The sequence below is a fragment of the Ruditapes philippinarum genome, unplaced genomic scaffold, assembly GCF_026571515.1.
Source record: "Ruditapes philippinarum isolate M1 unplaced genomic scaffold, ASM2657151v2 ctg3388_1_1_1_1, whole genome shotgun sequence".
NCBI classification, from domain to species: Eukaryota; Metazoa; Mollusca; class Bivalvia; order Venerida; family Veneridae; genus Ruditapes; species Ruditapes philippinarum.
Window position 1 is genome coordinate 445 of NW_026857960.1, and position 72089 is coordinate 72533.

Genomic DNA, 72089 nt, shown 5'->3' on the forward strand with positions numbered 1-72089 from the left:
CTATCATGTGTGAGGCTAGACTCGCTTTTCTTTGAAAATCCATTTTGGGGACAAATTCACCAATTTTGGTGCTAGATTGCTCAATTTTGGGGGCCGCATTGACCAACTTGAAATAATGAAGTGCCAGATTGACCAATTTAGGGCTGGGTTCTTCAAAACTTATACATGCATAGAGGGATTTTAATATAACTTGGCACAAATGTTCACTATAGTGAGGCGGAATGTCGCATGCAAAATTCAGGTCCGTGCGGTCACACATAGGGAGTCAAAGTTCAGATGTAGATATGAAAATGTGTATTTGGACAGGGATTTTTTTTTTGGCTTATTTTATAGCTGATATTCGGTCATATTCCCAATTCTTATTGGAAATAGTATATTATTTCCCGAATCCACAGGAAAATATTCCAAATTGAAAGTTACAAAATAAAAAATATTGAATAATAAATTCTTAAATCTTTTAAAATAAGTGCTTCTTCACTGTTACGGTGTTTAAATGTTTGTAGATGCCATCCTAGACAGTTAATGTGTGCATTCATTTAATCATTGCAAAATTTAACAAATCATCACTGAAATGCCCAATTCCATGGGTATGGGTCATGTTCCCAAAGTCCTGGAAAAAAAAACTGTTGGACCATTTAGTCATCATTTATTGAGGGATTGAAACGCAAATTGTCATTATCATGACTACTGGTGTGAAACATTTAATTAAGGTTAATATAGTCAAGGTCAATAAAGATGATAAAAATTAAAATATTAACATATTGCCTAGAGCCAAACTTCTACATTTTTCAGGGATTTAATGTAACTTGGCACAAATGTTCAACAATTTGAGGCTAAGTATTGCGTGCATAATCAAGTCCCTGCTACCAAAGTCAAGGTCACATAGAAAGGTCAAAGTTAAGATAAAACAAAAGATGTGTACAGGGACCATTTAGTCATCATTTATTGATTGATTGTAACACAAATGATAACAATCATGACTACAAGTTTTAGGTTAATATTTGCAAGGTCAAGGTCACTAGAGATGATAAAATATCCAGATATTGTCCGGATATTGCCCATAGCATATCTCCAATATGCATATATATAAGCCCTCATCTCTGTCAAAAGCTTTTGTGATGCAGACAGGCGTATTTTGCCACGATGTTGCCCTTGTTTGGCACTTCATTTAAAGTTCACCAATTTTTATGGATTGTTTTTTTTTTGTTTTTGTTGGGTTTTTTTTTGCAAAAATTATCAAATTGATATCTTTTTTATTTTTTTTTATTCTTTTTTAGGTTGAAAAGATAACAAAAGAAAGTTTAAAAAATGCTAATAACAAGAAACTGAAGGACAGAGAAGTTAAACTAAAGGCAAACTTTCGCAGGTAAGAAAAAAGTTTCACTAGTTGAAAGTTACCAAAAATCGTTGGGATTTTATAAAATAAATTGATATAAACATAACAAATAGATCTACTTGTAATTGCATTCCTACCAACTTCCATATAAAATTGTTATCATAGAAAATATTTGATGTTTAACTTTAGATAATTGATTTATGTCTGCATATAATGCTGATAAACAATCTTTTGTTTTGCAAAATATCACACAATAAATTACAGAACATTAATGTAAATGAGTAATTGTACATAAAGGCTGATGTCTGATAAATTGTTAGACATTGATTTTCAATGAGTCTCTGGTTAAATTTGTTAATATAGATATTTTTGCTATAATTGTGTGACTTGCACTAATTATTTATTATTACAGTTGCTATGAGCTCAAACCCCAGATCACAGAATTGCTACAGAGGGCCGAGGAATTGACAGAGGTATAAAATTGGAACTTATAAATTTCCTAAACATTTCTACTATATGTATCTTGGAATTCTTCCCTTTGACATTGATTGAATTACTTTGCAAAGAAGTGCCATTAGATAAATAATAAGGTACAATAAAGTTCACTGTTGAAATTGATAATGATGATTATAGTGATGATGATTATAAAATTGTTTTGTTTTTTCAAATCAGTTTTTTTGGGGGGAGTGAAATTTTGCTTGTAACCCTTATTGTGCTGGAACAGAAAGTGATAAGCATTTTCCACTAGTATAGAGCTATATCAGTCTGCACTTATGTGCCATGTGACAAGGCTGTCTTACAGTAAAATTTCATCTTGATATCCCTAAAATTGATAATAGATAGATCCAAAAATGGAAGCTGGACAGGTCCATTTCACAATATCAGTGGGTTTAGATGGAAAACACTTTTCATTAGATTATTTACATTTGTTATTAGATTGAGGTATGTCGGCGGGCGGGCGGACGGACAGGTTGGTGGGCGGGCGGGCGTAAATAATTTCTTCTGTGCGCAACTCCTTCTACATTTCTCAACGGATTTTGACCAAACTTTCATAGAAGCTTTGTCATCAAGTGCCCTGGCGCATATTGTCGGGGTTTTGCGATTGGATAATATTTGACCTAATTATGGCCCTTTGTTTTTTTTCCTTATATAGAATATATAGTGAACAATTTCTTCTGTGCTGAACTCCCTCTACAATTCTCAACAGATTTTGTTCAAACTTTCACAGAAGCTTTGTCATCAAGAGCCCTGGCGCATGTTGTCAGGGTTTTGTGATTGGATAATATTTGACCTAATTATGGCCCTTTGTTTTTTTTCCTTATACAGAATATATAGTGAACAATTTCTATCGTTGCGCAACTTCTTCCTACATTTCTCAATGGATTTTGACCAAAACTTTCACAGAAGCTTTTCATCAAGTGCCCTGGCGCATTTTTTTCGGGGTTTTGTGATGGATAATATTTGACCTAATTATGGCCCTTTGTTTTTTTTCCTTATACAGAATTATCAATATATAGTGAACAAATTCTTCTGTGCTGAACTCGTCCTACATTTCTCAACGGATTTTGTTCAAACTTTCACAGAAGCTTTGTCATCAAGTGCCCTGGCACATATTGTCGGGGTTTTGTGATTGGATAATATTTTACCTAATTATGGCCCTTTGTTTGTTTTTCCTTATACAGAATATATAGTGAACACTTCTTCAGTGGCAATTCCTCCTACATTATTCATGTTTTACATTGCACATAGTTACATTGTTTGTTGCTTGTATTTGTATTTCAAATACAACATATTTATCTACAATGGTGATAATTGAAAACCTGGTTTCATGGCATTGCCATGTTTCTTGTTTACTGTTTAAAGGATTTATAACAATTCTGTTAAAACTTTAGATCTATCCCTTTATTATTCTTTATTGTTGAACATTTAAAATTCAACTTGATTCTATTGTTCAAGTGGTAAATTTGAAAATTAATTACTTAAAATTATTTAGGGTAAGTGCAATTTTGAAAAAAATGAATAAAGATACTTTTAAAGTACATGTCTTTGGGTGTAAAAACTAGTATGAATTCTAATATAACATACTATATATATTTTTTGTTTTCCATATACCACCATTTTCTTTGAAATGATTTACATTAAATTCATTGAGATACTGTTTTTTTTTCAGGAGAATGAAGGGCCCAAAGTTAAAAATTTTGAACAGAAGAAGAAAAAAGAAACAGATAGAATAACAACATGGCAGGTTAGTGATATTATATAATGAAAAACTGTCATAACATGTTATGATACTTGGTAGTTGATTTGTATTTTATCCTAAACATTTTCCAGTATGAACTGTTGGTCAATCACCATTATAAAAGTCAATACAGTCAAATGTGTATTAAGCGACCACACAAGGGAAACATCCCAAAACAGTCGCTTAATGAAACGGTCTCTTAAGACAAAGCCTGTTAAAAAAAAGTCAAAATTCATACATGACATCTTTCTTTTGTAGTGGGAATGTTTTTCAACTTCATTTATATAAATTAGAATGCTCCGATAATCTAAATGGATGCTAATGTAAAAATTACTTTCTGATATTTATTCACAAAACAGTTTTGATCCATTACATACATGTTTGACATTCTTCCAGAATTTTTAAACTTCTCCATTGTTTTTCCTTGTCTCCAACACGAAAATCCTAATAAGTGAAGATGTTTTCTGTTGTGCGTTTTCATTTAAAAAAAAAACTACATATATTTGTTACGATTAATTTAATTGCTGATCAAGTTCAAGGTCAATTCAATGCAGTCTAAATTGGTATAGAGTTTTTATTTACTCATGATGTTTTCATATGAGTATTATGGTATTCAGCAAAAACCAATTAGATGTAGAAATCTAGTTGAAATATGAAATATAAAGACATTGTGCCTAAGTATCAAGACACAAAACTTGGTAAAAATTTAGTCTAAATTTGTAAACTTTATCTGAAAGACTTAACAGGTTAGCATGTTGGATTTCAACTGAAGTATTTACAGATTTAGAAATGTAGAGATCAATTGATGTAAAATGTGCATGAAATATGAAGTCTTTAGCTGAAATATGTGGAAATTTAGCTGAAATATGAAGAAAATTGAAGTGTGTGTATGAAGAAATATAGAAATATAAAACTCTAGCTATTTAACATATTCAGAAATTTAGTAAGCCATGTTCATATTCTATAACTATATATTAATTTCAGACCCAGGTTGATGATGCTATGACAAAACTCCTCCCTGATGAGGAAGGAACAGCATATCTGAAGTAAGTTTTACATTTTTAGAACTACAAAGTTAGACAGTTGAGCAGGACACTGCTTTGTTTGTTTTTAGCTTGACCATTCAAAGAAAAGGGAGCTATTGTACTCCACCAGGTGTCGGCATCGCCCGAAAAACTACTGAAGGTTTCACACACTTATTTTAGAGCATTATAGGTCACTGACAAAGGCCCATAACTCTAACATAGACGTTGACAGAAATATTGCCCTTTTGAACTAGGAAAATTCTACAATATTCCAGCTGTTGTTTTACTATCAAGCACTTAGAATAATTGAGCACACTGTGCTACTGCCAGCTCTTGTTCAAGTTTATACAAGTGCGGGAATGGACAATATGGTTTAGACCTATGGCATCCTTGCCAGTCCCCTGCTGTAGCCTCTTCGTCATGATGCTCTGCTCTGCCTTAATCCTGTCAATAGTTTGTAGATGGAAATGGTGTACAATAATATTTCCAAGGGATGTTCTTTATGAAACTACTTTTTCTAGGGGCAATCCTCTCAAGTTAGTCACGGCAGGTCAACCAATCTTCCCAGGTACTTGGGATGACTTAATTTTGACATGTTGTGTGCCTTCTCTGCAACATGCACACATAGAGAGAGAGTTGGAGAAGAAGACACTACTGTATCTGTTTGATTATTGATATGCAGTTACAGACTTCACACTAGTAGTTTAAAACTGATTTTGATTAGGGATTACATCATAATGATCCAATTTAAAAGGTTTAAGCCTCTTCCTAGAAGATGGCCTAGATAGAGACTAGTACTGCAACCCTGAAGTTCACTGGGGAAGTAGTCTATAGTAGTCTATTTTACTTAGTTATGTAAAGAATTAAGAGACTACTTGTCCACAAGTACTGGCAGGACTTGAAAGCAGCCTTAAAAATGATTCTCTAATGAAGTTCATTTTTAAGGCTGCTTTCAATATATAAGACTGTATAACAATATAATGTAGATACCATTCTATTGATGTATAGGTATATTTTGTTTTTAAAATATTATTAAATTTTTAATCTTCATCAGAGAGTTAAAAAAGGAATTAGGAGAAGGTGATGAAGATGAGAAGGGTGATGATGATGAGGATGATGAGGAGGAGGAAGAAGAGGAAGAAGAAGAAGAGGATGATGAAGATGACGAGGAAGAAGATGATGAAGAAGGTGACGAGACTGCTGGGGAAACTTTAGAGACACCTAAGAAAGGTAAAGAGAAAATTGTTAGATAAAGATATTGTTTTTGTAGTCATTGATGAAGCAGTTAAGCATATACATTAGAGAATCATTTTTAAGGCTGCTTTCAAGTCCTGCCAGTACTTGTGGACAAGTAGTCTCAGATTGAAAAATGGAGCTCTTAATTTTTTGGCCATACAGTGTTTATACTCCTTTTCAAAGATATAAATTAATGTCAGTTCATTAATGTTATCATAAATTATATATTAATGTCTGTTTTTGTTGAAGGCGATATTTTTGTGATAAGAGATAGAGAATACATGGTTGATGTCATGATAGAGAAGGTTTATCCGTTGAGTGAGAAAGTGTATCTTGGCAAGCTTCAGCGAGCCAAGATTCACTTTTGCATTGAACCGGATAAACCCTCTCTAACGCAACATCAACCATGTATTTGATTTATCCTACTTCATAGTCATATCTTTAAATTATTTAAATGGTTTCTTTCTTACTTTCCCACAGCGTCTATATGTAATATTTTTTTGCTGCTGACCATGTGATGACATCATATGACGTAATGACTGGAGGATAAAAAATGGGACAACTGTCTTGTTGGAAAATGAAACCTTTGCCTGCAAAACACTATTTTTAAGAAAATTGTCCACTTTTTTCCTTTTAAAGTGTCAAAAACAGAAAAAGGTAAACCAGATGAAGATGATGATGAAGAAATTGAAGAAGAAGTTGAAGAAGACGAAACAGAAGGAGAGGAGGAAGTTGAAGAAGAGGAAACAGAAGAGGAAGAAGATGAGGAACAAACAACTCCTAAAAAAGTAGTTCCAAGGTATTTGCTCTTTTTAAACATTGATCCATTTGTTTAGCAACATCTTCCAAAAAGAGGAGAATGATATTAATTTTTGACAGAATTGTTTCTTCAAAATGTTGATATTGGATCTGTGGAATTAAGACCTTGGTTGAGTATAAATGACATTAGCTTTGTGCAATTAGGTGCTTGTTGGGGGTGTATATGACATTAGATTTGTGGATTTAAGACCTTGGTGAGGAATTACTTCTTTTCATGTAATAACTGAGTTAAGGGCCAGTTACAAAGACAGTCAGTCCCCAATCGGTAATTTAATTTTAAATTTACTCGCTGTTATGATCGGTTGTCATGCATGATTTTATTTCTGGTTTTCTGTGTAAACGGCCATCGGTGACAGAAAGCAAACTTAAACGGGGTTGGATCGGTAATAAAAATGCTGAAATACTATCGGTTTTTTATCGTTTGTAAATCGGAGCTAAATCGGGCGTAATGCTGATTAATCGGTGTTTGATAGCTAGTCATCAGTGGTTTAACACTTTCCGTCAGATATGGCCAATGATTCATATTTGGTTATCTTTGTCCGATCAGCGATATCGATGATTAAGAGCTTGCATATCTCGTGATATAGGTTGCTGTTGGTTATTTGTAAAATATTTTCACCGATCGAGAATTTTAAACAAGTTTAAAAATCCCAATCGGTAATTTCTCACTGATAAAACTTATCTTTCCCCAGTAGCAGTTGGTGGAAAACAGGTGACCAATAGGTGATATCGGTGTTAAATGCGTTGTCATTGGTTTGCTCCATAATTTGGCTTAAAAAACTACCGATCAATCACCAATGGCTCTATGTAACTGGGGTGTTAAGAAAGATTATACATTTTATCCTACTTTGCTGTTTTATGTTCAGAAGTTACCACTTGCAGTAAATATTGTTATTATTTGACAGAATCCATGAACACTGATTAGATAATTGCTGCTGTTAGTATATGACTGTTATTGGTATTCCAGAGAACAAGGATATTACCTTGTACATGTACTGTGTAAAAATCACATTGTCAGCATTTGCCATTTTTGAAGTTTTTAGCAACACCAGTCCTGTTACCTTTCAGTTTATTGACATATATAGCAAAGGTTTTCATGTGAGCATTAAAACTGTTTTGGATTCCTTGTTTACCAAATGAATGAATTGCTTCTGTATGATAATTCTACTCCTTAGAATAGTTTCCTTGATAAGACTAGCAAAGCAAAAAACAACAACTAGAAAACATCATGATTGTAGATGCATTAACAACATTTTCATAACCTAATGTACAGTTACCATTGATTGATATTCATTCTTTAAATTGACAATATAGTAAGACAGAACCAAAATCTGCCAAGAAGACTGAAGAAGAAGAAGAAGAAGAAGATGATGATGATGATGAGGAGGAGGAGGATGAAGATGAAGAAGATGATGAAGAAGAAGATGAAGATGAGGAAAGTGATAAGGAAGAAGGAGATCTAGAAGTTACTACTACTGTAAGCATACTTTAAGGAACTCCATTGAGGTCAAAAAGGCTGAAACATAAAATTTGAAATTCTTACATAATTCAAGAGAAACACTTAAAATAGAAATATCTGCGAAGGATAACAAAGAAATTCGAATTGTATTGATTATCAATTTTTTATGAGATCTTGATCTCGATATCAGGGTCATTTTGTGCAATAAAAAATGACAATGCTGGAAAATCTAGGCAAGGGAATGATCAGAAAATTTGTATTTCCAGTCACTTCATGTCAAAAAACCTCAGTTGAGTCTTTTTAATGTTTAAATGATACCATTAGAAACTTCCAGTACATAAATATGTTAAGTGGTTTTGCTCAATTTTTTTCACATTGTGACAGTAAAAGATTCTAATGCTGGTGTGATGTAAATGGTTCGTAACTGTAAATACCAAAAACAGAATTAACTAATCTCTGACCTGAAATTGAGTTCATCGAAGTCTTGATTTCTTAGAAATGATACTGGATTAGTGTCTAATCTATAACTTAGCCAGGCCAGGTGCTTATTATCTACTTCATAGTAATAAGTGAAAAAAATTGTTTTATAACAGTATAAAATAACTTACATGTTTATAAGATGGATTGAAAAAAGATGCAAATTACTCTTTTTATTAACTCATTCTTAGTTCATTGAGTTATGGGTGTTGAATAAGGTTCTTGTATTTTAATATTATAATATCATATCATAATATATATATATGTATAATATAATTTCTTTTATCAGTGTTGTATTATTCTGTGGACAAATACTTTGTGTGTATTTTAAGCCCGACTATTGGAAAAATAGGGTGAGATAATGTACTCACCCTGGCATCGGCATCACAATTTTGTCAGATTTTGTGTGCAAGTTTGTCTCTCCAGACTACTGAAAGGAATGGGTCGGAACTTCACACACTTATTTTCTATGATTATCTAAGGTGATGAGCACAGGTCCCATAACTTTAAGTCACATTTTAACAGAGTTATGCCCCTTTTCTTACTGTCAAGTACTAAGTATATTCAAGTGTACTTTCTTACGGACAGCTCTTGTTAATAAAAGAAACCATTGCCTAATTTAGTGTGTTGAAAAAAAATGAAGATACAAAAGTACATGTGTAATAAGATAAATTTTTGTTTTGTTTGTGCAGGGTCGATTATTTGAAGCCATATATGACTTTTCCAGTAAAGAGAAGGGTGATCTTAATTTCAAAGCTGGAGAAGTACTTACTATCATTACTACACAGTAAGTAAATTATTTGTTAGTCATTTTTACCTTAGAACCACAACATTTTAGGAATAATTGTACCAGTTTCCATGTTTTGTGAAAAAAGTTTACATTTTTACATTTCCACCACAATCATTTAAATGTAGTCACATATTTTTCAGTATTTCTTATATATAGATTATGTAAATGGATTGTAGAAAACTATACATGTAGTGTATTTTATACATTTTTTTTTATTGTGAATTAACTAATTATGCAAGTACACATACACATAACTAAAGCCTACTACATTATAAATATTCATTATAAAAGGGAGAGCACACACAGAAATACGTTCCCAGGTTTATACTTGAATACTTTAAAGTCTATTTTAAAGGAATTATTTTAAATATACCAATGTATGTTAATTCAGGGAAAAAGAACTTTTACTTGTCGATATTTCCTGTGTCAATTGTAATTTAACCAAGTGTATTAGTATAATACATTTATGTTCATTTTTTTTTCATCATTGTATCATCCACCTATAATAAAACATTTCAGACAGGAAGGGAGGTATACATATATTTGTTTTTCTGTGATAATGTTGTGTGCACATTTTAAATTATGATTTATAATATAATAACTATTGTAATATATTTCTTTGTAAAAAACATGGCTAATCATGTGTTTGGTTGTAGCTTTAAAACAGTAGAACAGGGTTTCATTTAATATATCTGTCTATAGAACTTGTAACCATATGTTATGAAAATAGACCTATACCTACAGTACCGATTCAGACCAATCTTTACCTTTATGTCTATACTGTTGATTACTCAATACATAGAGGGGCACCTGAGGTCTTCCTCAACAAGTAATCCTTGAAAGTCACCATATGACCCTTATAGTGAAACTCAAACTCCAAAAAACTCAGTTTTAGTATTTTGATACAGAAATTTCCTGAACTATAAATGGACTGTTCCAAATTCAAAGCTGAACAAGTCCAATATAAAATACAAAATTAAAAAATGATAAGGGTCAATCTTCTGAGCACTGTTTGTTGTAATTGCAGTGCTATGATTTCTCTAGTATTGTGTCAAACTTGTTGGCTTATTCACACAATTTTGATAACACTCTTATTTTATGGGCAGTTGTAATTTATTGCTTAGGTCTTGAAATTTTGGATTGTTTAGGTCTTGAAATTTTGGATTGTTTTAATAGCTCAATGGTTGTAAAGGTCTTCTTTTTTTTAATAAAAAGGGGTATGGGTATAGTTGTCACCTGACCTGTTGGCATTGGTTAAACTTTTTTTCCTTGACCTATATTATATGTACTTGTGTAATGAACAAAAAAATTACATACCTGTATGACATGAGGTCATATTTACACCATTTTTTTATGGGGAAAAACTCACATTGTCACTTTTCTTTGTTCAATTGTTAGATTGGTCAAGTGATTTGTTTAAACAAACTGACTCGTTCAGTCTCCTGTGCAAAAGTCCTTTTAAGGCACAAATTTATTGTACTTTTCTGTCAAAAATTTACTTTTCTGATTTGTTATTATTGTGGTTAAACATATTCAATTTTAGTTTTATACTGTGTTTAAGTGATGAATGATATCTGAAATGTATAAATGCTATATAAGTAACAGTTGTATTAAGAGTTATCATAAATATCAATACATTAAGATCTATATTTTAGACTTTCGAAACGAGAATTTCAGTGAGCTTTATTTTTTCACGGTTAAGTGCTATGTTTTATCCATGTTATTTTATATTTTACAGAGAAGATGGTTGGTGGGAGGCAGAAAATGAGAAAGGGGAGAAAGGCTCTGTACCGTCTACATATCTCAAGGTTTGTAATCATTCTTTATCATACTATTTGTCATAAGCTATTTTTATCTATGCAAGCTATTTTATCATTCTAAAGGTTATATCATCATACTTGGCGTGTGTATATTTCAGCATGCTTTTTTTAGGGTTTAAAGTGGATAGGTCAACAATTGGCCCATTTTCCATAGGTATTTCAAATATATTGATAAAAACAGTAGAACTTTATTATATGGATATTTTCATTTATTATTTTTGCTTGAAAGAAATTGTTGATAAAGTTCTAAATGATTCAGTATGAACATTTTAGAAATGATGAATAATAATATTCTTTGCTAGAACAATTTATTTTGTGTATATTAATATATGTGATATCGAACAATGTATTTCACACTTGAAAACAGCATCCATATGTCTCAGACTTGAGAATTGAAGGCATAAGATAATAAAGTATAATGAATTTTGTTACATTTTATTTTTGTTTTCCTTTTTTAGATGTTCAATAAATACAAAGATGTTCAACAATCAGATGAAGGTAAGAGAAAAAGAAGTTTATGTTCATTTTAGGTATCATCACAGCCATAATTCCAGGTCTTGGTGATATATGATTATATATGCTCATAATTCTCCAATGGATGCATTGAATTATATTTTCATGAGTGTCTCAACCTGTCTAGTTCTATCTTACCCCAACAAGATTTATTCAGCTAAATGCTATTTGACAGTGCATTGTGCTGGGTGTATCAGTGGTCGTTTACTTCATTATATTTAACTCCTGCATAGAACTAGGAATTCTGTACATGTAATATAAGAAAATTATCAAGTTTACACACTCATATATTCCTCGTTTTACTTATTAGCTATCCCATGGCTGATGTATTGTACAGAGAAGCAGAGGAGGGTTTTTCTCTACCAGGAAGATGTTAACGTTTCTATATGCAGTATGATTTAAAACAAAGCTAAAGGTGGAAAATATTTTATTATCAAAATGATAATCTTGAGAGAGTTGTAGCCTTAGAATTTGTAAAATTATGGCTCTTTTTGTAGCTTGTGCAAAGAAAAATGTAAGTTCTGGTAAAGAATCCAAGTCCATTTCAAAAGAAGTTTAAGCCTTTATTTGCTGGAAACAAGAATGAATAGCAACAAGAATAGAACCAGTCCAGCTTGCACAGACTCTATACTGTTGGCAACTCAATTTTTGTATAATTTTGATATTGAAATCCCTTTAACCTGGAAAAGACTGTTCCAAAGCAGGGTAATAACCACAAATTCAACAGGTTATGGGTTAAAACTGACACAAAACCAATTATAAAGTTGTTTATATTTCTCTCATGTAGAAGAAGAAGAAGATAATGAAGAAGATGAAGATGAGGAAGAGGAAGGTGAAGAAGGCACAGAGAAAAAGAGTAAAAATAAAAAACCTAAAAGGTAGGGGTGAACTTCTTTTTGAAAAATAAAATTACAAGTGCTGATTCTATGGTTTTTGGCATAAATTGTAGAAATGAAAGAACATACAAAAAAACTCCATATATCTGACAGTAAAATAATGTAATTATCTTCTGCTATCTTCTGATTCTTGTATTCATGCTAGTTTATGATGTGTTTCTATTGTCGCATTCAGAGTTACATTTTAAATTTAGGGAGCATCAACCTCATATATTTGACATTTGAAATATATTTTCTTGCTTAAAAATGTGTTTTCACATAAATTCTGAAGTTGTAACCACTCTGGTAGGGCAGGGTGTTTCAAGGATGCAATGGCTGAATTTGTTGAAATGATTCTATGAAATAAGTCTTAAAATAAGTTTGATACATAAACCTCTGTTATAAATTAAAGTGGATTTATAAAAAGGCATGTCAATGAAAAAAAAAAAAAGATTATTTTTATTGTGAAAAGTTCTTTTTTCTTAAGGTATGTGATAAATAGAGTATTATATTTGTGAAGGTTTATTACTAAATTTATTGAACATGTTGAATAAAATGTAAGACTGGCATACTAATTTATTCAATTAATATTCTCTATAGATAAAATATTTCGAACTGTAACGGTAATCTTTCCTCAAACTTTCCTCCATTTAGCTTGTAGATAAAGAAATATCACATTCTGGAATTTTTTTTTTTTAAAATGTAGTGAGATAGTTAAATGAATATCTTACGGTTGACCAAATTTAAACTGAAGAAAGGATTACAAAATTCCATACCCTTATATTAGTTTTGTGTTTTCATTCAAATCCATCAAGATTGTGGTATTTTATGGTCCAATGAGTAAAAGTTGTGTTGTCATATTAAATTATTAATGTAACTATGCATGTTCTTAGATTCAACAATATTTTGTTTTTAGCTCGACTATTCGATAAGAATAAGTAGAGCTATTGTAGTCACCCGAGCGTCAGCGTCGGCGTTGGTGTCCGCGTCGGCGTAACCACTTATGTTAAAGTTTTTGTAATAGTTCAAATATTTTCAAAGTCCATTGACATATGGCTTTGAAACTTGGCACACTTGTTCACCATCATGACCCCAACCTGTAGACAGGAGGAGGTAACTGTATCAAGCATTTTGACAGAATTATGCCCCTTTTTCGACTTAGAATTTATGTTAAAGTTTTTGTAATAGTTCAAATATTTTCAAAGTCCATTGACATATGGCTTTGAAACTTGGCACACTTGTTCACCATCATGACCCCAACCTGTAGACAGGAGGAGGTAACTGTATCAAGCATTTTGACAGAATTATGCCCCTTTTTCGACTTAGAATTTACGTTAAAGTTTTTGTAATATTCAAATATTTTCAAAGTCCATTGACATATGGCTTTGAAACTTTGAACACTTGTTCACCATCATGACCCCAACCTGTAAACAGGAGGAGGTAACTGTATCAAGCATTTTGACAGAATTATGCCCCTTTTTCGACTTAGAATTTACGTTAAAGTTTTTGTAATAGTTCAAATATTTTCAAAGTCCATTGACATATGGCTTTGAAACTTTGCACACTTGTTCACCATCATTACCCCAACCTGTAAACAGGAGGAGGTAATTGTATCAAGCATTTTTTTTTACTATCAAGCACTAAGAATAGTCGAGCGTTGCTGTCCTACCGACAGCTCTTGTTGTTTTTGTTTTTTTTCCCCCAAAATTAAGTCATTCCAAATGGTTTGCATGTAGAATTTTTTCAACAACATTTTTTTTTGTCAGATACTCAAACTATCCACACTATTTTGAACCGTTGTTAATTAATGTTGTTTTTGTTGTATAGAGATAAAGATAAAGAGGTATGGATATATCCCTGCTGGATGCAGACGACAATTTTTATGTCAATTTCACCTGAAACATTATACTTGACCTTTTTTCCCTTTCACTTTCCTTTATTCTCAAACTTTCACAGCTTCAAAATAAGAGTTACCTTTGTTAGTTCCCAAGTTATTTTTTCTTGAATTTATTAGACATGCAATTAAAAGCTTTTGGAAAATATTGTATTATTTTTCAGGATTAATGCATTTTTTAATAAAAATTGATGTATTTTACAGAAAAATTGAGGTATAAAAGAAAAAATATTGTTTTATATAGTGCCAATAGTCATTTATGATGCTATTTGTGTAAAGTTGTGAAAGTTGTTTCCCTTTGTTTATATGCACTATGGTAGTGGAAATAATATTTATGTGGAGTTACAGTAAGGTAGAGGTTTTTGATGTTTTTCAACTTTTGTATTAGGTACAGTAAACCTCGGATAGATTAGAATATTCATAGAGTAGAATAAAAAAATGCAGTGGCAATAGAAAAATTGTTCTATTTTGTTAAAGTGTTTGATTTTTTTCTTTTTTCAAAAACTTAAAACAAAATAAATGATAAATTCTTAAAATTTCACAATTTTTTATTTAAAAAAAAAAAACACAACAACATTGATTCATTCTTGTTTTTACTTTTTTAATTGTAAAAAAATGAAAAAATCACACAAAAACATTAAAGACAATGTAAGCCTTGTGACAGATACTGTTTTCCACCTCACTGTTACACTATACACAAATTTATATTTACTAACTCCACTAGTATTTATTTCCATTACTAAACTGCAGGATAATATTACAACATGCTTTGGAAATTAGAAATTATAATCATTTTCTGGAATCAATCCTAGATATTTAAGTTGTCTTCTTCTATTTTTCTCTCATTTATAATCATTTATTTCTTGTTTATGAAAAGACCCTACCCTTTTATCAGTTTGGCATTTGAATTTATAATTTCTTAAATGATTTATTCATCTTTTTTTTTATCAATCTAGAAAATTCTTTTATATCAAAGCATGTTGTTGTTATGGAAACAAAGTTACAAGATGTGTATGTTTAAAGTTAAATCCAGTTTCATTTTTAGTCATTTTGGTTGAACCTAATTTTGGACCAGTTCGACGGAAAATCTGAAACATTCTGGCACAAAACATCTAAAACAAATAACGCCCTAAAATTTATTGAATTACCATATACTTTAACTTTGTTTCCATTTTCACAGGTAGGTAGAATTTTTAATTTGCTTTCTGAAAAGGGGAGGTAATAATTTTTTCTATTCATTACCTCCCTTTAATTTTTGTTTGAGTGAAAGTTGCTTTGAGTTGATTGCGTGTTTTATTTCCATGCTAACAGTGGTAAACAACTGTGGGGCAGTTTAAAGAAAGCAGTAAATGAGGTATGTTTCTGTTGTCCATTATAACACCTTAAAATCCGAGCTTTTAGTTTGATAATTATATATTCAGTTTAGTTACAATAGTTAGCTACAGTAGTGTTCATGCTTTTTGCTGAAGATAATTAGTTTTCCGCACTTAGAATTTATTTCAATTTTATGAGAAAACAGCTAAAATTAGTCAATATATTTACTGGCATTTTCTTTAATTTCAAGTGTTAAGCATGCTTTAATATTTGGTCTAAAACTAAAGTTAAGATATGGCATACAAATAATGTTGACATTGAAAGTGACATATAAGTTTTCAGTTGATGTCCCTAAATCTAAGAAAAATATATGTGTGTTATTACTGCTGTATTTAGCTTGATATTTTCTCATTGGTTGTTTTTTGTTTGCTTTGTTTTGTTTTTTTACAAATGTGTATTTTATGTGATTTATTTTTGGTTTCACAGACTAAAAAGGTAATGTAACATATGCACCCATTTTGAAGGTAATAAAACACCTCTGTCAGACTGAACGATGTGATACTTTATAATCTGTTATATCTTTACTATTACTAATGACCAGTAACCAGTAGACTACAAAATAACTGGCAGTTGGCTATCTACCAATTCATGACAGTATATTGACTGAAATTAAGTCAATGACTTGATAAAATACCATTACAAACCCATCGTTATGCCATTAAAAACTCCATTATTTAGCAATGACAAACCCAATCAGTAAGCCATCTCAAATAGTATTGCCATTACAAACGCCATCATTATGCCATTACAAATTCCGTTATTAATTATGCTATTATAAACTCTTATCATTTATCTGTTACAATCCCCATTCTTAAACCATTACAACCCCATCAGTATGCCATTACAAACTTTTTAGCTCGACTATTCGAAGAATATGAGAGCTATTGTAGTCGCCCCGGCGTTGGCGTCAGCGTCCGCGTCGGCGTCTGCGTTGGTTAAAGTTTTTTGTAAAGTCAAATATCTCAATTATTGCTTGAGATATTTAATTGAAACTTACAATACTTATTTATAGTAACAAGGTACATCAGATTGACAAGTTGGATACTTCTGCCTACAATATTGACAGAATTATGCCCCTTTTTAACTTAGAAATTTTGGTTAAAGTTTTTTGTAAAGTCAAATATCTCAATTATTGCTTGAGATATTCAATTGAAATTTAAAATACTTTTTTATAGTAACAATGTACATCAGTTTGCAAAATTGCATAACTCTGCCTGCAATATTTGCAGAATTATTTGCCCCTTTGAAACTTAGAAATTTTTATTAAAGGTTAAAGGTCTTCGAAGATATTTACTTGAAACTTTACACATGCACTTAGGGTCATAATTGGAGGGTCATAATTGTATGTCACTGACCAAGTTCCATAACTCTATCTTGCATTAAGGCTGATTCATATCCCCTTTTCTACTTAGTCTCTTGGTTAATGTTTACATGCAAGTTTTACATATCTCAATAACTATTAAAGATATTTATTTAAAACTTCACATATGCATTTAGGGTCATAATTATAGGTCACTGACAAAGATCCATAATTCTATCTTGCATTTAGGCTGATTTTTCTCCCCTTTTTCAACTTAGAAATTCATGGTAAAGTTTTGCTTGTAAGCTCAATAACTACTGAAGGGTTTGTGCCTTTTTTGGGACAATTTTATGCATTCATAATAATAAAGCAGTGATTTACTTGATAAAGCATCTTAATAACAAGCCTTTGTACCTTTTCTGTCAAATTTATGTATTCATAGGTGATTAGTATTATTATACTCAATAAAACACCCTTGTGACATTACCTTCCGAATAGTCAAGCCAATACTGTATAATTAGACTCTCTCTAAGGCCTAGTACATGAATTTATAAAAAACAATTAGTCCTTTTGTGAACTTAAAAAATTTAACATTATCAAGGCTCTTTTACTATCAAGCACTTAGAATAGTCGAGCGTGCTGTCCTACCGACAGCTCTTGTTTGTTAAACCATTACAACCCCTATCAGTAAGCCATTACAAAGCCAATTAGTAAAAGAGTTTAATGACAGTGCAAAGTGCTTTTTTAGAAAGATGAGCATATTTTATGTAGGATAAGTATTACAATATGTTACAAACAATATATATCGCAGGTAACAATAAATATAATTGTAATTCATTTATATATTTTAAAATAATTTAAATTTAGATTTATGTCAAACTTTAAGAAGGTCTCCCTAAATTACATACAATAGAAACTGTACTTAAGACCACCCTGAAATTAAGAACACCCTGTTAGTTTGGTCCCCTAAATCTCATATATTGTGTGATACTAATCTTGACTTGTGAACTGTATAGCTAAGATGAATAGACTTGCACTTGCTTCAAAACATTTGCGTTGTAATGCTATGCGATTTTTTCCCACCAGGGACTAGGAATTATGCTGTCCAACTAGCTTATAGAAAGTTGATGATTTTAATCAGGTGAAGACTTGTACCTGATGTAATGCACAAAAGAGAACCAATTTTTACCATTAAAACTGGAAAGTTGCCTATGAAAACTGGAAAGTCTTCCTATGAAAACTGGAAAGTCGTCATATGAAAACTGGAAAATCGTCCTATAAAAACTGGAGATTTGTCATATGAAAACTGGAAAGTTGTCCTATGAAAACTGGAAAGTCATCCGTCATCCTATAAAAACTGGAGGTCATCCTATGAAAACTGGAAAGTAGTCATATGAAAACTGGAAAGTTGTCCTATGAAAACTGGAAAGTCGTCCTATGAAAACTGGAAAGTTGTCTGATAAAAACTGGAAAATCGTCCTATAAAAACTGGTAAGTCCTCATATGAAAACTGGAAAGTTGTCCTATGAATACTGGAAAGTCGTCCTATGAAAACTGGAAAGTCGTCATATGAAAAATGGAAAGTTGTCCTATGAATACTGGAAAGTCGTCCTATGAAAACTGGAAAGTCGTCATATGAAAACTGGAAAGTTGTCCTATGAATACTGGAAAGTCGTCCTATGAAAACTGGAAAGTCGTCATATGAAAACTGGAAAGTAGTCCTATGAAATTGGAAAGTCGTCCTATGAAAACTGTAAATCATCCCATGAAAACTTGAAAGTTGTCCTATGAAAACTGGAAAGTCTTCGTATTAAAATTGGAAAGCCGTCATCTAACCTTTACAGTGTCAGTGTGTTTTTTTTAAACCCCAAAAAATTAAAACTATTTAAATTAAAACTAGTGTTGGAGAATTATCAAGTAGCTAGGATACCTTCTTTATGTGTGTTCCCATGTATAATGTGTGTGAGAAAATGTGTTTCTTGGAAATGGTTTGCTATATTTACAGGTGGTGGTATTATACAACGAACAATGGAAATGTTATAATGTTTATGTTTGTTTATATATATATAAATATTGTAAATATCTTTCTTCTTGGTGGTTTCAGTTTTTTTCTTATTTTTCTGTCTCTTTTGGAATGTGAATACAAAACTTAAAACAATAACATGATAATTATAATAATGTATGGGTCACAGTGTTTTTCATAGAATATAAAATGTTTTAACAAATCTTCTGTACACTAAAGCTTAAAGTATTAACCTGTAATTTTCTTAGCTGAAAAAAAAAAGAATTTTCAAATATCTTCTGCTAAATCATTTCATGAACTTAAAAGCTATATCCTGTGCTTTTGCTTATACAAATAAGGGAATGAAAACGCATGACAATCTTACATTTGTACTTATTTGCCATGTAAAGTAAATGTGAAATTAAAGACTTACAAGTTATAACAGTCTTTTTTAATTTAAAAAGGATTTCTACATCAAAATAATAAAATTGAGCTATAAACAGTGAAGAGCTTGGTCAGAATGAGCAGATATGCTGACTGTTCTTTCTCTATACTCTCAATGATGTTAACAATTAAGTACTGCTGCTATAATTGTTAGGGTTAATTGAATATTGATACAAGAAAGAAAGAATGATTTTGTTTGTGAAGCATTTCTTGATTGACACATGGTAACAGCTGATTTATAAAAATGTAGAGAATAAATATGTTGTGCTGGAAAAATGTGATGTTATTTAACTTCTTTATTATTTGTGATTTCATTAGTTTATTAATAAAAGATAACCATTTATCATAATTACAGGAAACTCTTCATTTGAATTTATGCTTTAGCTGATTTGTGTGTGTCTTTTATGATTTTAAAATGTATATTTAAATGAACTTATGAATACATTGATTAGTTAGAATCACAGCTGTCAACCAAGAAACAATTATCTTACTTAACAAAAAACAATTGTTTATATGTTGTTGGGAGTCAAAAAACCATGCACGGTGTTTTACAATGTCATGAAAATCATATTATATGTGTTGTATAATTTTGTAGACAAGTGTTACAGATGTATTACATGCTATGGGAGCTGTACCCTCTGGTTTCAGAGTTTCAACTTTAGGACAGAAATTTAATTCAGGTAAATCTTTGATATTTTGACAAATTAAATACATATGATAATAATAATAGTGGTAATTATTTCTATGTATGATTTTGTTACATAACAAAATGGGAAGGGATGATGCTAGAATAACAAAAAGAGGTGGAACCATGAGTGGCACAGGTATCCTGTTAGGGCCACTTGAAAATTTGCTGCTTAAATTAGATAACTGTCATGTTTTTCATCGGGGCTTCATATGAAGAAGCAAATTGTAATGATATGTACATGGTTTAACAATGAAATATTTTTCTTAATGTATATATTACAGAGAGTATATATCAGATGAAGAATTACCTCACACCAAAACTGAGCAATTCTAATTTCTCCTACAGAGATCTCTTCTTTGATCCCAGTGAAAACAAGGTAAATTAAATGATACATTACACTTATAGTCACGTAAGAATTTCAAATTGACTAAATTAACTTCAAGCATATAAACCTCTTTATTCTCATTCATTCGGTCAGTATATTCATGTAAAGCTATATCTAATGAAATATTTGTATAAACTTTACAAAAAATGGTAAAAGTATGTTGTTTCAATGCAGTATGCTTAATTTTCATAAGAGTTGTAACATTAAATGTCTCTTCTATTGAACACAAGAAAATGTGTGTAAACAGAATAAAATGTTCTGACACAAAATATTATGCTGCTCTTTTATAAAGGTTTTTAACCATTTATGATTTCGTGCATGCATATTCGCTCAAAAGGACATATACCAACTTATATCTTTCATACAGGCATTTTGGAGTTGTTCTTTTCCAAAATACAAACAAAAATTTTGTAAACTGTTGACAGCAAAGATACAGCTTTATTCACTTTAATTTATACAGTTCTTTTTAAATTCATTGTTTCTTTTTAGTATGTAAATTGTTTTGATTTAAAAAAATATATATATTTACTTAAGCATATTGTGATTGCTACATAATAGATTTATGATTCTTAAACATTGAATAACAATTAGTTCCATTTTCTTCTCTATTAGTGAGATGTACTTTAATATTTAACTTGTGATCTCATTTTGACAGATTCGAGCCAAAATTGCAAGAGAACAGAGAATTGTAACTCTTGTAAATTGTAGACAGATCCCTACACCAGGGGCAGGTAAGTCCTATTTTAGTAAGATTCTACCATGTATTTAATTGTGTTCAAGAAAATAAACCCATAAAACATACTGGTTGGGGAGATAACTTCGGCTGGTTGATAAACTCGGCTTTTTATAATTAAATCGAGTTATCGGAATTTTTAATCTAATCAAGCTCACCATCTCATACTATCGCTGGAATTCGACATTATCTGGAAATTTTGTCAAGTTTGGTAAGATATTTAAAAAATAACACAGACTTTTACCTGTTTGTTTACAAAACAAGCCTATAAAAAGTACGGGGAATCCCATTGTTGTGCGCATGTGCAGCAGATGCTCATTTTTGAGGCCCGCACAGGGGTACTTTTATATATTGACCGACTACTACCGATAAAGCAGGACAAACGTTTACGTATACATTTTGTAGATGAAATTCAGACTCACTTTTGCCTTGCTAACTCAGAAAAAAGGCTGATATCACAATTGTAATCTTTAAGTGGAATGGATTGAAAGACTGATGTTAAATGCTCGTTTTATATGTTAATGTGTAGGTTGAATACCACTAAATTAATTTCTTCTTCACTCTGTTAAGCTAAGCAAAATTAATTTGAATCACTAATTTTTTAACTACATATTTCGTTATACGTTAATAAATGATAATGCATGTGTTTTTTTTACGTAAAAATGATTTATATGTTACATAGTATGTTGCATATAAATATCATGTTATCATATCTATATTCATTATACTAACGTAATGCTCAACAATTTTGGTAACAAATATTTTTTATTTGACATAAATGAACAGCAAAGAAATAATAAAACGTCTTAACATGTTATTTTATGTTTTAACTTACTCGTTTAAGAAGAAAAACAAAGAGCCGGAATTATCTACTCGCGTGCCGTTAAAAATAATCCTTTTTAACTTCTCTTCCAGGGGCCTCTCAAAAATTACCCGTTATGTTTCTAAATATTAAACGTTTTATGGTATACCGGAAAAATCAAAGAAGCTGAAGTTTAATTATTGTGCAATTCATCAGAATCTAAACAAATAAATGAAATATGCCCCAAAAACACCGATTTTCGACCGAGTTTATCTCCCAAACCAGTACACATATATTTTACTGGAATGAAAAGTACCAAATATAAGTTTTGCATTTGGTTTAGTTACTTTCCCCTTTATTTCTGTAGGTTTTGAACCCTTCTTAGGGGGTTAAATACTTCTTCTAAAATAACTTAAAACAGATTTTACATCTCTTCATAAAAAAAACTCTAACACGATTTTAAAGAATTTTTGGCCTTTTTTTTCTTAATAAAAAAATTTTACATTTCGCTATTTTTTTACTATCAGCACTAGAAAAAGTCAAAGCGGTAAGGTTTTTTTTGGAGGGGGGGCTATTTGCTTGCCTCTTTTGTTTTTTTACCCCGATGTTGTATAAATTTTCCTTTAATAATATAATAAAGCTGAACATTTGTCCTTTGACATACTCTATGTCCTGATTGCTGACAGCGCAACAAAGTAAGAAAATAAACAAGTGTTGTCCTGATTGCGAGCAGGGAATGTTGTGTGATATTATAGGTACATGTATTAACATTATACAATCTTTTTTGGCATCTGTTGTTACAGGCAATAGATTATTTGATAATATTAGATAAATCAGTATTTTATATTTTTCATTATTATTTTATGTATATAATTATAATGATTATTTCAGGACTGGAGATAAAAAGCAGACATGTGAGAATGTGTTTATTTGATGGTCAAAATGTAAGTATAAAAATTGCTTGTTCATAATTTAATCAAAATAGGTCCAACAGTACATAATTTGACGAAAATTAAAACTTTAACATTGACTTCCACTGTTTAGTTTTCTCTGCAAATGGGAAAAATCAGTTTGGCTCCAGCAGACTAATCGTTAATTAAGAAAGGGATAGGTAGCCTTGTAGATGCCTGCCTTACAACCCAGTGATTGTAGAGTCAAACTTTTGATTCCTAATATGGCACTTGAACTGGTTAGTTCTAATAGGCAGACTCTGAATTGGTTCAAATAAACTTAAAACTGTTGAAAAATTTATTAAAATGAATATGTTTAAAGTAAATAAGGAAAAAGCTTTTATTTAATTTTATGTACAATAGTCAAAAATGTTTTGTTTTCAGATATTAAGTAACATCCATACAGTGAAAGTCACATCTGTGGACAGGGAACAAAGAACATGGTCATTCTCCACCAGGGTGAGAACACTTTACATTATATTGTTGTAGTAAAATGTTTCATTTTTACAGTTTTAGCCTAGCTTATATTATATTAAATTCAGATTTGGTATGTTACATTTTCACTTGATTTTAACCTAGCTTTATGTGACATTATAATTAAAATTAGGTTCATTATCACTCATGCACTGAGCAAACTGTTTTTTTCCATATTTTTGTTGAGTGTAAAATAATGTATAAAGAAGTTTGAGGAGTGTATGAAATGAAGATTTCTTTAATGTAAAAAAAAAGTAAAAAAATGATTGACTTCAATTTGCAAAGAAATATATTTATTATACATTTCTTGTGTGTTAAAATAAATGTTATATACCTGGCTAAATCAGTTTAAGTTATTTATTGTTAACATGGTTTTAAAGTTAATGAAAGCAACATGGGCTTTTTCTCCACTTACATATCTCTAATGTCGACCTTGGTCTGTTTGTCTCTAATGTGGACATAAAAGTAATGAAACATTTAAAGATGTGGTGTATGGCAGTCCATGTAAAGCAAAGTTTACATTGAAATTAAATAAATATTCAATTGAAATTCAATAAAGATTATCTTGAAATTCAATAAAGGTTACATTGAAATTCAATAAAGATTACATTGTAATTTAATAAAGTACATTGAAATTCAATAAAAATTACTTTGTAATTTAGTAAAGTACATTGAAAGTCAAAAAGGTTACTTTAGATTTCAATAAAGATTAAATTGAAATTCAATAAAGATTCAATCGAGATAGACATTAATTGAAATTCAGTAAAGATTACATTGAAATTCAATAAAGAATACATTTACATTAAGTATAGTTTACACTGACATGAAGTATATATTACATTGACATTAAATATAGTTTACATTGACATTAAATATAGTTTACATTGACATTAAATATAGATAACATTGACATTAAGTATAGATAACATTGACATTAAGTATAGATTACATTGACATTAAGTATAGATTACATTAACAGGCATCTGAATGTTTACCAACATCAGTGGTGAGGGACATGTTTGCTTTCTGTCATTTGTTGTTGAATAACTAGACTTAAATCTGTGTCTATACATGTATATTTTACCTTACCCTTTGATAAAAAATAATGTTTTACTTTTGTCAAATGTTTTTTAACTTTTTATGTCTGTAAAACTGTATTGTTAAATTTGTGATAAAATAATACTTAAAAAGCAGTAAATGTTTGGATTAATGAAATGTGTCAAATCAGAAGGAATTTAGGCCGTACATTGTTCTATTTGCCTCTTTTATTCCATATTACATTAATGTAACTGGGTGAGAGTTACTTGTTAGAAGAAAAGAAAATATTTTTGCAGTTTGCCTCAAGATTTTTCATTTTATTTAACCATAACATAACTTGTATAATTCATTTGTCTGACTTTGGTCAGACCACACCAATGTGGCGACTGACTTGCCTTTATTCTGGTGTCTTAATCAAGTCATTATCAGTGCTTTAATTTAATTGATTAACCTGTAACCTGCTTAATTTGTATAATGGATTTACCCAGCTTTGTATTTGGAATGGTCAATTTAAAGTTAAAGTGGAGTTGATATCAAAATACAAAAAAAAAATAGAGCCACTCATAGTATAGGGCCTGGTCAGACTGCATGGTGGTGCAAGTTGAGCTGGAAAAGGCCATACCCATTCTGTTCCAGCAGAGTAAAGGTTAAGATTGAAATACTTCAATAACTGTTTTGTTGCATACAAATTCTTTTCATTGCTTGCATTGCTTATAATAAATACATCAATATTTTATTTAAATTTTTATAATCATCATTTACATAGAGCAAAATTGTTAAAAAGTTGAGCTTATTTCATCATAATGAACAGTAGGATAATCTGTTGTGTAGAGTTCTAAAAAAGAATAATCATTTGATACTTGTATTAGGTTTGTTGTCATGATGAGTTTTGTGTAACTATAGCAACTAGATAATAACAATCAATTATTTAACTAATTCTAGAAGCTTTGAAAAAAAGTCACATGTTGCTTTTTTTTATAAATTTAAGTATCTTTTGAAAATGTGATTATTTGGTGCTATTTGAATGTCAGTAACCAATTTGTTTCCACATCATATATTTTTTCCATATATGCAGCTATGCAAGTTTAATTTTGGTTTCATATTTATATTTATTTGAGATAAGTTATGCATCCTTTCATATAGGCAAATAGTATTATGAAAAGAAAATGTCTGCTCAGTTAATTTTGCATAATGTTGAATATGTAACAAAATGTAAATGATATTAAAATACAGATTAAAGATTGATAAGGGTCATAATCCACCAAGTTTTTGAAAGAGTTATGGACCCTTTAATGATAAGTCATAAATGAAATCCAGGTTTTGCCTGTCTGCTATGCTCTTGTTCATACAAATGTTTAAGGACAGTGATACTTGTTATCGTTAATCGTAGATTAAATGATATATGATAATTTATGAATGTTTCTCCTCATTGAAGAATAGCATTTTTCATGCCTATGGCTTTGTCATTATATTGAATTTTACAATTCTTTATGCTTTGGTTGTTGCCATCATATCAAAATATTATGTTGTGGTGTATATTGTGACAAGTCATTGTCATACTTTTTCATCTAGAACTAATAAAGTAATGACACTCAATCCTAAATCTTTATGTATTTATTTATATACTATAGTACAATGTATTATTGACAATTAATGTACTAAAATGTTTGTATTTTTTTCCAGGTAAATGACATGATGGACACCTACCAGCATGGTGAAGTTTTCATAAGAACCAGTAACATTGTTCCTAATATAGGTATGATATGTTTCCTTTATTTCAGTATCTAATATGATCATAGAATATTGGAACCTGTTGGTTCTGGTTGATTGTATTTAAGTATTGAATTTTTTTTCTCTCAGTTACATTTGAAACTTCATGTATTAATTTACAAGGCAAAAAAAGTTGTTATACAGAACTCAGCAAATATGGGTTTTTCTAAGCTAAAACCTAAAATAAACCATTACAGTTTTATGGTGCACTACACTACTGTTCGTAATATATTAGTTAACCTGTTGTGCTTATTTTCCAACTTGTAACTGAAAATGTTTGATTTAATCAAGGATAAGCTGAGAAAACTGAAAATATTCTTAATTCCGGAGTAACTCTGTATGCAATGTCATTATGTTTATAATGTTTTATGAAATCCTTTTAACTTATTTAGTATTCATTTAGCAAATAAAGGTTTCACCTCAAGAGAGATTTCATGCCTTAAATGTTATAAATTTAGATGTTAGATAATTAAAAAGTACATGATATTACTTAAATATTTTTTTTCTTTATCTCTCTCTAGGTATACTGTTTGAAATGTGTGCCTCGTATGTTAGAACAGTAAGTATTAAGAGTCTAAATTTTATTTCCATTTGAATGTAAGTTGTTTCCTGCCTAACTCTGTCAGCTTCATCAGGGGAGTTGATTCTTTGGCTCAGTGGACAAGCAGACTATTTGCAAAAAGAGATATAAAAGAATATATGAACTATAAGTGAGTTCATTAAAACTGAATGCTGCCAGACAAGCCAAAATATTTCATGAAAATCGAACTTGAGAAAATGTACTAAAATTCTAAAAAAATTTAAAAGATTCAAGTAAAAATTTACATGTTATGTGCGATTCATGACTTATTTTGCAATATTTATCATATTTCTACTGCATTACTAACACAGTAGGGAGTAACACAGTAAGGGCTATTTGTGCATATTTTGACCTCTTTTTTGGTAATTGACGTGGATCGTAAGTATTGTTTGCAGTGTGTACATTACTTTCTTTGTTCAATTCACAATATTTTACTTTTAAAAAGATTTTTTAAAATTTTATATGAAAATAAGCATAAATCTGGAGGTATACTGCTTTAAGAAAATGAGGCAGTCAGAGCAAATAAGATGATTTCTTCTGAATTTCAGAGTACAAAAGAAAAAGGAGAGTTTAGCTGTGGTTGGACACATCTGCCATTAGAGGACCCCACCACAGGGCAGCCTGTTCAAAATAAGTAGGTTCAATCTTTATTCTAATTTACTATGAATTTTGTTCTGAACTTGTAAGATTCACTCGCAGGCATGTTTTGTAACTTTTATATTGTAAATAATTTTCTAGGGTATTTAGTTCATCAAGGAAGTATTTGATAACATTTATCACACATTATTATGATACAGTTGGTCAAGCTCCTTATATATATCCTGCGTAACAATATGAAGATTTTTTTTTTGGGGGGGGGGGGGGGGGTGGGGGGGGGAGTAAAAAAGAAAGAAAGAAATTTGTCTTGAATTTCATTGAAATTCTAATAGTTGTTATATTTGAATGCAAAGCTGTTGTGTACCTTTATTCAACGCTACATAGGCAATCTTTGTTCTATAACAAGTAAATTGAAACTCTTAAAATGATAGCATCAATAATTATTAACATCTAAGTTATCACATAAACCATGTTGCAGGAGTGTAATAAAGTCATTTAAAGACGTTTTTGGGAGTTTTCATACAGACATATAGGCAGAATTCAAACTGTTTTATTGAATTTCTTTTAAACCTGGCATGTTAGAATATGATTACAGAAACATTTTAAGAGAGAAACAATTTGGGGGTCACCGTCCTCGTTTTTTAGTTAAATATATTTATATACAGTGAAATTTGAGAAAACCGGACGCTGAGAAAATCGGAACTCTCTAAATACCGGACGAATAATTCAGTCCCAAATTTTCCCTTCTTTAAACTATTGTATTAACATTGACAATACCGGAATCAGTAAAAACCGAATATCGGACGGTTGAGAGGGGATCAAAAGTCCATTATATAGACAATTACCTTGACAATACCGGACGACGAAGGTGTGAATAACCTTGTGTACTTATCAATTGGTTGTGTCTAATACGCTAACTGAGCGGTAACGGAACAATGATTATCTGATTTGTTAATTTTGTCTCTTTTTACAGTTTGATTCATTGTAAGGTATAGATGTAACCGTTTTATATAAATGCCAAAATGCACGAGAAATTGATAAGTTAAAATCAGTATGAATGAAAAATAGAATATTATTATACTGCATTGCTTTTTGTCTATTCATTTCCCAAAATGACAACGCACCGGAAACGACATTCATCAGCTCTAAGTTCTATTCCATGGCCTAAAAGAACTTGACGAGAGCTGTCTTTAAGTGACAAATTTAAATTAGTTAAAGACAGTGAAACTTTGCCGAGACCTACCCTAAAAATCTCTATCTGATAAATATGGTATAGGCGATATTTACAATTGGGGCATTATTATAAACAAACAAAGTAAACTATGTTCGTTTAATCATTATTCATTACCCAAATGTAAACATATGCGGGTGTAATCGGACTTAATCGTTATGAGGTAAATGCTGTTCGTTTAAACCAAAATTTTATTGTATTTATATGCAATAATGGGACAAAAACAATTAAAACATATTGTATTGTATTTTTATCATTTCTTTATTAAGCAATATACTTACTCATGATCATAAAAATGCAAATATACGTTCAGCATCCTTTGTAAGTTATTGCTCAGTGAATAGCTGAAGAGGACATTGAGAATACCGGACTGCTGAGAAAACCGGACAAAACCCTAGGTCCGAAAGCCGTCCGGTTTTCTCAACTTTCACTGTATATATTTTACTATTCCAGGACATATGATCTGTATATGAATGGAGGTACACCATATGAAAAGGGGGTTGAGGTCGATCCCAGTATCAGTCGCAGAAGTAAGTCACACTATCATGTTACAATTATCATGTCCTTGATCATGGAATCATCTTCTTTTATAACATTTGATTCCCTTCAAAAACTAACCCTTGAAAATGTTTATTGTATTCTCTGTTGCTGTCTAGTTAATAAACCTCTCAGTATTTAAATTGATGACATTTTTAGCTCGACTATACGAAGTATATGGAGAGCTGTCCTACTCGCCCCGGCGTCGGCGTCCGCGTCCTCGTCCAGATTTTAGATTAAAGTTTTGGTGCAGTAAAATATTTTTCACTATAACTTTGTCATTTCTTAAGGTATCAACTTCAAACTTCAAATATATGTTCCTTATCATCAACCACATCTTATGTGACAAGGTTCATAACTCTAGCACCAATATTTTCAGATTTATCTCCCCTTGAACTTAGAATTTTTCTTAAAAGATACTATTTTTTACTGATACTTCTTTATTTCTAAAGGGATCAACCTCATACTTCAAATATATGTACCTTATCATCATCCCCATCTTATGTGACAAGGGTCATAACTCTAGCACCAATATTTTCAGATTTATCTCCCCTTGAACTTAGAATTTTCCTCAAAAAATACTATTTCTTACTGTTTCTTCTTTATTTCTTAAGGGATCAACCTCATACTTCAAATATATTTACATTATCATCATCCCCATCTTATGTGACAATGTTCATAACTCTAGCACCAATATTTTTAGATTTATCTCCCTTTGAACTTAGAATTTTCCATACAAAATATTATTTTTTACTGTAACTTATTTATTTCTAAAGGGATCAACTTCATACTTCAAATATATTTACGTTATCATCATCCACATCTTATGTGACAAGGTTCATAACTCTAGCACCAATATCGCAAGAATTATCTCCCCATAAACTTAGATTTATTTACTAGAAAAATGTTATTTTTTATTTTAACTATTTTATTTTTAAAGGTATCTACCTCAAACTTCAAATACTTATTCCTTATAATCATTTACATTTTATGTGACAATGTTCATAACTCTTGAAGCAATATTTACAGATTTATCTCCATTTGAACTTAGAATTTTCTTTAAGAAATATAATAACTTCTTTATTTTTTAAGATATCTACTTCAAACTTCAAATATATATTTCTTATCATTACACAAATGTTGTGTGGCAAGGTCCATAACTCTTGCATGACTATTTCTAGAATTATTCCCCTTGCTCTTGGAATTTATGTTAACAAATGTTATATTTTTACTATAACTTAATACTTAATTATACATAATTGATTTTTCTTTCATAGTTTTGTCCTCCTTACTGCGTCCAGCATTTTATTAGTCGAGCTTCGCTGTCTCCTGTGACAGCTCTTGTTATGGAATACATTTATATTTTGCCTGCTTATGCATGCTTCATTTTGATGTAAGATGACTTGCCTCAATGTATGAAACCTGAATAAGTTGTTCATAACTCATAAAACATAAATATAGATGGAGTTTAAGATATCGTAAACTCTGCTTGTAACCATATTCATAGGACCGCTACAACCAATTAACACATCATTATAAGCGGTATATCATTATAAGCAATATTGTTATAAGTTGGAGTTTAGTGTATGTAGTTTATTGAGGAATAGGATTAAATCTATTTTGATATGAATTTGTCACATTTTTATTAAAAAATATTTTATATTTTGGTTTTACCTAGGTACTGGTGAGTATGTCAATGGTATATAAGCTTAGCCTATACAATCTTAACAATGTCTGTATATTGTGTTATGAATATTACATTCAAGTAGATCTTACACGAGATTGCAATGGTGTTGGAAAGCCAGTTGTTATGTGTGACAAATGTTAACTACACTTGGTAAAAAGAAAATAATTAGTGAATTCACCGAACCTTAAAATATACATGTATAGTAGATTAACTGAGCAGCACATTGTTAAATAATGTCTAATTAAGGAGATATTCTATAGCGGCCCTTTAACAGGATATAGATTACACAGTGTCACTGGTGGGTTCTGGTGTAATGGTATATTATCACACCACATTTGCTCTGAAATGAAAACTTTGGCATACTCAAATATGTGCCAGTAATTTTTACTCCAAAAAATTGCAAATATTTCCACATTGTAAAATTAAAACCAGTTTTGCATAATGATTTAATTACTTTACATATGATAACGAGTAAACCATCTCAGACTCGTTTATCTATTGTGACAATTTCACAATTGGTTTTAAATCATTAGATTTGTTTGGAAAAGCTCTCACTTATATGCAGGAGAATACTTAACTGTAAAACAAATGTACATATGATTATATTCACTGTGTTTATTTGAGTTTTGTACTGTGTACACTTGTGTGATGATATTCTGTCTTTTTCAATGTTTTTTTAGCTCGACTTTTCTATGAAAAGGGGAGCTATCCTACTCGCCCCGGCGTCGGCGTCGGCGTTAGCGTTGGCGTCACACCTTGGTTAAGTTTTTCGTACCACCCCACTTTATTTCAGAAGTATTACAAGTATGGCTTTGAAACTTACCATACTTGTTCACCATCATAACCTCCATCTACAGACAAGAGTACATAACTCTGTCAAGGTTTTTGACAGAATTATGGCCCTTTTTTGACTTAGAAAGTGTATTGAGCTTGGTTAAGTTTTTTTGTACCACCTCACTTTATTTCAAAAACCATTGGAGGTATTGCTTTGAAACTGACCATACTTGTTTACCATCACGACCTTCATCAACAGACAAGAGGACATAACTCTGTCAAGGTTTTTGACAGAATTATGCCCCTTTTTGACTTAGAAAATACATTGAATATGGGTAAAATCCACTTATTGCCTTAACCCTTTGAGATATTGCTTTGAAACTTTTAATGCTATTTCACATCATTACCCCCATCTGTACGCAAGAGAAGGTAACTCTGTCAAGGATTTGTTTTAAAAATTAAGGCCTTTTATCGACTTAGAATCTTGGTTAAGTTTTTAGTACCAGTCCACTTTTTGACTGAACTGTTTGAGATATTAATTTGAAAGTTGGAATACTTGTTTACAATCATGATTCCCAAACATGTCCAGGAGAAGGTAATTCTGTCAAAGATTTTATTTGAATTATGGCCCTTAACTGTCAATGTTTTGTATTATAGGCAAGCACTAAAAAACTTAAAAAATCTAAAAAAATTCATTCCTATCCACTTGTTCACTTTACCATAAATTATGTCATATAAACATTGCTGTAATATTCAAGGGTATCAAACAACTAGTTCACTTTAAAAATACAGAGATTCTTGTATTGCCTTTTACTGCAAAAACTTTTTTTATTGGCAAGCAATAAAAAAGTCGAGCGCGCTGTCTTACGGACAGCTCTTGTTTCTCTCTCTCTCTAAATCTGGTTAAAAATACTACACAAACAACCATCTTGAATATCAGGCACCTTCCCTGGTTTCTCTTTCCCACCCACAACAGTGGTTGGGGAAATTTACCACATTGCCAGATCCATGCAGAGGTTTTGTTATGGCACTAAGATAGTGGTGGAAATTTAAATCTTTGTTGAAATTTCCATTTTGCTCTCTTTGTTTGTTTTCAACTCACTCAAGTGTGTTGTATTTTCTGTGTGATACTGTATACATGTATATACATTTGTGTGATTATGCTTTTCTACCAACCTGGCAATTGTCTTGATTGCATCCTCAAGGAATATGATAATTTTCATAGCATATTGTAATCATGTGTCTTATGCATTGCTCCAGATAGTCTTGAGTTATTTCCTTTATAAATGTCAAACTTTTTAACAGTTTAACTGATATGTTAATGTATATTTGATTATATTATACTCTTCTGTTATTTGTCTTCTTAACTTGAAAAAAGTGATTGAAAGCAATCATTAGTTTGAATTTAATCTGATATTAATACTATGTATCATTCATTACCTTATTGTTATTCTTGTTCTCTTCTTTTTCATTTTTGTTTGTTGACTGTCTTTGTACATGTATGGTTTACCATGTGTTTGATGTAGAACAATGTGGGATGGAGGTCGTCAAGGATGTATTTAGTTAACAGATTTTGTTTCTGTTCAGTTCAGATAAATTATAAAAGTGAAATGAAAGCATCTTATACCTAACACCTTTAACTTTATTGGCTTAGTTTAATATTGAAATCATGTTGTTTATAAGAATAATTTGCTACAACTGATTAAATTATATCTGATAGCTTTATTTCCTTATTGTTTATCAGAAAGTTTGTTAGTCTGTCAGTCTTAGCTCTCTCTCCCTTATGTCCTGGTTAACACATATGAGGAAACAAGTAGTACAATTGAGGTTAGTCTAGTGTAACCCAAAGTGTAATTTGTACACAAAAGAGAAAACAGCTGAAATAACAGATAAGAGTGGACACAAACATGCATACTTGGCCTTATTTTGTGGCTCACTAGAAGTAACAGTGTGATTCCTACAATCCTACAGCCTAGCCATATACATGTACATAAACATGTTTATCTAAAGGAAAGTGGTCAAATAAAGAGTGTGAGAGTATATTATGTATTTTCATATACTTTATTCTTTCAGCAAGCACTAATGCTCTGATGTCATTTATCTCTGGAAACAAACAGCCAAGAGTTACTGTCAAACTCTCTGTCCCTAAAAAAGAGCAAAAGGATTTGATTGAGTAAGTCATTGTCATATATATGTACAAATATTATCTTAAATCTTAAATATTTAAACAATATTTTTTTATCTAAATATAAATCTTCACATGTGGGGTAGCTATCAAGTTTGCTAATGTACAACAATGTGGTGGATCTACCAGGATGAAATAAGAAAGTTCCATATGAGAAATGTAATTGTGTCCTTATCGTTGTCTCTTTGGCATAAAACCAATCCTACCCCTTTTCTTTACCCCACACAATATAGATATATTTTAACTTTATTGCAGTGACTGGCTTACTCTTGTTAAATTTAACAGGAACTAACCTGTTACTGCACTAAGGTGACAATATGTATATATTTATCAACATTTACTGTAAAGAGTATGCAGCTAAGCAAAACCTTGTCACATACTTCTATGTTCACCTTCGTACATTTGCCAAAACATTAAAGAATAAAAGAGGCACAAAAAGGCTCTTTAATACTTAGACACTATATATACATTCCACCATTTGAATTACACAATGATTATTCCCTAACCACATTTTAGATTTTAATTCTATTATTAACAGTACATTGCCGGATACATTGATTGGAAACTTATCATTGCTACAGATGTATAGTTATTATAGACAAATATTGGCAGACACTTTACTAAGAGATAGGCTTGATCTGGAATCAGCAGGTACGATATGTGCTTATATAAGATATATGTTTATATATTTGATATATGGTAATATACAGTATATGTTTATATATACAGTACAAATGTATATGTTTTTATCAGATATATGTTTATATATATATGATATAATTATGTTTATATAAGATATTATACAAATATGGACTTTTTAGCTGGTGAATATGATGTGATATGTACTGAAAAATTATTTTTGACTGAGGCGATAGCCGAGATTATTTCATTTCTTGAAATATTCACAGGTGGCCATGATTCGTTACCCCTAACTTGGTCTAAGCATTTTCCGAGTGCTAGTTTGATAGATTATATTTTCTAATGGTCCAAGTGTTCTATGTTGAAGAAATTTTACAGATACATTAATTTTCCTTTGATGTTTAAAAATATCCAAATTTCTTTCATATTGAACTTTTGTTGAGACTTAGTGATAAATGCACAGTAACAATATGTCCTTTAGTTTCATTAAGTTACTTTTGGCTATTGTATTTTACAGAGATTATACACAGTCCATGGTTAGCAACCTTTCCAATAATAGCTGATCAGCATGATATGATGAAATTACTCAGGGTTTGTATTATTCATTTATTAATTTTTTTTATTTTATTTTTTTTTTGGGGGGGGGGGAAGCATCAGTGGCCAGGTGGTTAAAGTCATTGACTCTAAAGCACTTGCCCCTCACCACTGTGCACTGTGGATTCCAATCCTGAAAGGGACTTTGGATTTTTTAATGCGAGGAAGCATACAACTAGCTCACAGAATGTCAGTGGTTCTACTCAGGTGCCCGTTTGTGCCTGAGGTCTTTCTCCACAAGTTAATCTGGAAAGTCACTATATGAGGATAATGAGTTTTAAGATTGAACTACTGCTGGTTAAGGCAAATTAAAAGCTATTATTTCTGTAAGTGTTCATTGGGTTAAGGTCTCAGTATATAAAACATTAACCTGATTTGAATTTATGTATAATAAATTTGACTGTGCTTTTCACCTGATTTTGATAATATTATAATGTATAGAGGAAATTTGTGAAGTGAAATTTTATTTCACTGCATGAGCTTCAAAAACAGTATTCTCACAAGTGGCATAAATGGTTTATACAGAATTTATTTTACTAGTTTGATTGTGTTGGAAGACATAAGCTGATAGACACACATTTAGATCAGTTCCTGCAACCAACTTAGCAATGAGTGTAAAGTTTATTGCTCAAGGAAACAACAACTTGCCTCTGATGGGGTTTGAAGCCATGCGGCTAGCGATCATTTGATTACTAGTCTGACGTGTTAGCCACTCTAGCCTTGAGTGGTGTAATTCTGGTATTTGGTAATGTTTCTATATTTATTCACAGGACTCTTGGATAGAAAAGTTGAAGGGGATACGTAGAGCTGATATGGTATGTAACATGATAATTTTAAACTTTAGAAAACTTAATTGATGTTGCTTGGTTTTATAGATAATAATAGTGCTTGTTTAAAAGTTCATAACTATAATAATGGTCTGAGCTAAAGTTAAATATTCTACATATGACATAGGCTCATGGGAGTAAATCTTTATGCAATCAACTTTTAGTGATTAAACCGGTCAGTATAGCTTATTAATGTTACATTCCCTGTGTAACTAATGTTACATTCCCTATGTAACTTTTTTTCCATATTGTGCAAAGGTTTTTATCGTGAAAAATAGTATAAGTGAATAGTTTGTTTTAGTAGATAATCATTGTTATTCTTTTGAAATTTTTACTTTCCCTTATAATTTTAATACTTATAGATAATAACATAGAAATTATACAGTAGAAGTATGATTGTGATTGTTTATATTGCTAAGTTTACATTAGAAGTGTTAGAAATGATATTGACTTGACCTGTTACTAATGCCATTACAGTACTGTTAAATCAGGTCATTCTGCACTTTCATGCACCAGATTTTATCAAATTGAAGTTGAAACTATTAAAACTATTTATGGACATCTTATATTTTGAAGAGATGTCTTTGGGATTAAAGCAAAAAAATGCACAAAGACAGAAGTTTACTGTCCAAATGCTTGCAAAAATTAGAACAATACATTTTCTCTGGCCGTTTCTTAGTTTTCGGCATAATTATTCACCTATATTTTTGGTTTTTGAGTTTTCCGAATAAGTTCTGTGGTAAATAATGTTAATCTGGCAGTCTTGGAGTACTGAGCTAAGACTGTGAATGAGTATGTTTAATATTTTTTATCAACTTTGTATTGTTTAATTAAATGCTCTGGTTTAAACAAAATAAAATGTTGGTTGTTCTACTCAGGTGTCAGCTTGTGCCTGAAGTGATGCATGGAGAGCACCTTACGTCTTATTCCTAAAGTAAATATAGCAAGTCAACAAATGGCTTTTACAGTGTCCTGAAATCCAACAAATAAACAAAATCAACAAAAATTACAAAATCTTAACAATTTTTATTGGTTTCCTTGCACTGGGAGTGGTAAAAAAAATTGATAAGAATAACAATTAATTTGCAAAGACAACTGTTTTAAATGACATTAATATCTTTTGAAAACACGTGATGCAGCTTCAGAAATTTAGTTTTAGAAATATTGTAAATTTATTCACATTTTTTCAGAATCATTTATTTTCTGCGTATTCACGAAGGGTAAACTATCTCATATATATCAGCTTACCGTTATGCTAGATTGTTGTCAAATGTTCAGTTACCATAGAAATAAATTAGGATTAAACTGCTTAATTCTGGTGTTATTGTATATGTTAGACTTGTTCTTGGGATAAAAAGATCAAAAACCAGTACAATTTATCAAAACATGTATCACTTTAATAAGCTTCATCAGTTAATATGTTAAATAACAAAGGAAATGATGGAAACATACCAAACAGACATCTACTTTAATAGACCCTACATAAGGTACGTAAAAGGAACGTTATATAAGAAAATAAATCCCAAAGTCCCATAGGCAGAGCTTTGAAGTCTCTGTTACCATCTAAAATTGGTCTAACTTATTCCTATCTTGAGAACATAAGAGCCGCGTCATGACAAAACCAACATAGTGCGTTTGCGACCAGCATGGATCCAGACCAGCCTGCACATCCGCGCAGTCTGATCAGGATCCATGCTGTTCGCTTACAAACCCTATTACAAGTAGATAGCGAACAGCATGGATCCTGATCAGACTGCGCGGATGCGCAGGCTGGTCTGGATCCATGCTGGTCGCAAACCCATTATGTTGGTTTTGTTGTGACGCGGCTCATATTTTCATAACAGAAAAGAAAAGTGGCTTGACATTTAATAAATATCCAAGGGACTAAATTTATATTAAATGTTACTGTTACAGCCATGTTTACTTATACATAAAAACAATAGAATATATTAATATTTATAACACCCTACAACATTACACAGGCAATCTAGCAGTGTTTATACATGTACAAATACCAGAACAAAAAGCATTTTACTCCTTATAATTCCAATATGAATTTATTATTCCTCAGTGGACAATATCTTACTTTGCTTTTTTAATTGCAAGACCGCAATTTTGAAGTCTTTGCCTGAAACAATCTGATTAAATTATCGGAAATAAATATATATTGGAATTACATGGTTATATTTCCTAAATATTGATTGTAAATTGTGTATGTACATGTAGTATTGCTTTTAGTATGGTATACATGTATATGATGCTTTAAGGTGAAAGTTATGTTGTAAATGTAGAACATTTTATTTGATATACCGGTACAGTCAAACCAGTGTGAAAGACCACCTCTGAATATAGGCCACATGTTGGAAAGTAGTCACTGAATGGCACCTAGTTACACCTCCATTACCTGGTTATTGTCCGAAATTACTGACTTTACAAAACTACTTTCTGAGAGATGAACAGTAAACATAGAACACATCTTTTGTTCCCTATACTAGGTTTGATATACGGGTTTGACTGTATTCTATGTTCTTGAAAATTTAAAAGGTAGAACCTGTAGACAGAGTGCAAGACCTTTGTGACTTCAAGTCACAGTTGCAAATCTTTCACATTATCCAGGGCACATTGGTATTTATTTCTGTTCTGGTCATTTATGTTGTTATTTGAAAGACATTGACTTCTTTGTTTTATTTTGTTTGAAGAACATGGTAAGATGAATTTTCCATATTTTTGTTTGAATGATTGTGTCTTAATTAATCCAATAAAGTCACAGCACAAAAACAAAGAAATCTTCAGAAAATGTAGTTTTTTTAAAACAAAAATTAATTTATGAATGAATTTTAAATGTATAAAAAATTTTGTTTGTCGGGTTTGTCTGTTAACTAGTGACAAGTTTACTGCAAGTTATAATTACATAACATTATTATTATTTGACACGTTCATTCTAGACATTTTGTTGTTGATTTCCCTGTTCAATACATTTTATTAAAACTGTTTTCCTCCCATTTATGTCCCTTTCCTATACCCAACCTCTCCAAATAAAATGTTTGTTTATTTGCATGACTATACATCACTGTTTTTCACTTTTCAGATTCAATATTTCCATTTTTATACCTTCTTTTGCTAAATTGGCTTTAAGTTATTACTAAATTACCATGTTTAATCATCACATGTTTGACCATAAGAAGCATAATAAAGATAATGTTATTTATTCTAAATATATGAATTTATGGGCAAAATGGGATCAAGAGGGTCAGTGACAATGTTTTAGTGATGTATTAGGGGTATTTGTTTTACTATGCTTTTGAGGGAGGAGAGAAAATAAATTATTTATATTTCCAGGATTTTTGGTAAAACAATCTCAATTGCTTTTTATGATTTATCAATATGCTTAAGTAGAGCAAAATTTTTGACTCCAAAAACTTTAATGTAGCCATTATGCAAACATTTTAAAAAGTATCGACATGAAAAATGTAATACTTGCTTATCATGATAAGGTGTAGTTGTCAGACATTCTGAAAGCAATATTTTTTTACTTAAATTTTAAACAGAAAAGCGTTAACACCCCATGCGGTGTTCTTGTATTAAATACCATTTTTAGAATTTTTTTTTTTTGAAATTTTATTGTTCTGTATAGCTAAACACTGACTTTTAATCACTTAACCATCACATACCTTGGGTTGATTACAAAACTGTTGAAAGTCCTTCTTTATTTTATTTAAGTTACTGCAGTTTTGCAGTCAACGCTCGATATATGGGTACAATTTATCTTGTCAGAGATGATCTTATATGTAAGACTGGTAGTTTTATCAACAAGCTTGTATATCTTGCTCTCTTGAACTATTTTGGCTATAATCTTAGGATTGCTAGAAATCTTTATGTTCCCAAGAATATGGTGTATGTTAACGTAAAGGACATCTGTGCAAAAAAAGGTTATTTCTGAATATATGAATATTCACAAATGGATATTTTCTTTAAGTTTAAAGAAATTATCGGAAACATGTTGCTTGTAAGTAAATTATTAAAATAATTAAAAGTCGTAGCTATAACAACCGAAGCTTCACATTACATTTTGAGTGGAGTGACTAAACTTGATCTGTGTATATGTTGCAATAAAACGTCAAATATATATACCCAGTAATTATCATTATAAACTTGACATTAAATCACTTTGTAAATCATGTGAAAATCCTTTAAAATTATCAAGAATTAATGGTCAGGCAGAGGTTACTTGCTTGTTATGGTCATTGAGCTAAAACATTATGGATTTGAACCATTGTTTATTGTGTAACATACATGTAGGTGAATTTTCTTAATATATTATTGTCTTGAAAGCAACACTATAGCTTACATAAAATTGTAGGGGCGGCCCCTGTGAGGAAGCTATCCAGCTAGACTTGAGAAAGTCTAGACCAGAAAGTCGGTGGTTCTATTCAGGTTCCTGTTTGTGCCTGAAATAATGCATGGAAGGGCACCTGCGGTCTTCCTCCAACAGTAAAGCTGGAACGTCGCCATATGTCGAGTGTTGTGTCTCAAAAACGAAGTTAAGTCATGCGCAAATGTACAAACAGTTTCTAATGTATTGTATGTGTGTTTGATATTTCAGAGGGATGCTGAGTTTATGAAGGACACATTTAAGAAAGTGATCAGTGAGTCAGTGTACCCGCTGTTACATTCAGCCAGATTGCCACCATATAAAAGTTGTGATATTAATGTAGAAGAGGTAGATATGTCTTTATTTATATATCAAATTTAGATGAAAATTTGAAATGTTAAATCAGGGTGTGTTTGTAAGACTGTCATGTCTTATAATGAGTAAATGTATTTTTATTTTAACATGAACTTGAGATTTCAATATAGCATCTACTTAGCTGCTTGGCCACTTGGTGGCTAGATTTCAATATAACCACTACTAAGTTACTTGGCCACTAGATTTCAATATAATCACTACTTAGCTGCAAGGCCACTTGGTGGCTAGATTTCAATATAACCACTACTAAGTTACTTGGCCACTAGATTTCAATATAATCACTACTTAGCTGCAAGGCCACTTGGTGTCTAGATTTCAATATAACCACTACCAAGATATTTGGCCACTTTGTGGCTGGATTTCAATTTAACCACTACTTGGCCACTTGATGTCTAGATTTCAATATAACCACTACCAAGATATTTGGCCACTTTGTGGCTGGATAATCACTACTTAGCTGCTTGGCCACTTGGTGGCTAGATTTCAATATAACCACTACTAAGTTACTTGGCCACTAGATTTCAATATAATCACTACTTAGCTGCAAGGCCACTTGGTGGCTAGATTTCAATATAACCACTACTAAGTTACTTGGCCACTAGATTTCAATATAATCACTACTTAGCTGCTTGGCCACTTGGTGGCTAGATTTCAATATAACCACTACTTAGTTACCTGACCACTTGGTGGCAAGATATTAATGTAACCACTACTAAGCTGCAAGGCTGCTTGGTGACTAGATTTCAAAATAACCACTACCAAGCTGCTTGGCCACTTGGTGGCTAGATTTCAATATAACCACTACATGTACTAAGCTGCTTGGCCATTTTGTGACTAGATTTCAATATAACCACTATTAAGCTGCTTGGCCACTAAAAATCCTGTGGTGGCTAGATTGGGTAGGAGGGGGTATTCATTTTGCTTGACTATCTTTCTAGAAAACTTTTTATGTTGACTTTCATAATGGGTTTGTTCTGGTTTTAACTGTCCTCCATGAATTTCACAATTTTATGATTTTACAAAATAATGAAATCGAGAATGCAGCAGTCAAATTTCTGGCCAGACTGTATGAGCATGACAGGCATGCTTGGCTCCATACATACAGTATAATTCTGATGGCATAATTATTCAAGTTTTTATGATTATATCTGTTTTATGATATGATATGACAAGATATGATGTGATATGAAGTGATATGATATGATATGACATGATATTGTTATGTTTCAGAGAAGACATGAAGAGATAGAGAGATTTAAGCTACAGAAGTTAACAAAGCGTGGAATCCTCGCCTTGCTGCTGTCATCAGACATGACACATAAACCTGTAGATATGAAAGAAGTCTCCTTTAATGCTATAGGACCTTACTGCCTCTCACAGAAAACACCTCCACCAGTATGTTAACATTGTACAGTAAAAACTCTGAAAACCGGACCCTCTGAATACCGGAATCCTCTGAAAACCGGACAATTTCAAAAGTCCCATATTTTATCCTTATAAGTTCATTGAAAAAAATCCTCTGAATACCGGAACCTCTGAATTCCGAAAACCGGACGATTTTCTATGGCTACTAATGATAATCATGCTTAAAAAATCCTCTGAAAACCGGACAGCAATTTCAAGTGTCAACTTTCTGTGTATTTTAATGTAGATTAAAACATAATCTCAACAGGTGACATGTTCAATTATCACCTCTCGTTACCTATGAAGGTGTGAAAACACTTCTCAGTGTGTTAATTTCTTATTGGCAATTAAATTATAGCTCTTTCATCATAAGTCTTTCCCTGTATAGGTATGATTTTTGAAAATGTTTTTAATTTTTTTTTTATATTAAATGTCTAAAAGAATTAGGAAACTTTTGTTAAATGATTCCTGTTTTGCTTAAAAATTTGATATTGAATTTATCTTTGTTTGGAAATTAATCATATGCAAAAATAGTAATACTAAATTCCATTAATTACATATTCCAAAGCCAATGAAAAAGATATGATATATTTTAGACAATATGTTGTTTTTATATCTGATTTTCTGAATTATATTATTGGATTTGCATAATTAAATTACTCAAGATATTTCTTGCAAAAAGAAATTAAAGTATGACTGAGACAAAAGGTTTGAAAAGTAAATACAAAGTGATTTAACAAAGTCATTGTTCAAACACATCATAATTATCAATAAATGTATAAAACCTCTGAAAACCGGAATCCTCTGAAAACCGGACTTTTGGTCAATTCCGGACAGGGTCCGGTTTTCAGAGTTTTTACTGTATTTGTTCTGTCTAGAGAAAAGTTTGAATGATGATGTCAATTTATTCATTGCAAAAATTGTCCTGCACCTTTATATTGTTATACTTTATGTTATTTTCATTCTCAAAATGTAAAAGTGGTTATTTATGAATATTAAGAAAATGTTCTTAAGATTCTCTTTTACTTTCTGTTAATTAATGTTTATGAATTTGAGTAGATAGTCTAAGATACATAAAAATAAATTTTTGGAACTTTTTGAATGTAAAAATAACAAATGGTGTTATTATTGACCATTGGTAAAAGGTGGCTGACTTGCTGCACCATTACCAAAATTTGAGTTAAAAAATACACTTTATGGTTGAAATAACTCTCAAAATAGTTGGAAAACTATCAAAATGTTTGAAATAACACTACTTATGGCTGAAATAACTAGAAATAGATGAAATGACACTAAAGATGGCTAATGTCCTGGGTAATAGCTACATGTTAAAGCTGCATGCCTCTGGATGAGCCAAAATATTCTGAGAAACTTGAGAAAAACATACTAAAATTTTAAGAAAGTAAAAAGATTCATGTAATTATTTACATGTTCTGTGGGATAAATGACTGATTTTGGAGTATTTATTACCATTTTTCTACTGCACGACTAGGAAGGGCTATTTTTGCACATTTTGACCTCTTGTAGGTAATTTATGTGGATTGTGAGTGCTGTTTGCAATGTGTAAATTACTTTTTTTGTTCACTTCACAATATTTTACTGTTAAAAACATTTTCAAAATTTTCATAAAAATTAGCATGAATGTGGAAGCATGCTGCTTTAATAAGTAATCAAGTTTTGGAGATACAAATTTGCATTAATGATATTTTATTATTTTATTTCAGGTAACTGTAGAAAGTTGAGCATGAAGATTCATTACCCAGTTATATAAAGGACACTGATGTAGTGAGATATACATGTAGATAAAAGCTTTTACGCTAAATGGCAGCTGCTACAGTGACAGAGATAGACATTTAATAGGCTATGAAATAGTATACATGTATAATGTAGTGTTGACCTGTCTGGAATGTAAATGATGGACAGAAAGGAACTGAAATTTACCATGTTTTAATTTATAGAGAATGTAAAATTCATACAAAGTGAAGGTATGGTCAAATTTGACAAGTTGGGAACAGTTTCAATTATATTAGGAGTTCAAAGATACAGTGTGGTACATATAATTTCAAAACAGGACTTTTGCTGCTTTCTAGACAATTCTCTACTAATTCATTGTCATATTTTCTGGACAATAATTAATACATATCAGAAAATGTAAATTTTTCATTCTTTAACTTGTACTCTTTTACATTTTAAACAAAAGTCTGTGATAATTGTGTTTTATTTATTGTTGTAATGTAACTATTTAATCAAATTGTGTGACCGTCTTCTCTTCACACATTGAAATGTGCGTGAAGTCTGTGTATAGAGGAGGACACTAGGTTTTTGTTGATAAAAACATGCTACTCATAAAAGATATTTTTATCATTCATATTTGATATAAAAATGGCCAAGAAACAATAGTTTTGTCCCATATTTGACATTATCATTTTATACAAAATAAAAAGAATCTGATGTTTGTTGTCAATTCACATAAACTTATAACGCAAATGTTATAACTTATCATAAGCCACTTTTTGAATTTTATGTTTAATGTTAGTGCAGTGTACAGTCAAACCTGTGAAACAAAGTCCATCTGGAAAAGAGACTTGAAATGTCCTTTACAAGTGGTCTTTATTTGGAGGCTACTATGTTCTATTTTACAAATGATGGTTTAAGAGTGGATTTATTAACAAGGTGATCGTTATTCTGAGGTGGTCTTTAATACTATTTTTGATATACTGGGGTCCTACATATTACCGGACAATCAGTTTACCGGACAAAAGCTATTCCTGCCAAATATTTTTTTAGCTCACCTGTCACAAAGTGACAGGGTGAGCTTTTGTGATCGCTTTTCGTCCGGCGTCCGTCGTCCGTCCGTCGTCCGTAAACTTTTACTTTAAATGACATCTCCTCATAAACCACAAGGCCAATTTCATCCAAACTTCACAGGAATGTTCCTTTGGTGGTCACCTTTAAAAATTGTTCAAAGAATTTAATTCCATGCAGAACTCTGGTTGCCATGGCAACCGAAAGAAAAAACTTTAAATATCTTCTTTTAAAAAACCATAAGAGCTAGAGCTTAGATATTTGGCATGAAACATCTTCTAGTGAGTGTCTACCAAGTTTGTTCAAAGAAAAGCCCTGGGGTCAAAATTGGCCCCGCCCCAGGGGGTCATTGATTTTCCCTATATGCATATAGTAAAAACTTAAAAAATCTTCTTTTAAAGAACCAAAAGAGTTAGAGCTAAGATATTTAGCATGAAACATGTTCTAATAAGTCTCTACCAAGTTTGTTCAAATAAAAGCCCTGGGGTCAAAATTGACCCCGCCCCGGGGGGGTCATTGATTTTCCCTATATATGCATATAGTAAAAACTTAAAAAATCTTCTCTTAAAGAACTCAAAGAGCTATGGTTAAGATATTTAGCATCAAACATGTTCTAATAGGTGTTTACCAAGTTTGTTCAAATAAAAGCCCTGGGGTCAAAATTGGCCTCGCCCCGGGGGTCATTGATTTTCCTTATATGTGTAAAGCAAAAACTTAAAAAATCTTTTTTGAAAAAACCCAAATAGCTAGAGTTAAAATATTAAGCATGAAACATCTTTTAGTGAGTGTCTACAAAATTTGTTCAAATAAAAGACCTGGGGTCAAAATTGGCCCCGCCCCGGGGTCATTGATTTTCCTTATATGTGTATAGCAAAAACTTAAAATCTTCTTTGAAAAAACCCAAATAGCTAGAGTTTAGATATTAAGCATGAAACATATTCTAGTAAGTGTCTACAAAGTGATTTCAAATAAAAACCCTGGGGTCATAACTGGCCCGGCCCCAGGGGTGTAATGGTTTTTAACTATATGTGTATAGTAAAAACTTTAAAAAAAATCTTCTTTTAAATAGCCCAATGAGCTAGAGCTTAGATGTTTAGCATGAAACATCTTCTTATGGGTGTCTACCAAGTTTGTGCAAATAAAAGCCCTTTGGTTAAATTGGCCCTGCAACGTTTGGGGGGGGGATGTGGGTTGGGTGTGGGGGGCCTATATACAGGTGAGCGACCTCAGGGCCATCATGGCCCTCTTGTTTATTTTTTATTTTTTGCTTTGATTCAAAAATCATACAGTCTGAATCGTACACACACTTTCTATTTCGAAGTAGATAACAACAAAACCACTCCCAGGTAAATATTGTTGATTCAGTTCTTTATCTACAAACATGCCCTTTTGTTTACTAGGTATTTCATGACCTGGTCATGCGGGGGAATAATCTGTTTTGCGCAGGCCCGAATATGGAGACCCTTAATGGGTTATTTTAGATAGGTTTTACTTTTAATTCTTCTCACCGTTATTTCAGGAGACAATCGTAATATATTTTTATGATTAAAAAAATTTAAATTTAGTCCAAACAGTATCTCGATGTTGTCGTTTACAAAGAAATGCACATTAAAAGCCATATAAGGAAACGGGTTAAGCCCATGGGAGAAAACTCTACATGAAATTTAAATCAATTAGATTTTATGGCTTTTGTAACATGCTACATGATGACCAAAAGGAAACTGTATGACAAAGAACAGAACTCGATTTGAACATCAAATCGTTTCATACGTTTAAGATTCATGAAAAATCAATACGTGAATTGAGTTAATAGTGTTAATTTCCATTATACCCCATATATTGGCCTTTCGTAAAAAGCGTAGCTGCCGTGTCTAGTTTTAGAGACAAACTAGTTTTTAGCTGGACTATACGAAGTATATGGAGAGCTGTCCTACTCGCCCCGGCGTCCGCGTCCGCGTCCAGATTTTAGATTAAAGTTTTGGTGCAGTAAAATATTTTTCACTATAACTTTGTCATTTCTTAAGGTATCAACTTCAAACTTCAAATATATGTTCCTTATCATCAACCACATCTTATGTGACAAGGTTCATAACTCTAGCACCAATATTTTCAGATTTATTTCCCTTTGAACTTAGAATTTTCCTCAAAAAATACTATTTCTTACTGTTTCTTTATTTCTTAAGGGATCAACATCATACTTCAAATATATTTATGTTATCATCATCCCCATCTTATGTGACAAGGTTCATAACTCTAGCACCAATATTTTCAGATTTATCTCCCTTTGAACTTAGAATTTTCCATAAAAAATATTATTTTTTACTGTTCCTTATTTATTTCTTAAGGGATCAACTTCATACTTCAAATATATTTACGTTATCATCATCCACATCTTATGTGACAATGTTCATAACTCTAGCACCAATATTGCAAGAATTATCTCCCCATAATCTTAGATTTTTTTACTAGAAAAATGTTATTTTTTATTATAACTTTTTCATTTTTAAAGGTATCTACCTCAAACTTCAAATACTTATTCCTTATCATCAATTACATTTTATGTGACAATGTTCATAACTCTTGAAGCAATATTTACAGATTTATCTCTCTTTGAACTTAGGATTTTCTTTAAGAAATATAATAACTTCTTTACTTTTTAAGGTATCTACTTCAAACTTCAAATATATATTTCTTATCATTACACAAATGTTGTGTGACAAGGTCCATAACTCTAGCAGGACTATTTCTAGAATTATTCCCCTTGATCTTGGAATTTATGTTAACAAATGTTATTTTTTTACTATAACTTAATACATAATTATACATAATTGATTTTTCTTTCATAGTTTTGTCCTCCTTACTGCGTCCAGTATTTTATTAGTCGAGCTTCGCTGTCTCCTGTGACAGCTCTTGTTTCCAATATCTTAACCTTGTCTTCCAATAGTCGTCGTTTCCTTGCTGATTTTTTAAAGATTAATTTCAATTCACGACTTCAAAAAATTTTGAAACGCAATGTACGGTAAATTGAGCTGTCTACACGATTTTTCTCTCTCTTATAATGCCTTACTTTAAAGACACATCTCTACGGTCAAATGTTTAATTTCATTTTGTTAAAGTAATGTTTACTTGTATTAAGAACCCAAAATTATTTAGGTAAAATTCCATTCTTTTTTATTGTTTTAAAAAAAAAGTTACAGCGAAAAAACATCATATTTTGTCCGGTAATATGTAGGATCCCAGTATATGAAATAAAACCTTCTGTAAGATCCTATTTGGGTGTAAATGCATGTTAAACTATTGTACACAATAGTGTATGAAATTTATTTTATATGTGATTTTAAAAGACTTGATAGTCATATCCAGTACTAGTTGACATCTGTTTTACATGGTTAGAAATTAAACTGATTAAAGATCATCATTATATTTTGGTTCATAGGTTATTATAAAGCATATTGCAATTTTAATAGAAACTCAAGACTCTTTATGTTTTACATGTACATGTACTTTTACAAATGATTTTCCGTCCTACAGCAAAAATTGAAATAAAAATATGTGATAATAACGTGTTGTAGTTTTTACATTAAACCCTTTTCTAGGCATGATAATATTATGCCTCTATGATTATCTTGTTTCACACCTACACCTGGTTTTTGTCAGCACATGCAAACATATCAGGACCATGATTATCATTTCTTAATCAACTTTGAATTGAAATAGCAAAATAAGGACACAGCTTCTGGCATAAGACGCATGTCTGTTACTACAAGGTAACTAAAAGGTTACAGGTAAAAATTAGTGGACATTTTTGTCAATAACCCAACACATACAATATTTCTTTGTCCCAGGTCATACATAAGATTAATTGATATTCTATGCACATAATCCTAGGTGGAGAATTGATAACTGATTTGTCACATCTTGTCTATCATTTAATATCAGCAAAAATTGGAACAACTTTCAGCATAAGATTTCAAAAATATCAAAATATATATTGACTGAACAATGCAGATCATGATCAGACGACATGGATGTGCAGGGATGATCTTGGTCTACAATGGCCACATTTTCAGTTGCCCCTAGCAGGGTATGGGTTAATATTCATCAAGTTTGTCAGTAATATACATGTATATGCATCTTCAATATTATTTGAAGTCAAACTAGTTTCTAATGTTTACTAGTTTTTAGTCCCCTACCGGTTTACCGGAGGGGACTTTAGATTTACCCTCCGTCCGTCTGTCTGTCTGTCTGTCAGTCTGTCTGTCTGTCTGTCAGTCCGTCCGTCCACAAAACTGGATCCCGCGATAACTTGAAAAGTACTGAAAATATTTTTATGAAACTTGATATATGGATAGATGGCAGTATGGAGATTATGCACGTCTTTTCCTTTTCTTCCTATGTTGAAAATTCTGGTTGCTATGGCAACAAATAGGCTTAAAATATGGCAAATTTTACACATAAACTGGATCCAGTGATAACGCAAAAAGTACTGGAAATATTTTTATGAAACTTGAAATATGGGTAGATGGCAGTCTGGAGATTATGCACTTCTTTTTCTTTTCTTCCTATGTTGAAATTTCTGGTTGCTATGGCAACAAATAGACTGAAAAAATGGCAAATTTTACACATAAACTGGATCCTGTGTTAACGCAAAAAGTAATAGAAATATTTTTATGAAACTTGTAATATGGGTAGATGGCAGTCTGGAGATTATGCACTTCTTTTTCTTTTCTTCCTATGTTGAAAATTCTGGTTGCTATGGCAACACATAGACTGAAAATATGGCAAATTTTACACATACACTGAATCCAGTGATAACTCAAAAAGTACTGGAAATATTTTTATGAAACTTGACATATGGGTAGATGGCAGTCTTGAGATTATGCATGTCTTATCTGTTCTCCCTATTTTGAAAAAATATTGGTTGCCTTGGCAACAAATAGACTTAAAACATGGCAAATATAACATAATTTGTGATTAGTCAAAAGGAGCTGAATTTTTTTTATGAAATTGCATCTTTAATTCAAGAGTTATCTCCTTTTTAAGAATTTTGCTTTTAAAAATGTTATATTTTGGTAACAGGGATGTTTCAAATATTAACTTTAGTGTCCTTCAGTCTGTCTGTCTGTCTGTCTGTTCATAAAAACTGTTTCCTGTGATCACTTTTAAAGAACTTTTCCAACAAATTTACTTAAAATATAGAAAAATTTAAACATTAGTGAATGGCTAATATGGCCCTTCAGAATGTTGATGGGGTTCTAACCGGTAGGGGACTTATGGATTGCTTGCAATACTATGATAATTGCTTGTTCCATATTAATTTCCAGTAGTATAGCTTATTGTGCTTATTTCAACATTCTTTCAGGCCTTTTCTATTTTTTCAACATTACATTGAAGTAATATACATGTATAATATATATATGTATACATGTGTATGCATGTTGTGTTTCCACATTCTTTCAAAGTTTTACAAGTCGCCATTCTTATTTACCTTGATCTTAAATATCTTAATCACTTTTTTTTGTTTCAATATTTTTTATTCCTCTATTTTGTATTGAGAAATACTAACATAAAAGTTCATTGGGCCGGTTTCATCAGTCTTTGGAAGTAAATCACTAGCTTGTTGATTTTCTTTTTATTTCAACATGAAAATTATAAGACAACAAAAATTGATAAATTACTATTTATTTACATCATGAAATGCAAAATAATACATTGTGGTTTTGTTTTTTTACATGTTATTTTTTTTTAACATGTTGTTTTTCTTCAAAGATGTGTTTATAAATGAAGCATGATCAATATCACAACAATGGCTGAAAGACAAATACAATGTGTTTATGTTGTCACATACTGGCCTCACAAGCCATCTTATATACATGTACATTTATACTCCAATAACATATATACATTTACTTTAAAAAAAAATCATGGCTGTGCTGCTATTGTACTTAAAAGAAAATTACTACAAAATTACTAAAGTATAAACCAGTGGAAAACCAACTCTGTACACATCATATTAATGAATATTTTTATTGGAAACCCAACACATTATTTGAAACTTCATTGTTGGAAACCCAATGTTACACTCGTGATTTCTTTAAATAGCACATAAATTTTCCCTAAAAACTACCAAAACAAAAAACAAAGAAAGAATATTGCACACGTTGGTGAGGATGTATTCATACAGGAATTGTAGGTTTACATAAGAAATGATTTAATTTGTATTAAATGCCTTGCATTATTACAAAAAAAGTACATATTGTAAAGAAAATAATACTAGTTGTTGTAAATTTATTAAAAAAAACAACAACAACAACCAAACAACAACAAAAAAAACACTAAATATTTTTTTACTTTTACTTTTATAATTATATGGTGCTTATGTAATAGGTACCTTGTTTTGAACAAGTTAATCTTGTTGGTTGTAACTTTATCAATAAACCCTGATCATGCTAAACTTTGATAATAGACTTGTCCCTGATTTAACTTTGGAGCAGTCCATTCTTACTAATAGGGAAGTAAAAATAGAAAAACTGAGTAGCTTAAGCTTGCAGGTGGCAATGAAATCTACACATTCAACCAGTTCAGACCAAGATCAGCCGGCAGTAAAAAAAAAAGACTCCAGACAAATATCTAAACTGCAATAATTACAGTTTAAGTTCAGCAATAAAAAGTCGCAATAAGAATGGCAGCATAAACGAAGGTTTGTCAGATTGGTTTTGAATATTTTTGGCACGGTTGTTTCAGGTCAAGTCACTGGTTATTAAATACAGCAATTAACTTTCATGTAATAAGGTTTTGTTATAATTTGGTATTGAAATTCTTGGCCACAAAAAAAGGTAGTCTTCAAAGAAAAATGTAGGTTTTAAATTTGGAGAAGTACTTTTTAGAATGCTTATGTCAGAACAAGGGTGATTAAAAATAATAATAAACAAAGTTCGGTTTTGTGAAGATAGGTAAAAAACAGTATAAAAATCTTTCTTTTTACAGCAAAATTTAATTGCAAGTATCTTTTATATTTTACAAACTTTCAACATTTACATTATACAATTATTTTAGCCTTAGTGCAAAACTGTTGTAACTTTAATGTAATAAAGGAGATACTACTGACAGGCATGGCACTAAGTATACATAAAATATATAAGCAATATTCTTTAAAAAGAACAACAATTGAACATAAAATTTTATTTAAGTGTAACTAGTGATAAAATAGATTTAAAAAAAACTTTACAAATTCAGCTAAAAATGTCTAAAATTGCCCTATTATTAAAGATTAAAAACGCCATTGAAAACAAATAAGTTTTTATTTTCCCATAATTATCACCATCAAAGTTTAAGTAAGATTGGCAGTGTCTCCTTTACCAAATCATATTACAGGATTCCCATGCAGGATCCATGCTGTTCGCATATCAGATCTTTCTCTATAACTTGGAAAATAGGGTTTGTTTAAGCGAACAGTATGGATCCTGATCAGACTGCGCGGATGTGCAGGCTGGTCTGGATCCATGTGGTCGCAAACCAAATTATGTTGGTTTTGTCATGACGTGGCTCATTTTCATTTTTCACAATATTAAAAAAACCAAGAAAAAAGTTACTTGAGTTTTAACAAATATATACATTTATATTTCAATGTTAAAAAGTCTGTAACTAAGTCTATAATCATAGCACTTAAAGATGTTTGCACCAAAAATACCAATATAAAATATATACATTTAGCACATGTGTGATTTTTTTAAAACAAATATGATACAATGAATTATCTTTTTTTCATAACTATACATTGCAACATTTTTAATTTATAACAAAATAATGTTGTCTTTGAAAATACATAAACATTTCCTACACAAATTTTAGCTTGAGGAAACAACATATGAAATGAATGAATGAATGAATGAAGAATGAATGAATGAAGAATGAATGAATAATGAGGATTTCAATGATCTTTCTGTAAAAAAATGTGATGAAAATCATTTAGCTGCCAAAGGATACATCATTTAACAACAATAACTTAAGAATATGTTTTATACTCATTTTTTTTTATTCATTTTTTTTTTTAACTTTTTTTTAAACTTTTTTTTTTTATTTTTTTATTCTTTTTATTTTTTTTATGTTTTGGTCCCAAACAAGCAGGAAATCTTCTTCCGATATTATTTGCATGAAATATTACTTCCTCAATAAATCAGGTATTTAACTCTTCCTGTCCAAGCACATTTTACTAGATATATTACAGATCTATATTTACATTTTTTTTTAAGTTTTATACAAAGTTTTGAATAGTTTACCTATATAAAAACGCATAAGTATATAAATTGGAAAATTTACGCATGATAATAAGATTTTTTTGTGTTTTTTATCATGTTTTTTCTGTCTTTTATATTTTAATATACATGTACATACATGTATATATTAACCGTAACACATTCTCCAAAAATGTAGACAAGTAACACATCATTAACACTAAGATTATAGAAAACACGTTCAAGAAACACTTTTACTAAGCCATTCAAAAACACAATATTCCCAACAACGTGGCTTGTAGTTTTCATAGTCCTCAATATAATGTTATATTGTACATTTACTTGCAAGTTTTCTTTCAAAATTAGGAACTTCTTTTCCACTATTAGTTTTTAGTGTACATCCTGTACCTTGCATCAACAACTTTATATCACAAACACCATGAATTTCAGAAAATCAGTACTTTTCCTTGATTCATATCACATTCTTGTATTTTCCTATCTGGTTATTTTATGTAAATTCAAAATATTCACAAATATTCATATTCACAACAAAATCACCCCATAACACGATATGAGATTCTAGGAGAAAGCCTCTATACAGAGCAGTTTTTATAACAAAACTGACTTTTCCATTTCTTAGTTTTCATGTGATTTCGCAAGATTTTGAATACCTAGAATCTCTTTAAATTGTATTTTTTATTTGTCAACATTGTTAACTCTATCCTCTTTGCACCACAAAATCTACAGTATTTTCCTTCAGAGAATATAAATCCATTTTATTTTTCAAGTTTATATGGCTGGACCTAAATCACACAATAAAATCAAGTACATTTATCAAAAAATAATTTCATTTACCTATTTAATCTGTTATTCTGTATTATCTGGATTCGCCTTCATCTGAACTAATGTCATTTCCAAATGAACCATTTTTCATTTTGTAATGAACAGTTTTCACAGATTGCACTTTGTTGTTAGTATCACAGTCATTACTCTCCTCCCCAATGGTCACTTCATTCACAAACACTGGAATTCTAGTGTCATCATCTATTTCACCTTCCACATACTCCATATGTTCAGCTTCATACATAGCTTTACCTATACCAGAACTTCCCCTTAACTTTTTGTTCCGTCGATCACCAGCTTTCACAACAGACATAGGTTTGTTTGTTTTGTTTTTAGAAGCATTTTTCGTACTAACTGAACCACCATCTTCTTCCAAATCATCATCGTTAAGATCAGCACCAGCGCCAAACATTGTTGCCTCAGCAGCATTCCCCTGTTGCAGACTAGTTTGTCCCTGAAGAGCACTGATCTGCTGTAGCAACTGCTGTAACACAACTGGGTCGGTAGGATCTAGTCCAGCTTGAAGTGCTACCTGTGCTATCTGTTGATAAACCTGTGGTTGCTGAAGCAGCTGTTGTAGTTGTTGTTGTTGTAGCAGTTGTTCTTGTTGTTGTTGTTGCATCAAAACGTTTCGTTGTTGTTGCAATACTGCACTTTGGTCTACAGCAGTACTCATAGATGCTGTAGACATAGGAAAGTTTTGGGCACCCATTGACTGTGATATACCACTGGTCATTGGTGGGAATTCAACCTGTCTTTGTTCTGCCTCTGAAGCTGGCTGTTGGGGTGCAAACTGTTGAATTACCACCTGAAGTTGCCCAATATTCTGCACATTGGCCTGAGAGTTATAGGGTGCAGGAGTTTGTGTTACAGTGGAAGTGGCTGGAGAGTTATATGGTGCAGGAGTTTGTGTTACATTGGAAGATTGCTCAGCAGTGTCGTCATTGACAACATAAATCTGGCCACCAATGAGAGCATACATTTGTTTTGGGCCTAATTCAGGTAGCTGAACTCCCTGCTCATCTAAAGTATGTTTGTCTTCTTCCGACAAAACCATCACACCAGGATGTTGTTCTGTAGCTTCTGGCTGTATCTGATTATTTGAAGCGGTATTTTCCCTGCTACTGTTTACAGACATGGTTGGCAGTTCTGGAGAAACATACGACGTTGTTGCAGTAGTGGTGGTACAAAACACGCTTGTAGTTGATGTAACTATTGAAGTCTGGTTTGAACTTGCTTGCATTCCAGTTCCTGTCATTTGACCTCTGAACCCAGCTGACTGTGGTCTACTTGACTGACCATTGCTTGCTCCAAATATAGATTGTCCTGGATTTTGACCAGAATAATTCTGAAATGGGATCTGTCCGTTTCCTTGCTGCTGTTCTCTAAGACTAACAGCTCCTTCTTCCACCCCAGTAGGTGTGGCTGACCGATTCTGAGCAGACTCAAACAATGGCTGAGACTCCTGATATGTCAAAGAGTTCTCAGCTGATGAACCTTAAAGAGATGAAAACATTCTTTTATTATTTGATATCAGATGGTTATAAATACAATGCCTCAAGTACTTTGTAGCATTATTGAATTGCTCATATCTGAAAGGAACGTATTTTGGGCAGGTAAACAAATTCTTAACTCACAGGCTATTTATAAGACATTTTGCTATATGGTCTTAATTTGCAATTACTAACTTCTATTTTTTTTCAGCATTTAAGGAATGAAACTTTATATGTAAGTTATATCTCGGTCTAAATTAGTCAATGGTTGAAATAAATAAACAAACTTTTTCTACAGAGAAGAATTTCCGAAAGCATGCATTGAAATTATTTAACAAGAAAATACAGTTTTAATTCATAAAACAAGAGTAGGAGTAAATGCATGTAAAAAATGTTACTGTACAAAAACTTTTAATCAGAAATTTGGACGGGGATGCTGACACTTGGGCGAGTATGACATACAGCTCTCTTTGTATGACTATACATGGTATGTAAGCAGATAGATATCAAGACCTACCATTACTGCTTCCAGAACTTGATGAATTTGGTCGGGAACGTAGAGCCGTCAAAGTTTTTCTCTCACCACGCACATCTATAACATACAGCAAATTTACATTTATTAAAAAGTATAATCAAGTATAATCATCTATAAAAGTACAGGAAACAACATGAGAATGTTGTTTGGTTTAAATATTATTTGTTTAAGTTTGATTCGTTGTAAAGAAAGCTTGTAGGTACATGTATTTCAATAAACTTTCCAATCTGCTTCCTGGAACAAACCAGTACTATTGTCGAGTGAGGAAATATGATTGTGACCAGAGTCGGGCTCAAACCCACGATCTCTGGAATGGGTCACCTGAACAACAAGACCGATGCTCCCTTTTGAAATTTTGATTGTTACCATATCACAGTTTACGCTCACAATGGCTTGGTTAAGTGACCGACAACATTTCTTTTACAGAAACTAGTTTTCTAATTTAGTTTATAAAAAATCTGCATCATTTTAAATTACATCTTGATCAAAACCAGTAGATGCCAAGTTGCACATAGCAATTATTTCCTCCCCTGGCTACCATTTTGAGGGTCATTTCCAACATATCATATGCTTAAGATTAGATAAAAATCTCTCATAATTCTATCATCTTCATGAAAAACTATAAAAAATCTTTTACATATCGGTGCTACAACAATTTATTCCTTCAATTTGAAGTTCAAATGTATATAAGAATTAGACAATTCACCTAGAATTCAACTGTTTATTTTTCAATACTTTCTCAATCATATAACATAGAATAATAACCCACTTTTGGGAAGGGAGGTAAATAATGTAAAAATCTGGAACTTTTTCTATTTTAATATTGAATTACCGTACCTGGACTAAATGATGTACTGGCCATATCAATGTCATCCATCAGCTTTCGCTTCTTTGCCTTGTGATCAAAATTCATCTCAGGTTTCACATTTTCTGTAACATAATCATGTACCATTAATGTATATAGAAATACCTGATGCTGTACAAAAGTAAAAAGGGAAACCATAGATATAGAGAATAAAAGGGTTGGTGCCGTGGATGGAGAAAGTTTATCTGGCGAAGCGGAGGAATTTATTGGGTGAGCCGAAGGCGAATCCAATAAATTCCGGAGCAGAGCCAGATAAACTTTCTCCATCCACGGCACCAATCTATTATTCTATTTATCCTGTCACCGTTTTATTAAAGAATTTTATTAGGCAAACTACCTTTAATCACACTATCGGAAATGTTTCTTTATAAACAAAGAAGGCCCGAAGCGCAACAATGCACTCGCCGTTCTTATTATCTCCCTGTGTATTTTCACTTTGAGGGCGCCATTTTGATCAAGTGCCGTAGATAAAAAAACAAAGTTTTATCAACGTTTCCAAAATTCGTTATTCTACACACAGAAGATTTCACGACAGTTTTTATATTTTTTCTTGAAAAGTAGTCCGGCAAACATGAATACCACGTGATCAAGTGCCGTAGATCAGTAAAAACATACGGCACCTTGTTATCGGGCCGAAATTGACACAAGTGACAGGATAAATAGAGAATAATAGGTTGGTGCCGTGGATTGAGAAAGTTTATCTGGCGAGGCGGAGGAATTTATTGGGTGAGCCGAAGGCGAATCCAATAAATTCCGGAGCAGAGCATGATAAACTTTCTCCATCCACGGCACCAATCTATTATTCTATTTATCTTGTCACCGTTTTTTTAAAGAATTTTATTAGGCAAAATACCTTTAATCACACTATCGGAAATGTTTCTTTATAAACAAAGAAGGCCCGAAGCGCAACAATGCACTCGCCGTTCTTATTATCTACCTGTGTATTTTCACTTTGAGGGCGCCATTTTGTTTGAATAATGTGATAAATAAAAACAATTTTTTGTCGAATTTTGTTGTGAAAACTATCTAGAATGAAAGAAAATGGTCTAACTAAGAAAATGAATTCGAACACCAATATCTTTTATTCAGTCGTTAACGCTGTACAGACGTTTAAAGTATTGTTTACGTGACATCACAATGTAGCGCCAAACAGCACGTGCAAAACAATCAAATCAAGTACGCTATTTTAATGTCGCAAACGAGTTAAGTTTTACATTTATTTCACTTTTAATAATTTTAATTGGCTTGAAAAAAATTATAGAGTGAAATAAAATAAACAAACAAAGTTTTATCAACATTTCCAAAATTCGTTATTCTACACACAGAAGATTTAACGACAGTTTTTATATTTTTTCTTGAAAAGAAGTCAGGCAAACATGCATAGCACGTGATCAAGTGCTGTAGATCATTAAAAATATACGGCACCTTGTTATCGGGCCGAAATTGACACAAGTGACAGGATAAATGTTTTCATAGATAGTTCAGATAATCATGATGTTAAGTTTTGCCTTTACTTTGAACAAATAGCTTTGAAAAAAAAAACAACGAAAAAAAACTGCAAGTTACAGTTTAACAATATATAGCTATGGCATCCATTTAGTTGCTAAATCTACAATAATTCATTGTGAATATAAAACCAGGCCACTCAATATAAGCCTCTTGATACTGAAAATTAAGTGTCACCATTGCTATGCTGTTAGGGGATAATCCTTTGTTATTAGTGTTCTAGACTAGTTTATAAAAAACTTGACAATAAAATTATATAAAAATGTAAAATTTCTTGCTTCAAAGTAGAATATTTTAGATTTACTTTTTTTATCAGGACATAAATCATCCCGGGACACCACCAGGGCAGACAACTTATTTCCGGGACTAACCCATACAATCAGGACTTTATGGCATGTATGCTGAAATCCCTTCAACTGTCAATGATGGACTTTTCTATATTGAAACCAACAAGACCAAGGTCATTTTTACAAATTCAGTGGGATAAGTTTTAATTGTTATAATTAGATATTGAATTTTTAGAAAAAATATATCAAAATTACCTAAGCCCTTGTAGATGAATTTGAACGGTTCTGTTTCATTTTTTGTTGCCTTGTCATACAGGCAGATTTCCACTTCAACATCTTTCTTTGTTTCTGGATCTCTGTAAGGAGGTGGTACAAACTTGACCACACACTGAAAATATAATCAGTAATTGAAAAATCAATTATTAATCCTTAACCTGTGGATTTTATTTATGAATTCATCCAGCTTTGAATTCTGAACTTTTCATTGACAGTTAGAGAAATCTAAATCTAAATATACAGAGTTTAAGTTAAAAGTGCTGTTGGAAACATCAACAAAAAAAAAAAAATCTAGGCCATACCTGTTTTATAGTATGAAATGTATCTGGTTCTGCTTCCCATACAATTTTTTTGTTTGAATCACGCTCCCGAATTTTTAGCCCAACATCTAAAAATTGAAAATAAAATGCTCATTGTCAGCATCATATCTATAAAATAATGCAGAAAAAGTTTCAAAGTTTATCATGTAATATGTTTCATAAATCATATGAATCTTAAATGAATAGAAAGGAGTAAATTTTGTTTACTTGTAGTATCAGTCATGAATAGTCAAACTTAAAATGGCCTTTCCATAAAATTAGGAAAAATGTTAATGTACTGAATACAGAGCTGAATGTGTAAATAAGCACTTGAATTCTCCAAATGCAGTATAAAAAAACAGCTTCTAACCAGATGGGAATGCAGTGCCCTCAGTGACATGAAGCATTATTCTGTGTTTCCAAGGATTGACACAGTCGACTGGCATATTGGCGGGACAACACACTGGTTCAACATCCTCAATCTTGAATTCTTTACCTTTCTCTGAAAGAAATATTATCAATACATGTATGTATTTGTTCTGTTAATTATGCAAGGTATCTAAAGTCTAATCAAATCTTTATAAATCATAGTGTGCTAAACATTGATTCCATTATAAACCTGGTGGACAATCAAACAGTGAACCACTAAATTTGGAGCTTTCAAGTACAGGGACAGTATACTTGACATCTGACTTACTACCTACCTTCTTAAACGTCAACTAGAGAAATTGAAATTATTTACATGTAAGATCTTGTTTGGCAGCATGGACCCAAGTTAATGGGAAAAAACGGTTTCCATGATTGTTGTTGTTGCTGTTTTTTTTTTTTTTGGCAAACTGACTATTATTAAATTGTTTCGGCGAGTATATTCAATATATGTATATCCGAAACTTAATAAAAGTGGGGTTTTCCAAGCTTATCTCCCAGTACAAACTTGTACAGTTAAAGCCTCATGGTGCTCTACCATTCACAATAAATTAGTCAACCTGTTGTGCTTATTTTCGAAACTGTTACTGTTAGTTTGTTTGTACCCCTGGATTAGCTGGGAAAACCCAAAATATTTTCAATTCTGGAGTTAGATTTCTTTTTATTGTAAAAAATGTTACGTTATTTTTTTAAATATGTTTATTATCTTCAAGTCAAACTTACTTTTATTTTGCAATGCTGTAGATATCTTGGTAAGAATATCACCATTATCTAGAATGACCCTGAACATAACATAAACTATCTGTTTATCTTGTATCTCTTCTGGTGTACCTGAAAACAATACTCAAGTTGTTCAATATTGCTAGATGTGTAAGCAAAACTTTAAATTATTTACATGTTTTATTGTTTAATATGTAAACAAAACTCAAATTGTTAAATACTATCAAATGTTTAATCAAAACTCAAATTATTCAATTGTTAAATCATGTGTTTACAGAACTCAAATGGTTTAATATTGTCAAATGATAAATTCAAAATATTGACAACTGATTTATTTTTTTTTTTTTTTTTTAAATTAGAATGCATTCCAAGTTGTTTGAAGATCTTTTTGAAATATATTATCTGAAACCTTTCTGAGGTGGACCATTATAAGGACCTCCACTAAGTTTTTAACATGATTGAACTTTGTAATGTTGCTTGCATTTTATCAAAAGATCGAAATTTCCCATCAATTGGTGCCTTAAACATAATGCATTAGCAATGTCATGTTCTTAATTGAATGTGAGCCTTAAACAGAAGTGATCATATACATCTATTTGGGAACAACTCAAACAAATAATCAAATAATTATTCTTTAAGATGCCTGCAACTCTGAGTACATATTTTGGGCTAGAGCTTGAATGGGGTCATGACTGTGTTTTCTAAGACATCAATAAAGATCAATAAAGAAAAACTTTTAAGAGTGGTTTAAATACCAGTAAATTTAAAAATTTCATAGTTATCAAGCTATGACATATTTATAAAAACACTAAGTATTTTAAAAAGAAAACAGAGAAACTTCTAAAATGCAGTAAACAGATTGGCTTCAAATAAATACTGGTAGGTTCAAGAATTACTTACAGAATTTTATATCTTGAATTCCTACTTCAGTCAAATAGGATAATTGATTCTTCAGATTTTCCTTATACTCTTTGGCTTTTGGTGTTGTCACACTTACTTTGTACAATCTGAAACAATTAAATGCAGTGAACAACTTATACATATAAGAAAACATGAAATTTAAGAAGTCAGATTTGGTAAGATTTAAATAATGACAATCATGTCGTATCGTTAACAGACCAGCAGTGCATGTTAAAATAAACATAATGTAATTATATTAAGAGATTATTTATTTCAAAACATTCACCTTGCAACTTTCCCTTGTCTAAATCTGAATCTCACAACATACACTCCCCGATTACACTGATCCCCAAACAGGTTATATGGATGTAGTTTTCCTGTAGCATCAACACAATATGCAACAATCTTTCCTGCACCATCATAGTTATCCACCTGTATATAAAAAAGCACCAAGATTTTAATTACAAATTATATTTTATGTAACTTATTTGTATATCTGCATAAAGTTACATTTTTACAAATCAGTTTTGTTGACATGTGCCAGTTATCTTATCTTATAATTTTTTTACTTAAAGAACAATATATGTTTATCTATAATATAATTCAGACTACAATGCATTCACAGTGAATTGATTATCAATCTATTAAGTACTAGTTTCTCCTTAAAACAGAACTAGTGTTTAGTAGTCTGTTATCATTCTGCTAACTCTCAAGGTTCAAAACTAAGATTATTATTAAATTATCTATACAGAATTACATGTTTATTTGGTAGCTTAAAGCTATATAGAATGAAACAACATTTTTGAAGCTAAACAGAATGTTTTCAAAGCTAAATAGAATGCTGTAAAAGCATGGAGAGATACATTTCTGTAATATACAACTGTATATCTCGATCTGTTAAGGTTAATACATTTTGAAACATTTTTTCTATAGAATCCAATGAAAAGGAAAGTCTATATTCATGTAGACTAATTCAACAACTTAAGATGTTTTTTAATTCTTAATTATTCATAATGAATGTTATACAAGTTTATTACTACATGTATTGTATAAACTCACAGACACTTCTGCCAAGCAGTGTTTGTCCATATCCTCTGTTTCATATTGTCTGGTTTTTGTTCCTTTCTTCTTTGCTGGGCATTTTTCCGACATATATCTAAACCTCATTGTTGTCATAAATTTTCCCCTTAACCCCGGGTCTGGGCATTCCAACCCTTTTCCTTTGTACTGTTTCGGGCTTTTTTCCCCATTATCTGGGATGCGTCTACAGTTGATCTAGGGGCTTGCAGCTGGGGAATTTTTAAACCCCACCCTAGCAATATTAATAAAACAAAAACCAACCCCCGTTAACATCAAATTTAAATGTGACTTCTTTTTCCCTCACCCCCAAATTTTTGGGTCGAATATCTTAGATGGTTTTAAAAAAAAGTATCCCGGATAAAACCGGGCAAAATGTAATTTAAATAAAATGTAATTAGTTAAAAACCTTTTATAAACCATTTTCTCTCTTTTTATAAAAAAAGTAAAAAATTTTTTAAATTTAAACTAAATAATGCAAACTGTACACATAAACCCTATTGAAAATTTCCCTAATACCGGGCTTTAAAATATATTAAAAAAAAATTTTGTGTGGTTTTTTTTTTCGGGTTTAAAAAAAATCCCCTAATCCCACTGATTCTAAATAAAGATTTACTAATGTTTAAATATAGCGATTATTTTTGACATTGGGAAACCATGGCGCAATATGAATTTCTAGCTATAATTAGACTAGGAAAAACCACAACTATAAATAGAACAAATTTCTATTTTTAAGAGACAAAGAAGATACACAGTATTGAGCCTATAAAATTCAATATGTACCCTTGGCCTGTCTTGCGAGTATAAGTACATGTTACTTCTCATTACTCTATGCTTCTTGGGAGCCTATATATTTTTACTTGTACATGTACCTCTCTTATTGAATGACTTGTTACATCTATACTGTGTCATACATGCAAGCCAGTGTAAGCACTGTCATTCAATACGGTGAGTTTTTAAAAACCTATATAGTTTATTAGTTATTATACTTTCACAGCTCTACTCTTTCTGTAAAGTTATACTGGGCATCTTTGTGGAAAAGAAATTTAACAGAATAATAACATAAAAAGACAATATGCCTACATTCATTTGGATCTTGTTCATTTTCAGTATCATCCTGTATAACCACGTGAATATGATCACCATTACTTGCACTTGACTTTGTGGGCGGGTCCACAGAACTTTGGCCCGAAACTGAGGAAGATTGTTGGACCCCAGTTAAAAATTTTTGTTGTGGAACTAAATAAATACAAATGAAACCTTTTAAATATGCAATATACAAGGTAATTGAAATCGACATGAACAATAAACATGTTTATAATGAGAAAAGAATTGTTTCTTCTTCTTATTCAATAACTATACTATTTTCCAGAAGACTGTAAAATTGGTCAAAAATTTTTTACTACTAAAATACTTTATACAATCATATAATTTAATAGATTTTATCAATTAATTGAAAATTACTGTATAAACTATGAAAGTGGAGATACTATTTCAACTGTTAACTGTGAACATTTCTTACATTTTCCAGCACCTATGTTTTTAATCATTTTCATGGTCTCAGCACCACTTGTATTTCACATACTACTATCCTAAAAAAAAAACCCAAAACCCATTTTTTTTTTTTAAAATTTTTTTTCCAACCCAAGGGGTTTAAAAATTTTTACCTAATCACGGGAAAATTTTACTAAAATTTATTGATTTTTTTAAAAATAATTTTTTGCACAAACCCTTTAAAGCAAAATTTGGTTGATAACAAGTAGGGTTTGTGTAAAATGTACAAAAAAAGCCCTTAGTACCTAAAAATCCACAGAAATTATGTATTACTTATCAAAATATATGTATGCAGAATTTCATCCATTGGTTACAGAGTAGAATTTTAGTGCTGTAATATTTTGCATGATACATCCAAAATTCAAACTTAATCATAAATATTTATCATTTTTTTCATTTTTTTAGTAGTAAAAAAATATTTCTTAAAGTCTGATTAATTGTAACTTTAAGCTATTTATATTTACATTAATTTTTAATTAATACAAAACCAAAACTAAAAAGTTTTTCCGGGTCCCCCGCCACTGCCCAAGACGAGCCCCCCCTTCCCAAAGCCTAAAAATTTAAAACATAATACTGAAAAAATTTCCCCATATGTAAAACACTAAAAAAGATAAAAATTTTTCACTAAATCCTTTTGTTATTAAGAGTAGAATTTTATAGAACTGGATGCAGGGCAAGTAGGAAAATGTTGCCTGCACATTGGATTTAGAAGCTACTCGTCCTGCAGGAAGAGTGACCCTGAAAATAATTTTCGATGTCTGCTATCCCAAGCTATCAGGCCCATTTTATTCACTTATTTCATCTTTTTTTTCAATCTTTTTATCTGTCTTACTGTTCATTCTCCATAATTTAAATGTGATCAAAACTTACAGAAGGTCCATCAAATCATATCATTTCTTTTCCATATCCCTTGAAAGGCAAGCTATTTATCTATTTGTCTACCTGCAATTATTCTAATTACCTCCTGAACATATTAATCATATTAAATACACTAATACTCTATTCCGACAACCTAAAGCAAAAAAAATCTTCTTGACGGTGCATGCCCACAAATCCCTCTAATATTTAGCTTACACATCAAGCTAAAGACTAAAGAGTCATATTTTGAAAAAAAAAGAGTAAAAAAGTAGAGTTATTAAAGTGATGACAATGTAGAATATTAAGGTTAAAAATTTGTATCATAAGCTGATGAAGCTAAAATATAAATATGATTGATATACATGAAATCTGTCTAAAAACTGAGTGCATGTCTACAGCAAGTCTACTTCGTTTATACATATCTGTTTTAATTTGACTGTGTTGGAAGATATAAGCTTATTGAAACACCATTGAATCTTTTCCTTGCACCAACCAGTACTAATTAAGCAATAAGTGGAAATGTTCTTGCTCATCATGGAAGCAAGGGCTTGCCCCTGATGGAGTTTGAACCCAGGTGGCAAGCAATCCTTAGATAACTAATCCAACGCATTAACAACCCAGCCATGCCATCACTTAGACATTTTTGCAATGTTTTTGTTTATTATATAAACTAATTTGGTATATATTGGACTTCTTGCTTTTTTCCATAAAACTGACAATTAAAGTAATAGGCTCATTCAAACAGATACATTATGTAGCCTAATTAATTTGGCGTGAATGGTTTGACCCATTTTACAATTTTTTTTTCATACTGTCAAACTGTTTACTTCAAACTGTCACTGTTGGAAAAAGACATTGCCTGTCCAAAATTATCTTGATGTCTCCTGACAAGCCTAATTAGTTGGACTATCAAATAGAGTAGTATCCTGGTTGTACTATCTACCGGGAGTGTAAGCCTTATTAGGCCCACCATCATATAATACAGAAAAAATCTAATATAAAATAGTTATTTTCTGTAGGAGGTACCATTTTTTGATGAAAATAACAATCATCCAAAAGAAATTTTAAGTATACATCAAAAAGATAGTTCTGTTAATAACCTAATATGAGTGGCAGTACTTAATACCAGGAATGACTTTTAAGCAATCAATAAAAAGTTAAAAACATATGTAAATGGTCCATTACTGTTAATGATACTGAAGTTCTATTCAATATTTATCAGTTATCACACAGTAAAAGGGTAATAATTTGATAAGCATTTGCACACACATTCAAAATATCATGATGGGTCTCTGTGCTCCAAGGACTAGCACATTTGAGATTCACACAATATATCAATATATAAACCGTTCAATTAGTCAAAAATATTTATGCGCCAAAGCTCAGATTCTGAAATCCTTTTGTTCTGGGATACCTTGTATATTGACAATTACACAAAAGATCACACTATCTTATCGCATGGTAGAAATGGTTTTTTATTAAAAATTTAAAATTTTGCACCTTTTCCAAAATTTTCCAAACCCTTTTGGGCAGGAAACCTTTGAAAGAGACGTACAATCTTATCTGATATCAGGGAAATAGAAATCTTTCACTGCCCAATTTTGGGGTTTTCCAACCCGAATGGAAAAATTGGGAATTTTTGCAGTAAATAAATTTAAACTATTGAATAATCCCAAAGTCAAATTAAAATAAATTTTAAAATTTAAAAAATTTTTTTTTTAAAAGAATTTTTTAAGCCCCGATTATTGATAAAAACGTTTTTGCAAACACGAGCTGTTACAACAATGCCACTAACCATCAAGTTGATTTGTTTTTCTCTCATCGGCTGGTTTCGCGGGATAAAATCATTCAGCTTATTATTAACGCTCACAGCCGGGCTCAAGCTGTACTGGAATTTCCAACATATCTAATAATAGGCTGGTTTTCCAATCTATATAAAGACTGGTTTTCCAAAGTGCGCAATTTCTATTTTTAGAATTTTTACCAAGTATACATTCGGAACTGCCTCGGCTATTATCTATATCTATAACTTATCCGAAGACTGACGGAAAGGGCCGAGTAGTTGCGATTGATGTTGTAATACATGTATATGTTGTTACCGTACTGAAATGTTATATATTTATATATTTTATATAATTATGCTTTTAGAACAATTTTCCAACATCGAAGTATAAGTCAAATATGTACTGCAAATATATTTCCACGTTATATGTAAGCATTAAAATCTATGCTTTCATTTCTTACTGAGAATTTTGACTATAGACAATGAATTTCAAATTACCTCCCTTTATCACAATAACATGTAAATTCGGTAATATCTTTACAAATAATGCTTTTGGAACTTAAAATATTGATAAATCTTCATTAAATTTTGAGCATTATATTTTTGATATAAAACCTTAAAAACTGTGTTAGAGGATCTTTAAATTATGGTTTAGATGTATTGATTGATACCGGTATCGTGTTTAATAATGAATATAGGTGATATATGACATAAAATTACAATTCAAACAATTTGGCAATACTTTTTTTCATTATTTACACATGTATACTTGAAAATAATCGTATAATAATGCCAACGAAACACTTTTGGTGTTTGGAGCTTAAAAAAGCTTTACAAATTTCCTAATTAAAATGCCATATTCCGTCATCCCAGCGCATGGGCTTTATCATATGTGCAAAAAACTTTTTATGTAGGCCAGTTTTTTAAAAATTCAAATTTGAATATCCATAATAAACTATATTCGTTGGAAAATTAGCAATTGGATTTTAAAAAGGCGTTTAGGCAAAACCTAAGGTGATTAATGACCAATTGTAAAAATTTTTGTTCTCATTTCGTAGTCGTTTAGTCCATTCCAGGAAGTGATGTCCATTGCGCATTCTCTTACAATTCTCTTAAATTATTGCGAGATAATCGGGCAGCAGAGTTGTGAAATAGTCAATCATTTTGTTGCTTTGATTGTTTTTTTGTTGATTTACATCGTGTTCCCAAAACATTTTTAAGGTATTGCTTGAATCCTGGTAAAGAAATCTTTATGAAGTACATGCTGATGATGCACATCTTTTTAAATTATTTGCCTTAAATTCTTTCCATGCTGGCATCGTAAGTGATTGGCCTTAAAATTTGCCACCAGTATAAGCCAAGTGATAAGCCTTTGCCACCAGTATAAGCATAGTGATTATCATTTACCACCAGTATTAGCCAGGTGATTAACCTTAACCACCAGTTTAAGCCAGGTGACTAGCCCTTGCTACCAGTATATGCCAGGTGATTTACCTTTGCCACCAGTATATGCCAGGTGATTAACCTTAACCACCAGTTTATGCCAGGTGACTAGCCTTTGCTACCAGTATATGCCAGGTGATTAACTTTTATCACCAGTATAAGCCAGGTAATTAACCTTTATCACCAGTATAAACCAGGTGACTAGCCTTAACCACCAGTTTGAGCCAGGTGATTAACCTTTACCACCAGTATATGCCAGGTGATTAACCTTTACCACCAGTATATGCCAGGTGACTAGCCTTTACCACCAGTATATGCCAGGTGACTAGCCTTTACCACCAGTATAAGCCAGGTGACTAACCTTTGCCACCAGTATATGCCAGGTGATTAACCTTTACCACCAGTATATGCCAGGTGACTAGCCTTTACCACCAGTATATGCCAGGTGACTAGCCTTTACCACCAGTATAAGCCTGGTGACTAGCCTTTGCTACCAGTATATGCCAGGTGATTAACATTTGCCACCAGTATATGCCAGGTGATTGCCCTTTACCACCAGTATGAGCCAGGTGACAAGCCTTTAAAACCAGTATATGCCAGGTGATTTACCTTTGTCACCAGTATATGCCAGGTGATTAACCTTTACCACCAGTATATGCCAGGTGATTAACCTTAACCACCAGTATGAGCCCGGTGACTAGCCTTTACCACCAGTATAAGCCAGGTGATTAACCTTTGCCACCAGTATATGCCTGGTGATTGCCCTTTACCACCAGTATAAGCCAGGTGACTAGCCTTTGACACCAGTATATGCCAGGTGATTTACCTTTGCCACCAGTATATGCCAGGTGATTGCCCTTTACCACCAGTATGAGCCAGGTGACTAGCCTTTACCACCAGTATAAGCCAGGTGACTAGCCTTTGCCACCAGTATAAGCCAGATGACTAGCCTTTTACCACCAGTATAAGCAATGTGACTAGCCTTAACCACTTAGTATAAACCAGGTGACTAGCCTTTACCACCAGTATATAAGCCAGGTGACTAGCCTTTACCACCAGTATAAGCCTGGTGACTAGCTTTACCACCAGTATAAGCCAGGTGACTAGCCTTTACCACCCAGTATATGCCAGGTGAGTAGCCTTTACCACCAGTATAAACCAGGTGATTAACCTTTACCACCAGTATAAGCCAGGTGATTATCATTTGCCACCAGTATATGCCAGGTGATTTACCTTTGCCACCAATTTATGCCAGGTGACTAGCCTTTACCACCAGTATAAACCAGGTGACTAGCCTTTACCACCAGTATATGCCAGGTGATTAACCTTTATCACCAGTATATCACAGGTGAGTAACCTTTGCCACCAGTATATGCCAGGTGATTAACCATAAACAACCAGTAGGAGCCAGGTGATTAGCCTTTACGACCAGTATAAGCCAGGTGATTAACCTTTGCCACCAGTATATGCCAGGTGATTAACCTTTACCACCAGTATATTTCAGGTGATTAACCTTTACCACCAGTATATGTCAGGTGATTAACCTTAAACAACCAGTAGGAGCCAGGTGATTAGCCTTTACGACCAGTATAAGCCAGGTGATTAACCTTTACCACCAGTATAAGCCAGGTGACTAGCCTTTACCACCAGTATATGCCAGGTGAGTAGCCTTTACCACCAGTATAAACCAGATGATTAACCTTTATCACTAGTATGAGCCAGGTGACTAGCCTTAACCACCAGTTTAAACCAGGTGATTAACCTTTACCACCAGTATATGCCAGGTGAGTAGCCTTTACCACCAGTATAAGCCAGGTGACTAGCCTTAACCACCAGTATGAGCCAGGTGACTAGAACCTTTACCACCAGTATAAAGCAGGTGACTAGCCTTTACCACCAGTATAAGCCCAGATGACTAGCCTAAGCCACCAGTATGAGCCAGGTGACTAGCCTTTACCACCCAGTATAAGCCCAGGTGACTAGCCTTTACCACCAGTATAAGCCAGGTGACTAGCCTTAACCACCAGTATGAGGCCAGGTGACTAGCCTTTACCACCAGTATAAGCCAGGTGACTAGCCTTAACCACCAGTATATGCCAGGCTGAGTAGCCTTAACCACCAGTATATGCCAGGTGACTAGCCTTTACCACCAGTATATGCCAGGTGACTAGCCTTAACCACCAGTATATGTCAGGTGACTAGCCTTTACCACCAGTATAAGCCCCAGGTGATTAACCTTTACCACCAGTATATGCCAGGTGATTAACCTTTGCCACCAGTATGAGCCAGGTGATTAACCTTAACCACCAGTATATGCCAGGTGATTAACCTTAAACAACCAGTAGGAGCCAGATGATTAGCCTTTATCACCAGTATATGCCAGGTGACTAGCCTTTACAACCAGGTATAAGCCAGGTGGACTAGCCTTTTGCTACCAGTATATGCCAGGTGATTGCCCTTTACCACCAGTATGAGCCAGGTGATTAACCTTTACTACCAGTATATGCCAGGTGAGTAACCTTTACCACCAGTTTAAGCCAGGTGAGTAACCTTTACTACCAGTATATGCCAGGTGACTAGCCTTTACCACCAGTATAAGCCAGGTGATTAACATTTGCCACAAGTATATGCCAGGTGACTGGCCTTTACCACCAGTATAAACCAGGTGACTAGCCTTTGCCACCAGTATATGCCAGGTATAAGCCTTTACCACCAGTATATGCCAGGTGATTAACCTTTGCCACCAGTATGAGCCAGGTGATTAACCTTAACCACCAGTATATGCCAGGTGATTAACCTTAAACAACCAGTAGGAGCCAGATGATTAGCCTTTATCACCAGTATATGCCAGGTGACTAGCCTTTACCACCAGTATAAGCCAGGTGACTAGCCTTTGCTACCAGTATATGCCAGGTGATTGCCCTTTACCACCAGTATGAGCCAGGTGATTAACCTTTACTACCAGTATATGCCAGGTGAGTAACCTTTACCACCAGTATAAACCAGGTGACTAGCCTTTACCACCAGTATAAGCCAGGTGATTAACATTTGCCACAAGTATATGCCAGGTGACTGGCCTTTACCACCGGTATAAACCAGGTGACTAGCCTTTGCCACCAGTGTGAGTCAGGTGACTAGCCTTTACCACCAGTATGAGCCAGGCAAGGCGCTACACTTTCTGACTTATTTTCATTTTGATATCCCGACAATTGATATATTATTTATTGATTTTTTTGCAGATCAACGTAGAAGAAATTAAACGATTGGCGAGATTTTTGGGGCTCGACCCAAGTGAAGAACTTGTGCAGGCTATTTCTGAGAAATGTCAGTTTCATAATATGTATAAAGATAAAATGCACCCGAACAAAGTTCGTAGAGAAATATATAACGGGGATTACACATTGTACCGAAAAGGTTTTTATTGTTTAAAAAAAAAAATAATAATAATATTTACTTAGGCGTAATGATATTCTTTTGTATGTACATGTATATTTATTTTTCAATGATTTGAAATGAATATAGCTTACTGTTCGAAAAGCAAGAATATGTAACAAGAAAGTATATAGAGATTTCCTTCAAATACATTAATATCTTTGGATACCATATTCATTTCTTTTCGTTATATTCGCAATGATTTGCTTAATGTGATATTATGCCAATCCAAGAGAAATATAATGAGTGAAAAGGTAAAAATCAAACAAAGTTTACGTTTTGACATAATTCCTTTTAATTCAATGATGTAATTTGCATAGACGAAAACTAACTCACATGGCCCAAGGAAATTTCTACAAATATTCATCAGGATTATTACATGTTACGTTCATATTATTTATATTTTATTTGTCATCATTTTCTAATCAACAGTTGATCAATCACCATTTGTAAACTAGTAGTCAATCCTATGAAATATATAGTCAGTTCAGCTCATCTTTACAAAGAA

The 72089-nt window shown here is 31.8% G+C and overlaps 2 protein-coding genes across 7 annotated transcripts; one reads left to right on the forward strand and one right to left on the reverse strand.

The window, feature by feature from the left end:
* Positions 1 to 1277: 1277 nt before the first annotated feature.
* On the forward strand, positions 1278 to 44543 carry LOC132751617 (nephrocystin-1-like; the record flags this gene model as incomplete). 6 transcript variants are annotated; one of them, XM_060741804.1, is given in 29 exon segments in its annotated part: positions 1278 to 1366; positions 1749 to 1809; positions 3507 to 3581; positions 4560 to 4621; positions 5655 to 5830; positions 6476 to 6635; positions 7970 to 8132; positions 9284 to 9378; positions 11120 to 11189; positions 11660 to 11699; positions 12502 to 12592; positions 14417 to 14432; positions 20199 to 20283; positions 20573 to 20667; positions 21332 to 21407; positions 23103 to 23155; positions 23546 to 23620; positions 26357 to 26429; positions 26965 to 27002; positions 27572 to 27657; positions 29305 to 29381; positions 33923 to 34022; positions 34573 to 34685; positions 35191 to 35264; positions 36038 to 36082; positions 38639 to 38719; positions 40698 to 40814; positions 42072 to 42236; positions 43970 to 44543. In XM_060741804.1, coding segments are annotated over 29 exon segments (2469 nt in total), but the record flags the coding sequence as incomplete, so codon positions are not given.
* An 8897-nt stretch (positions 44544 to 53440) lies between these two features.
* LOC132751618 (serine/threonine-protein kinase phg2-like) lies at positions 53441 to 62598 on the reverse strand. The gene is made up of 10 exons (XM_060741808.1): positions 62494 to 62598; positions 61721 to 61866; positions 61435 to 61541; positions 60538 to 60645; positions 59759 to 59890; positions 59392 to 59477; positions 59069 to 59201; positions 56993 to 57085; positions 56138 to 56212; positions 53441 to 55624 (listed from the first exon to the last, which is right to left on the reverse strand). The coding sequence occupies exons 1-10, from the start codon at positions 62584 to 62586 to the stop codon at positions 54162 to 54164; spliced, it is 2436 nt and encodes an 811-aa protein (XP_060597791.1). The 5' UTR covers positions 62587 to 62598; the 3' UTR covers positions 53441 to 54161.
* Positions 62599 to 72089: the final 9491 nt, after the last annotated feature.

What these genes read in the sequence shown, in the direction of transcription:
- LOC132751618 (XM_060741808.1), bottom strand. Translation starts at nt 62,586, where the DNA reads ATGTCGGAAAAATGCCCAGCAAAGAAGAAAGGAACAAAAACCAGACAA. An exon ending in AATTCAAGATATAAAATTCT is followed by an intron (nt 60,646 to 61,434) that starts GTAAGTAATTCT and finishes TATTGTTTTCAG; the next exon opens with GTACACCAGAAGAGATACAA. An exon ending in CAGTACATCATTTAGTCCAG is followed by an intron (nt 56,213 to 56,992) that starts GTACGGTAATTC and finishes TGTATGTTATAG; the next exon opens with ATGTGCGTGGTGAGAGAAAA.